Below are 72,089 nucleotides of genomic sequence, written 5' to 3'. Positions count from 1 at the left end.
CATATATAAATTTGATAGTAACTTGCTGGCGGCAACCTGTTTCTTTGTCTGAGGTTGTCTTGGTTGGTGTGTTTTTTTGGTGTAATATGCGTGTTGTGGGTAATATTTGTGTTGCTGAGGTAGTCTATAATGTGGTTTGAAGGTTCATGAAGCTTTTTAGGGAGTCAAGAGGTGGGAGCTTGATATCTTGTTGAAGAAACATGAGACTTGAAATATGTGAACACCATGTGTTTGTTCAGTTGTCTGATTGGGTGGTAATGACTTGTTGATTTGAAATGTATGTTAAAGGTTGTGTTTTGCCTGTGTTTGAAGTATGATATTGACAGATACTTGTTGAGAAGAATTAGATTACTTAATGCGCATCCGTACATCAAGTGTTTGATAATTTGTTTGAGTGATCTGTACAAGGAGTGTTCGTCCTTGGTTTGAATAGTGTGCATAATAACTGATTAATAGCTTGTCTACTCCATTCACTTGTGGTTGCTAGATAGTATGTTCTGAGTGGTGTGGATATTATTCTTGAAGGCTGTATTCATTTTGTATTGATTGGCGGATTGTGGTTGTCGTGAAAATTTGAGAAGGTAAGAAGTACAAGCAAAATATGGTGCAATTATTGCAAGAAACTTGGCCATATCAAGTACACTTGTTCTAAGTTGGTAAGAAAGATAATTGTTTCATCTGCCCAAGTATCATTTGTACCTAGTGCAGTTACATTTGGTGATGCCAAAGTTGATTTGCATACTTAGGTGCTAGAGCAAAACTAACACATCTTTGCTCAATTAGTTGTCAATCTATCATCACCTTATTCATCTTGTACTGTCCCAGCAGGTATGCCTATTGATAGATTCATGAGCATCATGCCATATGACTGAATGAATCTTTGTGCAAATGGTGCTACTATCTTTATCTCTCAAGTAGGATCTATCTCATCGCATTTTGATGATGAACATCATTTGCATATCTCCCATGTATACCATGTCCCATCTCTTGCAATGAACTTGATTTTCGTTGGACAAATAACTCTTGTCATAACTGTGATGTCATATTTTCTGCTAATGGTTGTGTTATACGACTGGAAACAAAAGAGGACATTTGTATTATCGTGATTCATTGGATTTGAGACCTCAGTCACACACTGCTTTTGGGTATAGTACCGCAACCTTAGATTTGTCAGTTCTATGGCATCAACATTTGGATCATGTATCTAGTTCTATTGTATCTAATTTGGTCAAGGAGTGTGAGAGTTGTAAACTAGCCAAAAGCCATACTGGCATTTGGTATTTGTAGTTCCAAGTCCTTGCATGCATTTGACCTTGTTTTTTTATGATGTGTGGGGGCCTCTTCCAATTCAGTCCAAGAGAGAATCCATCTACTTTGTTACCTTTGTTGATAATTGCACAAGATTCACTTGGATCTACTTATTGAAAAGGCGTAGTGAATTGTTTGACATTTTCAAACAATTATATGATATGGTTGAGACAATTCTCGACTCAATTGAAAATCTTGCACTCTGATTCAAGAAGAGAGTACACCAGTACTCAACTACAATAATTCTTAGTAGAAAAAGGAATAGTACATAAAAAATCTTGCCCATATACTCAAAAGAACAAAATAAAGTAGCCGAGCACAAGAATAGCCATATTCTTGAGACTACTTGTGCACTTTTGTTTTTCTGGTTGTGTCCCTAAAATATTTTGGGCTGAAAATATGATCAATTTTATGCCTTCTCGTATTTTAGTTAGAGATACACCATTTTATAGGTTATATGGCCATGTCTCTGACTATACGTCCATGCACATTTTGATGGGTTCATTCAGAGCTTCATCCCACGAAGTATGCAGAGTCATTCAGAGCTTCATCCCACGAAGTATGCAGAAAACTCTGCGTAGATGAGCAATATGATCATCTTTATCTACCAAGTCATCAACATAGTACTCAACAATTTGAAAAAGCATGTCATCAAATATTACTTGAATTGCATATTGATAAGTAGCACCTGCACTTTTTAGTCCAAGAGGCATAATTGTATAACATAATATACATATCGGTGTTCAGAACGTTGTCAGCTCATCATCGCTTGGATGCATTTTGATTTGGTTATACCCTAAAAACCCATCCATAAAAGATAAGATTTGGTATTTTGTTAAATCATCTATAAGTAATTCAGTAATTGAAAGTGAAAAGTCATCCTTTGGGCATGCAACATTTAGATCCCTGAAGCCAACACAAATCTTGATTTGTCCATTTTTCTTTTTTACAGGCATAATATTTGCCAACTTTATTAATATTTGACTTCACAGATAAAACCTACTGCAATCAACTTTCTAACTTCTATTTCAACTCGCTCAACAAGCTCTGGTCATATTCTTTATTGGGTTTGTTCGATCGACTTTTTACCTAGTGAAACTGATAATCAATGTATTGCAATATTTGCATTTAGTCCTGACATATCTTGATAAGACCACACAAACAGATCTTAAAATTTTTAGTAGTGCAACATATTGCTCTACTTCTTTTTTTGTTAGAAATGTGCTTAGAAAGGTAAACTTTGGATCTTCTTTTGTATCAAGATTTACTTCTTGCAATTCATCAATTGTTGCTTGTGTTCCATCTTCGATGCTCTGAGGTGCTAATTGTTCTTGAATAAATTATCCATCCTTTTTTGTATCATATGCAAAGATGTGATGAACTCTATATTTTTTTCCCAACATAATGGTTTTTTGGTAACCCATTCTCACTTTACCTTTTTTATTTAAGACCCCATCTTTGGCCAGGATCTCTTTTACTCTAGGTGTAAGGTAGGATTCTACAGGCTCAATTATTCCTCCAGCCTTTAAGCCTTGAGGGTTATCAAAGTCATATCTCATCTTTTGCATAATCTTTTTAGCATTTTGGCTGTATTTTTTAGTAGGATTTTTGACTTGCTAAGGCTCTTCTTCCTTTTGGGGGTGTTGTATATCCCTCATTACAATACTTTTTCTTTTTAAGAAGCAGATGACCTTATCTTTCTTTCTTCTTGGAGGGATCATTATGGCTGGAAACTAAACCATTTTTTTTATCCATATTAGTCAATGGACAAACTGCCCTCCTTGCATATTTAGATAATAATGTTTTTTTTATCGATGAAGAGGCAATTTCATAGAACTTTGCATCAACGAAGTTTGCTTCAATTCCAAAACATAGGTTAAGATCAACTTTCTTTGTTTTCACGACTCCATTTTTAAGAAATTTGAAACACTAATGTAGTGAAGATGCCACCACTCCATTCTCATGTATCCATGGTCTTTCTAAAAGTGCATTGTTTGATATGGTAGCATCAATGACATGAAATTTAACTATTGACAAGAGCTCTCCAATGGTTAATTTAAGTTCAATAGCCCCAAGAGATTTTTGTCCATCTTGATTAAACTCTTGTATCATGAGTTTGGATCTCATTAGTTGCCCTACAGAAAATCCAAAATCTGCTAAGGCTTTTAAAGAGAGGAGGTTTACTCCGGATCCAGAATCAATCATAATTCGAGAGATTCTTTGTGATTCAACTATTCCTATGACAAACAAAGGTCGATTGCAGGGTTTCTTAACGTTTTGAAAATCTTTTTCAGAAAATAATAGGCAAACAAAACAACTTAATATCTCTCCAACATATCTGTCGCCATTTTCCTTAATTTCTATCATATAACACTCTGGTTGACTAAGTGCTTGTATTAACGATTGACACATCTTAGGAGATAACATGAGGGCATCATATACACTTAATAATGCTTGTACCTTTTTGAGATGAGCAATTACATTATACTTGATAGATGCTTCACAGATGCCCCCTTCAGTTTTATCTTTCTTCTTAAACTGGTTGATGACGAGATGCTTTTCTTTTTAGCAATTCACTGCATGACCTCAATTTCATAACTCCTACTTCAACCGCATCGATATGATTGCATAGTGTAGCAAATTTTGATCCTTAATCTTTTGTTTGAATTTTTTCAATCTTTACATTGTGAGGTACCATTTTAACTTCAAATTATTCTCCCATACCCTGTAGGTATAATGGGTTCAAAATTCTGTTTTTGACTTTATTCAATTCAAGCACGGACATGCTCTTGGTCTTGCAACTTTTGAGCACGTGTTATATACCTTGGATTGTCGTCGTACCCATCAGCCAACTCATCCTCTATATATGAAGTAGTACCAGAACTCTCATGGCATGAGTTCAAATCCCAACAACAATCACTATTTATTTAAACTTATTGTGTTACTAAAGAATCTGGTTTGATTATTATTTGAGGTTCAGAGAGGCGAGTCATTTGGGCATCAAGAAGCGGAATTGGTTGAGCTAGTACAACTTGTGGCAAGTCTATTAGAGGAAGTAAACCAAATTGTATGGTGGTCATATTTGCCAATACTTCCTCTTTGGATGATTTTCATCTTTCCAAGCTTAGCTCCTTTTTATTGATTTTGTCTTGAATAAAGTCTTTTAGAACAAAGTACTCTTCCGTCTTGTGACTGGTAAGATGATGATATTTGTAGTACTTAGGACTGTTTATCTCTTTCGCTTCCCTTGGTCTCTTGCACTTCGAAAGCTCAACCATTTTCATTTCAAATATATACTCCAAAATTTTTTCTACGTCATCATCACTAAAAGAGTATTTTTTTCTTTAATTTTTTTTCCAAGGTAGTCTTGGCCTTACCCTCTTTACTACTTTTCTTGTTGCCTTCATCTTTGTTGTCTTTACTCTTTTCATTATTAGGTTCATTAACCTTTGGTGTGAGACTCAACACCGTTTCAGCCATATTGCAATATGCATTACCCTTATTGCAGGTGTTTTTTCTCTTTTCATCATAATTTATCTTAGACTTATCATAGGCCATTTCGATGTTATGAGGAATGTCTGAGAGCTGATTGAATGTCTTTAGTTCTATTGATATCATGTAATATGAGATAGATGGTTGCAAGTTTTTCATACACATCTTTACTGCTCGTGCTTTCATCAACTGTTCTTCGCATAAGACAACCATATCCCTCCATCTGGAGATAAAGTTCATGACTGGTACATCTGGTATTTGCTTAGTTTTCACTAAGTCTGAGGTAATGATGATTCTTTGTTGACTATAAAACCTAACGAAAAACTTATCCTGCATTTCTTCCCAACTCATTACCTAGTATAGATTTAAATGGCTATACCAAGTAAATGTAGGTCCTTCCAATGACAAGACAAATTGCCTTAAGCAATAATCACTATTATTTTCTGTGTTCCCGCATTGGGCTATGAAATGAGCCAAGTATTCTCTTTGACACCCCAACCCATTAAATCTCTTAAAGATTGGGGGTTGATAATTTGGAGGATAATAAACCTTATTCACATGTTTCGAATACTTTTTAAAATAACTTCAAGAAGGTTCAGAAGTCATTACAACAACAACAACAACTACGCCTTCATCCCAAAACAATTGGGGTCAGCGATATGAACCAAAAAAGAAATTCATTTTGGGTCTTCCACATGAATCCTTTTCCTCCAATCATTTCTATCCAACGCCATGTCCTCGGTGAGGTTCAAAGCATTCATATCCTTTCCTATCATCTCCATCCAAGTCTTCCTAGGCCTACCCCGACCTCTTTTAACTAATATATTTTCCCATTTCTCCAACCTTCTAACTGGAGCATCATTAGGCCTTCGCCGAATATGTCCAAACCACCGTAAACGATTCTCTCGCATCTTATTTTCAATGGGTGCAACACCTACCTTCTTACGTATCTCTTCGTTCCGAATCTTATCTTTTATTGTATTTCCACACATCCATCTAAGCATCCGCATCTCAGCTACACTCATTTTTTGAATATGATGTCTCTTGGCAGCCCAACATTCCGTACCATATAGTAAAGCGGGTCTAATAGTCGTCCTATAAAACTTTCCCTTCAACCGCAATGGCATTCTACGATCGCACAGCACTCCAGTAGCACTTTTCCATTTCATCCACCCAACCTTTATCCTATGATTTACATCTCCATCAATTTCTCCATACTTTTGAATGATGGATCCCAAATATTTGAAATAATCATTCACCGGTATATCTTGCTCACCAAGCTTCACTACACTCCCATCACTACTTCGTTGCTTACTAAACCGACATTTCATATATTCAGTCTTACTCTTACTCAACTTAAAACCTCTAGCTTCCAATGTCTGTCTCCATAATTCTAACTTAGCATTAACCCCAGCTCTAGACTCATCAATCAAAACAATATCATCAGCAAACAACATACACCACGGTACATTTTCTTGAATTGATCTCGTAAGCTCATCCATCACTATCGCAAATAGGAAAGGGCTTAAAGCAGATCCTTGATGTAACCCAACCGTTATCAGAGAGCAATTTAGGGTAACAATGACTTCTGAACCTTTTCTTTGTAAAAAAGGACCTTCCTCTGGATTGTGATATTGATGATGATGCATGAGGATGATTTGATGTTTCTTCTTTTTTCACCACTTTACTAAGTAAGGCATTTATTTTAAGTTCTTTCTCTTCTATTTTTTTTAAGTAATGCCAATTGCCCTTTTGGGGTCAATACTTGTTCTCCAATCATCATAACAGACACTGCCACTAGACTATTTGGAAGTAAAATAAGGCATGAGATTTGCCTTGTAGTAATTTTTTTCAGTTAATGCAACCTTGCATGGTAACTCTAGTTGTGTAGGCGTTGGAAGATTTTGTCTGCTAGGTGATGCCATCAATTTGTACGTAAGTGTTGGTATACTTTAGTTGGTTGATGATGTCACCATTCTCTAGACAGGAGTTGCTAGGCTTTGACTAGTTGGTGGTGTCACTTTTTCTACCTATGACATCACCTTTACTGGCATAGGTAAGTTCTGGCTGATTGATGATGTCATCTTTTCAACTGATGATATCATCTGTGTTAGATACTAATGAGGTTTGGTTGGCTGGTGATGTCACTTTTTTGCCTATGACATCATCTTTGTTGGCATAGGTATGTTTTGGCCGGTTGATGATGTCATCTTTTCAATCGATGATATCATCTTTGCTAGCATAAGTACTTATGAGTTTTAGCTTATATGTGATGCCACAATTGCTTTAGGTGATGTCACTTTTTTTAGAAAAAGTGTTGAAGAGTCTTGGCTGGTTAGTGATGTCATATTTGCTTTGGGTGATGTCACTTTTCTTAGCATAAGTACTGAAAAGCCTTGGCTGATAGGTGATGTCATCTTTGCTTTAGGTGATATTACCTTTGTTGACACGTATGTTGAAGAGCATTGGCTAGTAGGTGATGTCACCTTTGCCACTGATGATGTCACCTCTACTAACACATATGCTGAAGAGCTTTGGCTGGTAGGTGATGTCATGTTTGCCACTGATGATGTCACCTCTAAGCTTTAGCTAGTAGGTGATGTCACCCTTGTTGGAAAAGAGCTTTGGCTGGTTGGTGATATCACGTTTGCAGCCCATGACATTACCTTTTTTTGTATAGGTAAGTTCTGACTGGTTGGTGATATCATCTTTCCAACCAATGATGCCCTCTGTGTTGATACAGGTGTTAAAGGAGTTTGGTTGGTTGGTGATGTCACATTTACGAGCGTAGATGTTGGTTTTTCTTTTTGCATCACCGTAAGAGACATAACATCAGATGCATTTTTCATAAATCTCTTTCTCAAGAAACATAATTTTTTGAGAACTACCAAAGTTGAACCATCTTCTTCTTTCATGTTAGGGAAATTACTTTTATGTATCTTTTCTTAAACGTAAGAGAAACCTTTCAATATCCCTTTCTTTGAAAATATTTAAGAGCCCTTTGACATCCACTTTATAAGAGACTCTTTCAACATCTAACTTTTTGATAAAATACAGAAGCATTTCAGCATCCTTTGCATAGGAGAGCCTTTCAGCATCTCATTTTTGGTGAAAAACAAGAGTCTCTCAGCATTTCATTTTCTGATGAAAAGGAGGAGCCTTTCGACTTTCCAATTTTCGCTGCAGTAGAGATACTTTTCAACAATTTTCTCTTTGAAGATGCATCAAATTTCAAGGCTAAGCCTTCCAAGCTATTGAAGGACATTGATGTGACTCTGGCTTTGCTTCTAGTAAAATGACCCCTGTATGCAGAAGTAGGCGAAGTGTTTGTGTCATTTAATTGACTCGCGAGCCCCAACTTGATTTTCATACTCTTATTTCTTCTCACTATTGTTGTCGTTCTTAGAGGGAGATAAAGAAGCAGTCGAAGGTCCCATAGGGCGTGCCAAACTGGAGCGTCGATTTTTTAACGCTTAAACTGAGATATAAAAAACTTAACTTTATTTCAGAATCTCTTCACCTTTATAATAGTCTTTGATTCTCAAAGCTTGGATTACAAGTGGGAAGAAGAAAAAAAAGAGATAAAAGGGAGAATAAGGTGAGGGTTTGAGAGTTGATTGGATCCTCATATCTTCTTGGGCTTCCATGAATACACTCTCATGCTCCTTTTTCAATATCTCAATTTTTAAGTTACATAACTTCTCTCTTTTATAGAGTTGCTCTCTTAAGTTTATTATCTCATGATGGAAGTTATTTCATCATGGATACTATTTTTGCTGGATAAATTCTATCTGTAGCTATAACCACTCCCATGCTCCTTGACTTCCTACTTTATGGGTACTAGCCGCGACATGGGTGTATGCTTGAGAGTTAGGATGATATGTGATTGATTTACTGTAACCAGCATCAATTACCTTCCTTTACCGTAACCTGCAAGGGTGATAAGAGAGATTTACCGTAGCCGGCATAAATTATCCTCTTTTACTGTAACCAACAAGTATGGTAAGAGAGGTTTACCATAACCAGCATATGTTACCCTCCTTTACCGGAACCAGCACAAATTATCCTATTTTACCATAACCAGCAAGCATGGTAGAAAAGATTTATTGTAACCAACATATTTATTTTATCAATAGCAAATGAGCATATATATATATATATATATATATATATATATATATATATATATATATATATATATATATATATATATTTGATAATTTTGACACCCTTGCATGTATATTTAAATTATTTATTTTTTATCATTATTTTTTTGTGCAAACATGGAGCACTACATATCTCTTAAATGAAAGTAGCTTTCTTACTCCCAATAAAAATGTTGAAACATCCAAACGTTTGAAAGTGAGAAAGATGTAGGAATCATTCAAAACCCTTAAAAAGTATATCATTGCTTCATTGCCTTTTTTTGTGTAAACTCAAAAGGGTTATTCTCTAGTTCACCATAATGAGTCACAATTATAGCTTATTTTTTTAAAGGCAAGCTGGTGATAGGCAGACCCCGAACCTGCAACCTCCCACCACAGGGAGACCTGCACTGACAGCTCCTACCAACCACACCGAGCCCCGTTGGTTCAATTATAGCCTTTTGATTAATAGGGATAACCACTCGAACTTCTTACCAAAGGCCAGTCTTAAGAAGACACCAGGAAAAGGGCATGGAGAGGATTGGAGATGTGCAGAGGCCCCTCTTTTTTTTTTGAGATTGATATACAAGTGTCACTACGAGCTTCCACTAATCTAAACCTACACATTAAATCCCGTTAAGCAGAAATACACTTGATTCATATGTCAAGGGTTGATAAGGTTTTATGCATTCATGACATGTTCAAAAGAGAGAATGTTTTCATTGTTTTTTTTTCATACTCTTGAAAGACCGGTTATGGGCAATGCTGAGCAAAATTGCAAGTTTGTTGGACTCTTTTTTTGGTATGTTGCATATGTATAAATCATTTGGAGATTTGTCCTAAAAATGTATTGCCTTGAGAAAAAATGCCTTGTCAAGCACATATCATTATTATTTGAAAATGGTTAGCTTGATGGGATTATTCTTTTTTAATAGTTTCTTACTAAATTCACTGTGTAACATAGTAAATTTTTTGGTTAATATGTAATCAACCATGATTTCAAGGAGTTAAACAAGTAGGATTCCTTTTTTATGATAATTTTTTGCTTAAATTCTTCCTTCTTACTCAACAAAAAATGAAACAAAAAACGAAAAGAAGGGATGAGATGGATTGGTAATTACTACATGTGAAATAGCAACCCTTTTTATTGAAAGATGACCATTTGTCTATTTGACATGCATTATGCAGAGGCAATTTTGTCTACTTTGTTATCAAATTATGAATTTATGATGTTGAAAATTGAATTGTTTGTTTTTCAACATCAATGCTGGATATGGTGTGCTCATTTAAGCTTTGTTTGTTTCATTTTCACGTAAAAGACAACCTTTCATGAGAATGTGCACAGATTTCAAGAAAAATGCCAGCTCAACTTTCATAGTGAAAGATTTTATAAAAAATGAGGCATGAAAAGATTTACATATAAAAAGTAGTAGGTGATGAAAAGATTATAATCTTGATTTGATGTTTGTTTCTTTCATGGTGAAAAAAGATTACATCAAGACTTCCAGCTCAACACTTTTCCATATAAGTTACATGGAACAAACAAGCCATTAGTCAAGTTACATGAAATGAAATTAGGCGTGGACATTAGGTTAGGCCTATTCAAGGCTTATGGGCTTGTTTCATTCATCAACAATCCAACCCCCAATAGAGTCTTCCAAGCTGCCCCATGTGTTGATACAACTCAATCAATCTTACAACAAGTTGGATTGACCCTTACTAGAAAAATTGCTGTGTTCCTTAACTCCTTCAATGCAACAAAACAGGATGTTCCATATACTCTCTCTATATTAAGCAAGAGAAAAAAATATAAAATTATCAATGGATATTCACAATTTGTTTCTTATACTTGGGTTACACATGTATTGGGATATGCATAGGGATGGCAGTGGGGTGGGGCGGGGGACAAGGTCTCCACCCCCGCCCCTCCTCAAGATTTTATCCTCCACCCCCGCCTCCATCCCGGGCGGGGAATGGATTTTATCCTCCATCCCCGCCTTCATCCCCGGTTCAAACGGGGATGAGGCGGGGCGGGGCGGGGAAAAGTGCACGTCCATCCCCGCCTCCACCCCCGGACGGGGATGGATTTTAACATTCATCCCGGCCTCCATCCCCGTTTCATACCCTTCATGCCCGGTCCAAACGGGGCAAGGCGGGGCGGGGCCCCGCTTTCCCTCGGTCCACTGCCATCCCTAGATATGAAGCCCAAACTTGACTCTTGAGCCAAACACTTGGAGTTTTCAACATGTTATTCAAATCACTACCAAATACAAAGCAGACTGCAAGATAAAGAGAAGAAATAAACTAAGAGAAGACACGAGGTTTACGTGATTCAACATTCAGGCCTACAAAGAACAAAATCCATTAGCAAGATATAAGAAAATATATATACGAGATATAGAACTCTCAAAGCCCTAATCCCCAATATACACGAAACTCTCATACCCAACTCTAAAAAAACAGACAAAGGGTATAAAATTTCAACAGGCACAAAAGAAAAAATTAGAAAACTCAACAGGTTCTGTTGGGGGCTCTGCCCCCCAAGTTCCCCCTAAGGGGTTTGTAGTGACCTCCAATCTCAGGCTTATGGCTTGATTCATTAGCTACCACCACAAACCCTATTGAAAATTCTCATTGTACAGTAACCAAAATATTTTGGGACCGAGTCATGGATTGGAACATGTCTAAAATTCCAGATACCCACAACACAACACAAGGGGGCATGCTTGTTTTGATCACAGGGCATTCAGTTGTGAAAGTTTTGTCCTTGAGAAAGCGATTTATGTGATTCACATTCCTAAGCATTAACTTTCTCATGTTTACATTTAATTGTGAATTTAACTTCTGTAAAAATCTATCACATGAGAATATGTCATGTCACTACTTTCTCACATTCAGAACCAAGCATCTAATACTTGTGAATGTTATTCACAGGGTTAAACTTGTGCAAAAATTCCACAAGTTTTGAGGCTTTAACGTTCATAGATGAAATCATATTCACGGGTTGCATTTTCTCATGTTTGCAGAGCCCTTGAGAAAGTTGTAAAATGTGATTCAGAATCACAAGAATCCTGTGAAAGTTACAGAATCACAGGCGTTGCGGAAGCACTCCTTTTTTGTTACTTTTGGTGAGCAATTTGTGCTTGATTTTAAATATGCAGCACTTGTCAGTTTAAGTAATTAACCAGACAGGCAGCATGGAGGAGCGGGCGGGCCAGGCGGACAATCATCACCTGCACTGGTGATAAAGGCATCACTACCGTCCATTGCAACAACGAAGGTGGGACCCATCGTCAAGGACCCAACACGCTGATCGATCGTCGTTTTGGGCAGCGATGGACGGTAGTCACGATAAGACCTGATCGCAGATGTCGAATTAACAATCAAGCGCCCGGCCTCGAGCACCTGAAGAAGAAGAAGAAGAAGTGAAGAACGCAAAAGTCGTGTAACGCTCGCTCAGGAAGAGAAAAGGCAAAATGGAGTCCGTGTCGTGTCGCCTCTCCGCGAAGTCGCTGCCGCTGGCGTCCGTCCCTTCCATGAGGAGGCTCCGCCCTTTTGTCCTCCTCCCCCGCCACCGCCTCGGCGTGCGGCCGGCGCAGCAGCAAACTCCGGCCGCTTCGCCCCTCGCCCTTCGCCCCTTCGCCGCCCTTCGCGAGCATAACGGTGAGCTACTCTCTGCGTTCTTTTTTTCTCCTTGCTTGTTTGCATGCGCAGGTCTTCGCGTTTGTTGCTTCTGCGCGTGGCTTGTTTATGCCATCTTCTGTAGCTCTTTCTCTCAAAAACTTTGGGGGCGAGTTTGATGATGAAGTTTGGGGTTAGTGATTGGAAGAGGAAGGAGTGATCGTGCAGAGCGTTGTTTGCAATCGTGCGAATGCTTGATCGTAGAGGATACATAGGATGGGGAGAGGCCCCTTGAACGACTCATCTTAGCACACTCACCAATCCGGCCGAAGGGACGTTTTCTGCTTCCCCCAATAGTTCAAATCGAAAATCTCCAGAATCTTCGGCTAATCCCCACCTCTCTTCAAGTACTTCAGAGTATTGATCATGTCCCCTTGGCTTTTGTTCCTTCCAAATATAAAACAGCTCAAATAGCAAACCTCCAAATCCCGCAGCTGGTGATTGCCTTGGATTTAAAACACGCCTACCCACATGGAATTTTACGTGGAATAAAGTAGGCATTTGACATTAGAAAGTGTAGATGGTTTCACTGGAGAAAAAAAGGTTTATTATAATGTGCATGATCAGTTACCTGAATGCCCTTCCATTCACGGCGGGTCGCTCAGTAACAAGCTGTTCTTGTTGATTTTCCAGCATACGGATGAGTTAGTTTGGTTATTTCATGAGAAAATTGAATCCAGCCTCTTGGTTGTTAATTTAGGTTCTGGTAGCGTGGTTATGCTGACACCCAGAGCATCCATGGCTGCAAGGATGAATCAGCAGCAGCATTATTACTTCTCAGAAATGAGACAGAAGAGTATCGGTCTTTTTTTCTAGCCCTCCTATCTGTCTCATGTCTAGCACGTAAAAAATCTCCGTATCTCAGTTGATAGTGGTTGTATGGAACGTAAGATCGCTGCGATGGGGTGAAACCAGGGCTCCTGCTTGATGAAATTGAATGCTTTAACCATTTACCATAGACAGTATTCCTCAATATATTTTGATATTTTTGTCTTAAACCAGGACTGCTGGATGGACTTATTTGATGTGGCTTTTGGATTCTGTCATTTGTGCAATGAGTGAGCACTAGGCTTTAACATGTGCCGACTAAAATTGGCCATCAGGCTAGGGCTTATTAGAAAGTTCTATAGATGGAAGGACCCAATGGCACCTGCATATTTCCCTTTAAGATTCTTGAACATGGTCTGTGACTTCACATAATATATTTACAGCCATGCACCTTTTCTTTCCCTGTTTTTTGTATTTGAGACAGAGAAACTAGGCATGATAGAAAGAAGTAGAGAATTGACAATGAGAAGTCACTACTCACTAGATAGCATAGAATGCCACTAAATGACAGTGTCAGTGGCATTACAGAAGAGTTCCTTGACTTCCTAACACAACTAAAGCTGATCTGTGCTATTCTTATCTTTTGTCCAAATAATTATTGGATACAGTTCAATGTTATGAAGAACAAAATTTCAATGAAAAAAAGGGTGTATTGTTTTGGTCATGGAAGTGTCCTGTGTTACCACACAAATGTTGTTGGAGAGTTTCTATTATGTTTATATGTTTTTTTCATGTATTGTTGTACGGATCAAGACTTTTATATTATGTGACAGGTTATCCATGTCTGTCTAGTGATTAGCATGGCACTTATCATAGCAATCCAGGCCATAGTGATATAGACTTTGTCGGTTTGTGTTCCAGTAGGCAGCCATAAAGCCTTTCAAAATTCTATGAATTAAGCATGCTGTTATGTCTCACATTCATGTAAGAATCCCCCATGCTATTGCGGAATTTGACTTTTGCAATAAATAGGCAAAGGATCAGTGCTTTCCCTATGGAGGTGGACATGGACAAGGCCCATAAGGGCCTGACATGATTAACTGAAACCGTAACACATTATGGCTTAGGCCCAAACTGATTATTACGTTAATTATCCTTGGGCTTAGCTTTGCTTAGCTTGCTCTATCTTTATGCTAGTTCTGTTATTAACTTATTATAAAATGTATATCCTTTTATGCCTACTCAGAAAATGTTTTGTTAGAAAACCTGAGCTTAGTCTGATTCTAATGTTGTGCTGGACTTAGGATAGTTTTTTTCAAGACTGGGCCGAAGGAAAGAGCCCAAGCTCACCCATCCTTAGACAGGCATCTGAGCCATCCATTCAGCCTGGTCATATGTACATTCCTAATTCCTAGTGAGAAACACATTATGTCTGTATTTGTTTCTTTGTTTGTACAAGTGAGTATATGTTCATAGTTCAGATCGGTAATCCCCTTTTTGTAATTGCTTATTACATTGCTTAGCACTTTTCTTTGTATATTTGATTGAAGCAATAAGATTCCCCCCCCACACCCCACCCCTCTTGGTAGGTAAAGCCATAATTGTTGAAGTATGAAAAGACTTTGAATTTGTATGGAGAAATCTTGTTTTTCAAAATAAACATGCCTTTTTCCAAGTTTAGTTTTCTCTTGAGGAACAGCATTATTATGTTTCCTGGATGTCCATTAAACACAGTGTCTACAATGCTTTGAAGAATATTTTTTGACAAAATATGACTTCTTGAAGCTCTTCCGCAGTAATAGAAGGTTTGGATGATCCTAAGTTGATGAGAAAAACAAACAATTACTGGTCATAAGATTTTCTGTTCGGATGAACTGGTACACTTTTGGTCATGCAATTGCTTAAGTTTGTTAATTTGCAGTTCTTGCTATACAGATTTATCCGAACATCTCGCTGCTATTATTGATGGGAAGTCGATCTCAAAACAAATCAAAGATGGAATTGCCATTGAAATATCTAGGATGAGGGATGCAATTGGCATTGTACCAGGGTTGGCAGTTATTCTGGTTGGTTCAAGGAAGGATTCTCAAACTTATGTTCGTAACAAGAAAAAGGCATGTGAGTTAGTGGGAATCACATCTCATGAAGCTCTTTTACCTGAAGATGCCTCAGAAGAAGATGTTATTCATTTGGTCTCGAATTTCAATGAGGATCCTTCAATTCATGGAATCCTTGTCCAACTTCCTCTACCCAAGGTGTGTTTTTGAAGTCATTAATTGCTTCACTATTATACAATGAAACTTTCTGAAAGATGTGTTGTTGAGCTAATGATCTGTTTCTTCATTAAGAAAATTAGTATATTCATGCATGCATTTTGGTCTGTTCTGTTGGTGGTTTGCTTTTCTATATGATTTCTTATATATGTAGTTATGTGTCACTTTCACTTTTCTGCAATGTGTCCAAATTGTTTTTTCAAATCACCAAACCACAAAATCGTAGTGGATAATTCAAATATTTTTTGAAAAGAAAGTAGTATAATTTTCCTTCAACTGAGACTAGGTTTAGCTTGCTCTTTAATAGCTGTATTGACATCAATTAATCGTTCTGCAATTGAGAAGTTATACAAACTGAAAAAAACAGTCAGTTATGCATGATAAAGATGAATCCTGGATATCTTTTGTTGCCTTCTTCTACCTATGTTCTAGGAATAGATTTTGGTTTAGGAAAAGGTCTCATCCAGCTCATGGAAAACATTTTTGTAATATTTTTAGTACTGGAAATTTCTAGATAACTTGGAGAAGGATTTTTTTTTATTTATTTATGCCAACGTACTTTTAACATGTTAGTGGAGTCAACCTTATAGCAACTTCAGTTTTAGTAAAACAAAGAAAGATTATAAACTTCTATCTAATGCAATTTGATTAGTGCCTTAGTTGAAAGAAAAGAATAAAAATTTATGAAAAAAAATTATTAATGGCTGTAAAAGATAAGAAATAAGAGGATGACCCAGTAACAGAGCAAATAACATGAAACATTGGATGAATATAATACTTGCCTAATGTCACAGTTCCAAAGGAGCTTTTTTTTCAATGATAAAGATCTATTACTTCCAAAATGGTCACCTGTTAGGCTGTTACACTCTACATGTCAGGTTTATTAGTGTTTCTGATTTCAGGTTCCTATTCAGCCTGGACTATCTCTAATCTCTCGAAGTAGATGATAAAATGTTTTGACACTAAAATGATTGCTTTTGTGCTCAAGTTTGTACTAAAGCTTGAAGTCATTTGTAAACTACCATTTAGCTGTTGCTTATGCTGTATCTAACTTTATGAGGATTGGCTAATACATACACTAACTTAGCTTTCAATCTATCACCGTTCTGATATCATTGTTTGGTAATGTAACAGCATATGGATGAGGGAAAAATCATGAATGCCATTAGCATCTATAAGGATGTGGATGGCTTCCATCCTCTCAACATAGGTCATCTTGCTATGCAAGGAAAGAATCCGTTATTTGTTCCATGCACTCCAAAAGGTTGTCTGGAATTGCTAAATCGATCTGGCATCAAAGTTGAGGGAAAGAGAGCTGTTGTGATTGGTCGTAGTAACATTGTTGGAATCCCAGCGGCATTATTGTTGCAGGTTAAATATTCTTCTTCGTTCATCATTAGCTTTTCTGTTGGTACTGTTATGAGATTCACATGCATTTTCTGCTTTGAACCGTTTGTTTTTCTTGTTTGTATTCTCTGTATGTTCACTTGTTATGATTTGTTGGATTTCCAGAAGCAAAATGCCACTGTTAGCATCATACACTCCAAAACAAGAAATCCTGAGGAAATTGCCAGAGAAGCTGACATCATCATTTCTGCTGCGGGAGTTCCCAATTTGGTGAGGGGCAGCTGGATAAAGCCAGGCACAGTCGTGGTTGATGTCGGTATTAATCCAGTAAATGTGAGTTATTTTATCTTAATCCTAGGTTAATGCAAACTAACAAATTGTATAGCTAGGTACTGTACTCTTGTATTGTAAATGAATCATTACAATAATCAATTTTTGCTCAATAGAAGAAGATTCTGAAATCTTTGTTGGACTTCTGACCATATTTGAAGGACGAGGGGCTCATTTATTTGGTGAAGGGTATTATAGCTGCTATCATGCATGAACCTTTTGAACTTATATTTATACTTTTTAGATCCATCATATCTCTGGCTTTATATGTGATGGTGTATGATAGATGCACTTGTTTTAGCATGCACATGATGTGTAGTTTGGGTAATCAACTTATGAGAAAGGATTACATGATTTTTAGATGATCACTTCAAGCATGCTTTTTATGAGTTTGATGATATTGTGTTTCTAGAATGATGGAAGTTGATAGCCTTCAGAAGTTTGTTGTTATCAAAGCATCTTGAGACCTTCCATTAGTCAATCATGGATGTTCTCATGATTTTTTTTTCAATATATTCCCATTAGGTAAATTCCTAGGATAGAGCTTGTCATTTTCATTGTGTTCTTGCATTTGAATTTTTAACATCTCTGTAATTTCTCAAAGTATCTATTTTGTTTTGTCTCTTAGAGATGCAGATGCATTAGTCATTTGTTTTGTGACAGCATAAGAAATGCTCCTTTGTAACTGCTTTTGTGTACCTTTTCCTCATTAGAAACAGGCAGGCAGATATTAAACAATCAAAAGTAGGTGTCTGTTATGGTTGAGCCATATTCTTTTTTTCCTATCATTGCTTTTGAATAACATTAGCATACTAAAGGTGCTCTAATCGTCTATGTTCTTTTGTACATGTTGAATTGTCATTTCAGCATCTTCTGAAAAGAAAAGGGTATGATATTTTCAGCGTGATAGTGTTGAATATTTTTTTGCTAATGTAATTACTGATCATGGGGCTTAGCTAGAAAAGGAAAGAACAAGAAGGCCCTTGTTCATTCCTCAGTGAAGATTGTCACGTGTTGCCTGTGTACATGTTGATATTTGTATAATGATTTACATGTTCTGTTTCCTTTGTCTGAACAAAAATCTTGGTACTTCTCAGGATCCTACAGCTCAACGTGGTTATAGGTTGGTTGGTGATGTCTGTTATGAGGAGGCCTGCAAGGTTGCTTCGGCAATCACTCCAGTTCCTGGTGGAGTTGGTCCAATGACGATTGCCATGCTTTTATCTAACACACTAGATTCAGCAAAAAGGATCCACAACTTCAAATAACGAGCTATTGCTATTTGTGAGGCTGGACTTCATAGGTAGAATGCTTTGAAACAGATGCAGTGAGGTTTTTCCGGTTTAGGATATGCTCATCGGTGATGGTGTGTTGTCCATTTGAGGTGTTTGATATTTTTCTGCGTTTTAATTATTGTCATCTTCAACTGCAATCCATGCAAGCATAATAACTAACATATGCTGCCAAAGCAGTTGAGCAATTTTGTTTTGCATCTATCTCCTTAATTGTATATTATCATTGAATTTTGGAATGGATATCTTGTCCAAGCATACTACTATAGACTACCTAATTTAGATTTTACAATCGTAATAATGGTAATGATGCTTTTTGCTTTAATATGCCATGTTCTTAACATCATTGGAAATGTATGACTTTCAATTCTCGATCAGAGGTCTTGTTTATATTTACTTGGTCTTCTTTCCCTTGTGCAGTAGATATACATGGGTTGAAAGCTTGCCATGCCATCTTATTACTATTATGGGACAGTGTTATAACAACTTATTTCACATACTGCTATTGCTGAATTACATAAGATTGTGTTTGTATCTGGTAAGATTTGATGAATCGAAGGATCCAACTGATCCATGTAAGATGGTGCGGGCAGTTATGATATGGAACCAATATGGGAACTCAGTAGAGAAGGAGAATTGATGTACGGGCACAGAGAGCAAGTATATAGAATTGTATTTCAAGTAGGACCTTTTGCTCGTCGATGGCTTTTCTATTTATGTTGTAGCAACTGAAATTAGCACCATTCCAGTTTTCCTAATTACTCTGGTCTGCCAGAAATTGCAGCATCTTTTGCCATTGTTTTCTTCAGCCTTATGCTCGTTTGTAACCTGCATTTATAGAACTTCATTCAATCTGTCGCAATAACTCATGTTCAGACCAACTTCACGACGCTTCCATGTTGGTTATATCTCATGCCCAGTGCTCCCATACATGCTTCAATGTTCAGCCATTTACAATTTCTCTTTTTCTAAGCTCTTTCCCACGCCACACTCCTTTTGTAAAGGCAAATGTTTGGATGCTGCAGATCCCGGTTTGACTAGACTAACAGGCAAGTTAAACCTTGTAAGACTATCCGATTCTCAAGGGTCTGGCAGCTTGATCTTCTGTACCAACCGACCTTAGTTATGGACCGTGAACAAAGAATAAAGGTGAAAGTTGTCCTGGCTCATGTCCTGAACTGACTGAATCACCAAGATTAGTCTCAGAGGTAAGAATGGCAATGAAGCGGATTTTATCCAATATCCCACCGAGTTCTATTCTGTTTAGTTGCGTTTGGTAAGCCAAAATCATTTTGAACTATAAATGGATGTGGGTATGGTTTTGATTTTTTGCTACAGAATCAGACAAATATCAGAATTTGATGGATACCTGAATCCGTTTACATGTAAAAAATGTAAAAAATCTGATCTGGTAATAGCCTTTCACCGTCCAAATCATTTTGAATCCATTTAGCTAGCATCTGATCAGTTGGATATGGTATTGGCTACATCCAATCCAAATCTGAACCGTTTACCTGCCTGCTCAAAGGACGCTAGGTGGAGTTCTATTAAAGATTCTTACAGAGTTATTGTGCGATGTTGGGGCCACCTTCCATTGTGAGAAGCATGTTGAATTCAGTCAACCACTTGAAGTCAGAAAAGTCCCTTCTATTCAAGAGGATTCTTGGGGTCTCTCATTTTGAACTTTCTTACAGATTTCAGATGACAATGGAGCTGGCATCCCTGTTTCATCATGGGTGAGAGAAAGGGTCTAACACACAGGTGAAAAAGTACCAGTGTGGTATATGTGGGCTCACCGCCTTATTTCATGTGAAAATCCTGACACTTTTTTTTTTATAAGCAAGCTGGGGTCAGGCGGACCCCTACCAGAACAACAGCCGCCCCATGTGTCAGAGGAATTCGATCCTGGATCTTCAGCTTGACACAGGAGCCCGCTTACCACATGGGATACCACCTCGGTGGTAATCCCAACACCTCTTACCATGGAAAGTTTTTTTCATGGGAAAGCTAAGCTGGCAGGAGATTTTTGAAAATTGTGCCCTTTCCCATGGAAGGACCTTCCCTTCCATGGGAATGAAACAAAAGGGCCTTTAGGCAGTAACGCTATCTTTGCATAATGGTCAAGATAAATTTAAAATATAGGGGATAAATTTTTTGCTTCTTCTTGATTGTGATTGAGTTGTGGTTATGGAACAGTTTAACTGCCAGAAACATCGACCACATAAGGTCAGATCCTTAAAATAAGATCAACTACATCTCATATTTCCAATCTCATACCATGTATGCAATCACACTGAGATACATGCAAATTCAGTGACCGCGGATAAGATCAAATTCCACACAAAGCTACACATTTAAAGTTTGTATAAACCTGCAAATGGCATGATCACTGAACCTACCCACAAACTCCCATTGAATTCTTGTACTTCACTGAGAAACTTCAAATTCTTTCCTTCCTTGTCCTCGACAACATCCAAGATCTCGCCGTTTTCACCAAGTTTAATGGCCAAAGCGTGCGATCTCTTGTTAATGAAGATCTTATGCAAACGTTGGAAGTTCAGTGGGAGCTTCAGGATTGACCTTTTCAACCAAGAATCATATTGGAGGAGCGGTGTCAATGGTCCTTTCCTAGCATGCATAGCTACCCAAAATTCTCCTGCTGAGTTCCTTTTCACATTGTCTGGAAAACCCGGGAGATGCGCAAAAACATCTGTCTTTCCTGCATTTGGACCCTTAAGCCAAAGCCTTGTGATTTGGCTCGCACTCGATTCGGCGACAAGTATGAAGGACCTATCTCTACTCAAGGCCACTCCATTTGCAAATTTGAGACCTTTTAGCAACACCTTCACTTCTTCTGTTGTAGGATCATAACTCATCAGCCTTCCTGTTCTGTCGCCGCTAGCAACTAATATCGCAAATTGTCTACAAAAAAGCTAGTAAGGCTATCTACTGATCAATGAGGCAACTAAAAGCAAGTAAAAGAAATACCACACTTAGGATATGCATGATATTTCAGGCAAAGTTTTAAGTTTTTGAATAATATGAAAGTTGAATAAACTACAAAAGAGCTCAATTTGTGGGTGATTTGCAGCGATAAGATGCATGTCTTACCCTGCAAATACATGTACATACCATGATGAGATACACACCATAAGCATGTTACAGTATCCCCAATGTTAGCCTCTGCAGGGGACTTGAGTTTTAAGAGGAGTATAATGCTCCTGTAGGGGGCTTAAATTTTAAGAGTATAATGCTCAGTTGTTTTGGCATCAAGAACCGCTTTAAGATGGAGGCTGGTTTACAAGGGCTAATTCAATTCTCTTATACTTTTCAATATAACCATTGGTCACCAAGTCATGCCAAACTACTAACAATACATGACAAGTAAATATTTAAATTATTAAAGGGTAAATGATAAGTCTAAAATTGAAAATGATTGGTCTAATGCTATGGCAATACATTTGGAATAAATAAACACACACACATATATATACCCTTTTTCGTTAGGTCACCCTTAAATCATAGTTTTAGGTGTTTTATGTTAGATGTGAACCGTCATTGCTTATTAAGAAAAAAACTTTGTTTCAACTTGATTTGATGTAAAAATGTGAATATTGTATCATCAAATTTTATTGCAATATCAACTATTCATTTTTTATCTCTTTAAAATTCACATTTGAGCATAAAGATGCTTAATAAAAAAATACCTTTTTAAGTAAACAATGATAAACACGTCTAACAGTGCAGATCTAGTATAAAACACCTAAAACTATGATTTTTGAAGGCTCCTAACAGTTACCTATCGAAAAAAGAGGACATCATAATCCCCATTATATACATACATACATACAGAGAGAGAGAGAGATCTTTTGTGATTGTTATGATATTACTTCATAAATTATTGTTATAATAACATGAATCAACCCAAAACCACTTGGTTGAAGAGTTCTAATCCGAACAGAGCACGTGGTTAGGTAAGGTGCGTGTTATAGGCTTTCAGACCCCGTTAAAATTCAACCAAGACCCAGCGACCTGACCTGACCAATTGTGGGTTCAGCTTCAACTGAACCAAACCTCACACGACAGATGGTTGGCAGCTCAACTGCCCAGTAAAAGTTGGTCACACCCGAAACCCTGTAGGCCTGGTAAGAACTGAGCAGCTTGTGGTTCTGTTCTGTTCGGTTCGGTTCGGTCACCAACTAGCCACAAGCAGCTTGTTTAGCTTAAATGAGTCGAGCATGAACAGAAGGTTTGAACTGGTAAGCAAGATGAACAAATATAGGGTGTTCAAGCTTGGCTCATTTTTTGTGGTCAATTGAGCTAAGCATGGCGAGTCCGAGTTAAAGGCGCTAAGCTTGACTAGCTTATTTACAAATAAAAATATTTTTTTTTAAAATTAAAAATAATAAAATTTTGAATCTACATCTATTCATTAAAACTTAAACGGGCATATTTTAAAAATAACTACATTGCTTCAAAGCTCTAAGTAATAGGATTTGAACTATAAGTTAATTGCTTGCAAGCTAAACATTTCAGCCATCTATTCTTCATCGTACAAGATAGATGCATGTAAAACATATTTATTAGCAGTTAACGAGCTATACGAGCCACAGAGCTGAGCCTAACCTCTGTAACAAATATCGTGAGATTTATAAAAAATCTCACGATAATATCACGAAAAATTGCCTGAAAGTTTAAAACAGCAATTTCTCGTGAGATTTTCAAACCGTGACAAATATAACGATATTTATGGTTTAGCAGATATTTATCGTAAAAACCTTTGATATTTTATTTTTAAATATTTTCTTATAAAAAGTATTTTTTTATATTTTAAATTTATTTTTTATTGCCAAGATTTTGTCGAAAAATGTGAGATTTATGAAAATTTTCAAAATCTCCTAGTTTTTGCTGTTTTTAACTTTTGTCACTATAAGCCAAACACCTTTCTTTTCTTTTTTTGAGAAAAGAGCCGAGCCAAACACTTGTTGATTGTGTTCGGCTTGCAAAGCCTAATTTTATGAGTCCAAATGAGTTCTTTACAAGCCAAATAAAAGTTGAGCCCACTGAGTGGCTCATCTCATTTGCCAGTCCTAGATATAACTGTACCTAGGGATGGCAGTGGACCGGACTGGAGCAGGGGTTGGGGACAAGGTCTCCACCATCGCCCCATCTCAAAATCCTGCCCTCCATCCCTGCCTCCATCCTTGCACGGGTTTTGATTTTAACCTCCATCTTTGTTTCATGTCCTCCATCCCTGGTCCAAACAGTGCAAGGCATGGCGGGTCCTCATTTCCCCTTGGTCCACTGCCATTCATAAATAAGAATCGGAGATGGGGGTAGGGTGGGGCAAGACGAAGATCGGAGATGAGGGCAAGGTGGAGATTGAAGACAGAAACCACTACAAGAAAAACGTTAATTAGCGACGAAAATTTATGATAGAAATAATTCATCACAAATTTGTGATGGATTAGCTAGAGAAAATGAGCCGTCCCTAAAATTGGAATTATGGACGGACTTAGCGACATAACAATTCTGTTTCAAAATCCATCGCTAATTAGCGACGAAAATATTGTCTCAAACTTCGTCTTAGCTTCGCGACGGATGAGCGACATAATTTTTTTGTCTCGACTTAGTGGCTAATTGACGACAGATTTTGAGACAGATTTTTTCTGATGCTAATTTTCTCCGTAAAACCCTAATGTGAGTCCCTTTCTTTCTCTTTCTGTTTCATCTGTCGATCGTCGTGTGCATCCGCCGACCATCGCCAATCGTCGTGTGCCATCGCTGCCTGCTGACCTCCTCTTCTTCTGCCCCCTATCGCCGCACTGCTCGCCATCTCCGCCCCCGCTCTCCAACGACCCACCTACGATGCCCTCCGGAGACCTCATCCCCCACGCCCGACCCACCATCTCTGCCTCGCCGGCAACCCCACCTCCCTCTTTGCCCTCGTCTCTCTTTTCCCTCTCTCCTCTCCCGTCTGACCTCCAGCCCCCCACCTGCGACCCTCCCTCGTCGACCTCCTCTTCTTCCTCCCCCTCTCTGACAACCTCATTGTGCACTTAATAGGCCACAGAGGGCCGGACCCGCTTTCCTCCTCTCTCTTTGATTGCGCCTCCCCTCTCACCACTGTCCTCACCCCTCTTCACTTTTTATCCTCTCATGTCTGACCTCCAGTCGTCAGAGCCCCCCCCCCCCCCCTGCTACCCTCCCTCACTAACCTCCTCTTCTTTATCCATCTCTCATCTTCCTCCTTCTCCGGCAATGACCTTGTCGTCGATCGTCCTCATGTTCCGGTAGTCTCGCTCTACAACTAATCCATTGCCGGATACCCTTCATCGGTGAGTCTGCAGAAATATTGCCTATCTCTCTGTTAGACGGTGGCAGAGCGCTACCTCGGCTGTATATAAATGTATATTGCATGTACATAACTGAGCTAATTGTACGATGCTTAGTGCTAAGCATCGCATGCGACTAAAAATGCAATGCAAAAAGAAAAAAGAAAAAAATGCAAAGACAAAAGTAATGCAAATCAGGTAAATACCCGTGGTAAGTAAGTGATGCAAGCACATCACATGTTATTTACTTTCTTGGATGCAATACTTTCTTGTTCACACACTCACTTACTTATGGATATCTAGGACTCCTTTGCTGAAGTTCAGAGATCACGCTGAGCATGATTTGAATGTATGAAAATAGAAGTGCTCTTATTTTTGTAGTTCGGAGTCCATGCTAGTCATGATAGTAGTTAGCGGAATATTGGAGCAGTGTTGTGAGAGGCGTACGCCTCAGTACCTGAAGCGTACGCCTCAGAGGCGAGGCGCACTGTCAAGGTATTGAGGCATTGCTGTGATGCGCCCCTCATCAACCTCCGACCAGTTGTGACCACCGACCACCGGAGTTGCTGTGCTGCAGCTGCTGCTCAGTCTTCTCCGACCACCGGACGACCGACATATCCCTCGCTTTCGTACCAGCTGGGCGGGTGGTTCTTCTCTTACTGCCTCCCCTCCCACCGCTTCACTTCCATTCCAGTTGTGAGAGGCGTACGCCTCAGTACCTGAGGCGTACGCCTCAGAGGCGAAGCGCAGGCTCAACGCCTCACTTCGCCTCATCGCATTTAACAACCTTGTATTGGAGTGTGTTTGTTGTAGGTACATGTTTGACATTATTGTGATATGAATGATTGAATGTATTGCAATGTTTGACGTGACTGTATCCATACTTGCATGAAGTTATTTTTGAATTAATTATGCCCTCTCTGTGAAATTATATTATAAAAATATGCTTAAATTGAATGTATCGTGTTTATGAATGTGATTTCATCTTTCTAAATATCTTTATGATATATATGTGTGTGTGTATGTGTATCATGTATCCATGCTTATATAAAATTATCTTCGAATTAATTATGCCCTCCATGTGAAATTATATTAGGAAAACATGCTTAAATTGAATGTATCATGTTTATGAATGTAATTTCATCTTTCTAAATATCTTTATGATATATATCTGTGTGTATCGTGTATCCATGCTTGCATGAAGTTATTTTTGAATTAATTATGCCCTCCGCGTAAAATTATATAATGAAAACATGCTTAAATTGAATGTATCATGTTTATGAATGTGATTTCATCTTTCTAAATATCTTTGTAATATATATATCCAACAATGCATGATAAATTTAATATTTTTTCATTGACGCATTATTATGATTCTGTTTTAACTGATGAAGATAACAACCATAATATTATAGGATAAAATGGCTACAAATCTTGAATGAATGTACCGTAGGATAGTTGATAATGAGGTGTCGTTTGAATATATGGATGGTGTTGATAGTTTTATTGAATTTGTAATGACAAGTATCAGTGTAGTGGATCTCATTGGTCAGATCAGGTATCCCTGCACAATGTGTAAGAACAATCAATTTGTAGAACCGCATGGTATTAGATATACCTATACAGGAAGGGTTTTGTGAGTGGTTATCAAAATTGGATGCTTCATGGTAAAGAATTTTGAAATAATTTTGATGTACAGGTGGATGTGGTACATGATAATCCATATATGGATTTGATATTTGATGTTGTAGAACCAGAAATAGGTTCTGCTATAGGTCCTAGTGATGTACAAATTAGGGTAGAGGAAGAAGCAACAAACGATGCAGCTAGTAGATTTTATGACTTACTTAGAGATGCTGATGAGCTACTATGAAATGGTTCCGAGAGTCACACTATCTTGTTTGTAGTTCTTTAACTACTGAATTTAAAGTCAAAGTATAATTTGAGTCAATCATGTTTTGACTGTTTGTGCTTTATTGTAAAGATTATGTTTCCCAAATATGAGAAATTGCCACAAAATTTCTATCGTGTGAAGTTTATAGTCAATGCTCTAGGTATGTGGTATCAAAAGATAGATGCATATCTAAATCACTACATGTTGTATTTCAAAGATAAAAAAATAGCATATCATGTCCGTCATGTGAAAGAAGCAGCAAATGATGCAGCTAGTAGATTTTATGACTTACTTAGAGATGTTGATGAGCTACTATGAAATGGTTGTGAGAGTCACACTATCTTGTTTGTAATTCTTCAACTACTGAATTTAAAGTCAAAGTATAATTTGAGTCAATCATGTTTTGACCGTCTGTGCTCTATTGTGAAGATTATGTTGCCCAAATATGAGAAATTGCCACAAAATTTCTATCTTGCGAAGGTTAGAGTCAATGCTCTAGGTATAGGGTATCAAAAGATAGATGCATGTCTAAATTACTATATGTTGTATTTCAAAGAAAAAAAATAGTAGATCATGTCCGTCATGTGGGCATCCTTGGTTCATGCCAAAGGCAAGGGGCAAAGATAGCACAAGGTCAAAAGAAATGTCATACAAGTCACTCCACTACTTTTCGCTCACTACTAGATTGTAACGATTGTATATGTCTTTGAAGATAGCTAAACACATGAGATGTCATGCAAATAAAGTTCAACATGATGAAAACACGATTATGCATCATGTTGACGCGGAAGCTTAAAAACACTTTGATCGTACTCATCAGACCTTCACAATGAAAGTGAGAAATGTTAGGCTAGGTTTATGTACACATGAATTTAATCCATTTGAGGGTAGATCAACCCCATACTCGTGTTGGCTAGTATTTGTCACCTCATACAATCTTCCTCCAAGCTTGTGTATGAAGCGTGAAAATATTTTCTTATCTCTATTGATCCCTGATCCAACCTCTCCGAGCCAAAATCTTGATGTATATCTAAGGCCATTGATTGATGAGCTGAAAATACTATGGGATGATAGTGTTCTCACGTATGATGCCCATAAAAAATAAAACTTCAATATGAAGACTGTTGTTATATGAACATTTAGTGTCTTCTCTGCGTATGGTATGTTATCTAGTTGAAGCGCACATGGGAGGTTGGCATGTCCGTACTGCATGGAGGATACAAAATCTTTTAGATTGACACATGGAAGAAAGCCATGCTGGTTTGAGTATCATCATCTATTTCTACCCAACGACCATCTGTTTCGACGACAAAGGAATGTGTTCCGAGCATGCACAACTAAAATAGAAGGTCCACCTACACGGTTGTCTGACATAGAGATTTTAAAACAATTGAGATACTTTTCATATAGAATGACAGATGCCCGTAGTCTGACGCCCCCTTCCTTGGATTTGGGAAGGATCATAATTGGACAAAGAAATCTATAATTTAAGAACTACCATATTGGCCAACTTTATTGATACGACATAATTTGGATGTGATGCATATAAAAAAAAATATGTTTGATAATATGTTCAATATGATAATGAATGTCAAAACGAAAATAAAGAATAATCTGAAGTCTCGTATGAATTTAAAAATAATATGTAAAAGACTAGAATTAGAATTCCAAGAGTACAATGACAAAGTACTGAAACCAAAGGCAAGGTACGTGCTTAGACCAGATTAAGTAAAACATGTATGTCAGTGGTTGAGACAGTTGAGATTTTCAGATGGATACGTCTCTAACATTGCTCGGGCTGTGAAGATAGACGTGAGACAATTATATGGGTTGAAGTGCCATGATTGTCATGTCATTATGCAACTGTTGATTTTCCTAGCATTCCATGATATGTTAGACAAACCTATATGGGGGTATTATCCGAGTTGAGTAGATTTTTTAGAACATTGTGTGCATCGGAAGTTGTAGTAACTGAGGTAAAAAATTTCTAGAATTCTGTCGTCACTACTATTTGTTAGCTAGAGAAGATATTTCTACCAACATTTTTTGATGTTATAGAACATGTGATCATACATTTGTCATGTTAACTTAGGGTTCGTGGTCTTGTGCAATATCGATGGATGCACTCATTTGAAAGGTATATTTTTATTTATACTTTTATCTCTATTGCTATTAGGAATTTATTGTATTACGAGATGTATGACAGATGCATGTTTCACCTCAAAAAAATGTTCAGAATAAAGCAAGAGTGGAGTGTTCAATTTATGAGGCATACACTTTAGAAGAGATTTCAAATTTCTCATCTATGTACTTTTAACCTCATATTCCAACACGTTATACTTGCCCACCTCGTAATGATGATGAAAAATAATTTACTATGACTGGCAAACTATCGATATTTCAACTACTTGGGCATGCCTTTGGCAGTTGCCAATCAAGACTCTTGGAAGATCGAGAGCAAGACGCAACACAAATCTATATCCTTTTAAATTGCTCAGCGATCAACCCCTATATCGAGTAAGTATACTAATATGTAACACTAAGTTCTATACATGCGTACATGGTTCAGTAATATAAATATTTGTTAAGTCAGACGATTTGATCTATAGTTATGAAGAGAACTTTCACATCTCACTGATTCAGAAGTACAAAAAGAACGTGAAAATAAATTTGGGGCATGGTTGAAAGAGTAGGTAAGGATGATGACATGAATTCTTTTCATGTAAACAACAATATGATACTTAATTGGTTGTAATTACAGTCATTATTTATATCTGTAGGTCCGTCATTGTGATGTTAATGATCAAGAAACATGTGATTTACAAAATGGTCTAACCAAAGTTGTGCAATGTTACAACAGATACATCGTAAATGGTTGTCGATTCCATACAAAAGAGTATAGTGTAAACAAGTCAACGATAAATAGTGGTGTATGTGTCAAGAGTAACATTTATGGTGAAAATGAACTTCATTACTATGGTGTTATTGAAGAAATAATAGAGTTGACTTACTTAGGCATAAATAACACGGTAACTTTATTCAAGTGTCATTGGTTTGATACCACAACAACAAGAGTCGACAAAACCTCAGGAATTGTAGAGGTGAATCATAAATCAATGTTTGAAACATATGAACCATTCATATTAAACTTGCAAACTCAACAAGTTTACTATACTTCATATTCGAATACAAGAAAGTCAGATAAAATTGAATGATGGGCGGTTTGCAAGGTGAAGTTTAAACTATACCCCAAGTATGATCAGTTACATGAAGACAAGATTGTTGAAGAGGGTGATTACTATCAATCAGATGATATGTATGACTTCTCTTATGGTCACAATGTCACACATGGTTTGCAAGTCATATCTCCATTGTCCGATGGCACACATATGGAAGAATGTGATCCAAATGATATACCAAGTGGATGGGTACCCAATGAAGACGACGAAGAAGAGGGAGAGAAAGAAGAAGAATATGAAAGTCAAACAAGTGATGAGGAAGCATACTCGAGCTAGTAAAGTATATCTTATAATACATACCACATCAGTTTCTCATATGCTTTTATTTTTATAGTTCGGAGTCCATGTTAGTCATGGTTGTAGTTAACGGGATATTGAAGTGTGTTTACTGCAGGTACATGTTTGATCTGACTGTATTCATGCTTGCATAAAATTATTTTTGATTTGATTATGTATCCATGTTCATGGAATTGCATATTTTGTTACATTTAATGCATACTTAGCATGGATATGCATAGTTATATTCATGTAGGACATTTAAATCTTTACATTCCATGCATATATCATGTTCATGCTAAGATCAAGAGTTAAATATTAAAAATCTGATTCAGGTTGAAGCATCGAGTTTTTTATTAGAAACCTAATTTAAATCGGATTAAATTCTGAATCCGACCATATATAACCCAAACCTGATTAAGGGTAAATATTGGGTTTTAAGCTACTTGGATCAAGATTATGTTTTAACTTTTTCTATCTAATTAGGTTTATCTTTTTTCATCTCAAATCTGACCCAAATCCATTCACACACTTGCCACTTTAATTGCACGCACCGAATACTTGTCAATTAACGAGAAAAATGCATGCAAGACTCACCTAATCACGTAGCTTCATCTGCCTGATAGCAATAAGTGCTGTCACGTCAAGTGTAGACCACTTGACAGCTCTGTAATTAGAATTGCTGTCTGATGAAGGGTAGAGGAGAGGGTCCATGTACAATTAAAAGCCGCTTTGATAATCACATTCAGACACCTGGATGCGTACGAATTATCTTTTGAAGTGTAAAATGATGTTTTTCGGTCCTTTTTATCAAACAATTAAAATTTTTAGAAAATCAATAAGACGTTTGAGAGGCCAACTTAATGATTTTAAGACTAAGCCAGTCTATTCTAAAAATAAAATAAAAAAGAAAAAAAAAAGAAGACGAAGAGGAATGGCAGTGGATCGAAACGGGGGACACGTATCTATAAAATATAAAGGTAAAAATTGAAACGGTGAGCGGCATTTTGCAACTTACTGAAATAAAAAATTTTTTTTTGACATTGTTACAGTGAGACCTAAATTATTTATCAAAAGTCAGTGTTAAATGTTCGACATGGGCACACTGCACACATGTACTATCGCTAGTTATTCTCATATTGTAAAATATTTCATCACAACAGTGCGTGGGCCCACTATCACATATCCCACGGTTCTCAAGTGAGATGTGCTGTAAACATTGAATATGACAAGTAATCGGTGAATATGCTCTTGCCTCTTAGTGGGGGAGGCGTCGTTCATTAATTTACAATTTTCAATAATATTTAAGGCCTTCCTCAAATTTGTCCGGTATAACGAAAGAAAGGCTGGACAAATAATATAGTTGGAGTAAATGCCGCCTGATAACGTTAGATATTCCAAGTTTTGTAAATAGCTTATATATATATATATATATATATATATTCTCCCCTATAGTTTTGAAGTGTTTTATGATAGATCTGATCCGTTAGATGTGTTTAGTATGCTCTATTTACTGGGAATGACTCTTGCATGTTTTTTGCTATGGTGTTAGATGTGAAAAAAATGCCAAAAATAATGATTTTTGAGGTGACAGAACGAGTAAGAGCACATTTCTTTCTCTCTATATATATGGATAGCATTTCTTAGTGGGTTGGGTTGGTAAGTTTTGCATCTGGTGGGTTTCCATTTCTCACTCTCTATATATACATACATGTACAGCATTTGGTTGAAACTCATTACTAAATTTGACCTCAATTATGTGTCCAACAAGGTCAAAATCGTAAGAATAACCCTCGGATCATACTTTCTCAAAGTAAAATTATATTTCATTAATGTTTGAAAAGTTGGCACATTATAGGCCATTGATTTTTTTTAACTCTCTTAAAATCTGAAATATACACCAGAAAAACATTATCCAAAGGTCACTTTTTACTGAACATAATATGTAGATCACACCTGCAGGATCAGATGTCCTAAAAAAACCCTAAAAATTCTACATATTACATTTTTCACTAAGAATTCTTTACCATAGTGACAAACAGCCATTTCTTGTTTTTCAAAAACTTGTGAGAAATTGAAAAAAAATCATAAATCTCATGTTTTTTTCGGCAAAATCTTGGCAATAAAAAAATAAATTAAAAATTAAAAATTAATTTTTTATAAGAAAATATTAAAAAAAAATTAAAAATAAAAATACATGATTTCTTTGCGATAAATAGCCATTTAAAATGTAAATATCACGTTTAAATCACGGTATTTATGTTCTTTTCATAAATCTCACAATATTTTAAAAATCTCGCGAGAAATTTCCGTTTTAAACTTTCAAGCATATTTCTCGCCATATTATTGCAAGATTTTTTATAAATCTCGCGATATTTGTCACTATATATGTTCTTTACCATGAGAGTAACAAATATTACCTCATAATATATATATATATATATATATATATATATATATATATATATATATATATATATATATATATATATATATATTGTTAAAAAGAGGGTAAGGGGAGTACCTTCTTTGGAAACGTGTGCTGGAGTCGGTAAAATAAATGGTTCCTTCGAGCTGGTCGATATCCAAATGGTTGGTGAAGCGAAAGGGTTGGCCCTCAGCCTGGGTGGCAAGCTGCGTGGCTCGGCCACCACCTTCCCCAACCACCATCAGCCCAAAGTAAGCGTCCGCGATGTACAGCTCGCCTGTCGCCTTGTGGAACTGCAAACCCAGCGGCCGCCCACACACCTCCTCCTCCCATATCACGCCCTTCTCCCTCACTTCACACCTTTCTCTGCTCCTGCACACGTTTTCTTGTCAATGACAGGCCACCACCACTTTCCAATTTTTTTCATTTCTCTTCTTTTTTTGGCAGAGAGAGAGAGAGAGAGAGAGAGAGAAAGAGAGAGAAAGAGAGAGAGAGAGAGCAGCTTGGCATTATCTTGCACATCAATTGCTCTCTCTCACACACACCACAAGTTTTCTTGTCAATGACAGGCCACCACTTTCCAAATGTTTTCATTTCTCTCTCTTTTTTTTCTCAGAGATATGACATAAGAGAGAGATCTTGGTATTATCTTTGCACATCAATTGCTCTCTCTCTCTCTCTCTCACACACACACACACACACACATATATATATATATAAGAAAATTGTTACGTACAAACAAGTATTTTTTTGAGACTTAATTTACAAATCTAACCCCACATACGTGTTTGACATGGTCCTGTTGTTTAACAACGACACTTGAATTGTGTTTTTAAAATGATTTTTTGAGGCTTAAATATTATCATAATTTTCTAGCCAGTTCTCATGCCATCAAAGAACCTGCTCATATGTCATAATTAGTTGATGCAAGAGCCGATCCCTACATAATCAAACAAGTAGGACGCATTTACATAGTCAAATAAAAAGAATGAAAAAAGTTCTAAATATGCTAGCTCATATGAAAATTTATAAGGGTGCAATTCATGCCTAGGCATTGCTATATATATTATATCACAGTTATTTTTGTACATAATCTACTAGAAAAAGTTGGTTTTTATATTTTTTTTAAAAATTTTAGTGGCTCTAAACTTATACGTGATCTATATAATTTGTTTAGTAAAAAACCAATTTCTGGATGATGCGTTTGTAATACGTAAGCATGCCTACAAAATCAAGGGCTCATAACGTACCAAAATATCATGATTTCCAAAATCACATTTTAAGGTTAAACAAATTATGACGCAATGTGCAATCCCTATCAAACAAGTATGTTATTGAGTGCATATATAAAGTTTTCAACTACATCGTACATGCAACCAACGGTACCAAATAAACAAATATCACTATCAACACCTCGTAATACTAACAAGAGATAGAGAGAGAGAGAATTTTGGCTTATTATATTATTGGTATATCAACGACCCACAACCAAACTAAAAAGTCATAAATGTTAGTATTACGAGGCACCCCACACTTGTAAGTTTTAAGAATTGGGCGAGGCGTTATAAGATATTTGGTTCTCTTAAGCAAGGTTGCCAGGCTAGGAAGCGGAAGCTGGAAATGATACTAAAGTGCATTTTAAAATGAATAGGAAGCGGAAAGCAAGAAATAAAAAAACACAATATAAGAATTGGATGGAAATCAAAATTGAACACAAAAACTAAAATAAAAGTAACTATAAGAATTAATTTTTAACAAAATCTAAAATTGATGATTGTAAATTTATAGAAAGCACGTGAAAGTGTGTGAGAAGCGTGAGAGCAAACACATAAAAAACATGAAAAGTAGAGTGAAAAAACATATAAAAAGAATAGATGAATTATTTGGAAAGCATAAGACAAGCGTGGGACAATCAAGATTTTCATCAAATTTGAGAAGCGAGGAGTATCGCGCTTCCAAAACGAATTTCCGGAAAGTGAGCTTCTCACCTGTCTAAAAAGCTTCCCGTAACTATGCTATTAAGGGCTGACGGCAGATCGGGTGCAATAGCATTTGCACACTTTAGTGTGCTTTTGCACCTGCCCTACATCTTCTATTGACCCCCATAGATGAAGGGCAGTCAGGTTCAATGACGCAGTCAAAGTGTACTTACCTGATCTACCCTTGAAAGGATTTGGTGTCGGTGACCTCCGTCGGGGTTTTACCTCCCAAGGTGAACGAGCCATCAAGTGACCCGGTTTTTTGCTAGGGTTCTCATATATAAATAAAAAATCTTAGAACAAAACCTTTATAAAAAATGAAACAACCAACCATCAAACCCAAGGAGTTTGGCACAGTTGAGAGAGGCTTTGGCCATTAGACGAGTGATCAAGGTTTTATTGTCGTTAATGTCAAACCCTTTGCATTAAACAAGGGCAAGAGATATACCCTTGCTCAGCCGAAGCTTGGCGACTCCCTGAAGGCAAGAGGTGTGCCATGGTAATTAAGGCGACCCTAAGACAGTAAGTATGACATGCTGAGCCAGCGACGACTAGGTCTCTGATCTTGAGCGTGGTTTACTGACATGAAAAAAACAACCAAGAATCAGAACACATAAATAGTAATTTACCAATAAGGAGAGGTGGTGGCAAACTCTGCCCAACCACGGAGAGGGCCTCGCCACCGCAGAATCCGGCCATCAGCAACACTGGTGTACGGTCCCTGGCCATGTTGGTCGAACGCGAAGCTTTCCGGCCCGGCCGTGCCGTTCAGGTACACGAGCTCGGCTTGGTGCAGCACGTTGCGGAAGGGCCGCTGGACAGGACCGGTCGCCGCTCCGGTGGAAGAAGGCGGAGGACGGTTGGGATTGAGGGTGATGAAGATGGAGAAGAAGGCGAGTGTGGTCGCGGAGAGGAAGATTTTGGACCTCATCTTTGTTGTTGAGGCCCTCAGCCTTGGGTTGGTGGTGGTCGAACTCGGTTTTTAAGGGGGGCAGGTTGAACATACAACCTGCTCTCGTTTTTATGGACTTTTATAGACAGAAAAAGCAATGATGCAAAATCATGCATGCCCCGTTATGACCCTAAATGTTTTATAATTTATATCGCTCTCATTGTCACGGCTTTCTCAATTATTTTATGGTCATTTATGCGAAGATGGGAAGAGGTTTGCAAGTATTTAGTGCTTCCTGGTTTGAATGAACGGCCCCCACCCCATGTCTCATGTCCTAACTGAAATTCATGACAAACCCATGTTTGTCTGTTTCGGGTTTTTGAACCGAATGGATCCCCTCCCCCCCCCCCCCCCCAAAAAAAAAAAAAAAAAGAAAAGAAAAAAGGACTCTATTAAAACTAAGTTTAAAAAACTTAAAAAAATTATATACCAATATTTTGATGAAACGTGCTAAACCAAATATACTGCATGAACCATGCTAATAAGGTTTTCGTTTTTAGTTTTTCTTTTTCATAATTCTGATCCTATATATGTGTTTGGCAAGGTGGATTTAATAGGATACTAGGAATCGATACTTAGATCATGCTTTTTTAATTAAAAAATAATATTTGGTTCCTTACAAATTTATTAAGATTTTGAACCGTTGATTTTCAAAGTTCAAGCCTTATTAAAACTTACCTATATGTAAGAATCAAAAGCTTAAAGAGCTGATTCCTATAAAACCAAACAGTCAAAAACCATTTAGCTGATCCCTTCACAGTTAAAATTTAATAATAAAATAAAGAAAGCCTAAACAATCTCTCTCTCCCTATCTATCTATCTATCTATCTATCTATCTATCTATATATATATATATATATATATATATATATATATATATATAGAGAGAGAGAGAGAGAGAGAGAGAGAGAGTTCAACATATTAGGCCCTCTTTTCTGGTTATGTCCTGCTAGGCCCCATAGTTTGAAGTGTTTTATGATAGATCTGAACCTTTAGATGCGTTTAACATGCTTGATTTAGTAGGAATCGATTTTTGGATCATACTTTTTTGACAAAAAAACTATATTTTTATGAGCCAAAAATAATTGATGCCTTTATAGCCATTGATTTAGGATCATTGAACAGGTCATTGATTTAGGATCACTGAACAGGTCAGATTTTGATATTCCTAAAACCAATTCCCACTAAACAAAACCTATAGATCACATCTATGGTGTTAGATGTGATAAAAACTACCAAAAATTATGATTTTTGAAAAGGTAAAATGAGTCAAAATTAAAAAATGGGACGGGAGCACATTCCTCATATATCACTACAAGAAATCTCCAGATTAGCGACGGATGCTATCCAACGATAATATATTGCAAATCTATTGCTAATCTGTTTAGCGATGGCTTAACGATGAATAGCGTCCGTCGCAATTTCTTGATCGCTAATCAGCAACATAATTGATCTGTCGTTACTTTTATCTCTATTTCGCAATAGATTAGCGAATGTCATAATCTGTCGTTAATCCGTGGCTAAATAAGGACTGATTTGGTTTTGCGACAGATACGTATCCATCGATAATATGTCGCTAACATTTCATGATGGATATGTTTCCGTCCCTAAATTATGTCGCCCATTTAACGATGGCTTAGCGACAGATTACATTCCATCGCAAAGCATAAGTTGATTCAGTTTTTGAGACAAATTAATATTCATTCTTATTCTGGCGCTAAATTCACGACGAATAATATTCATCGCTAATCCGTTGTAAAATTTTAAAAAAATTATTTAAAATATAAATATCGAGAAAAAAAAATTTGTTATACAATTATATAACCTGTGTAAAAAACAAAGTACACATAAAAAAGACATATACAAAGCAAGTGAAACAAATTTAGCACAAGCTACCTTGTAGGGAGAATCAGTTGTATCTTACAGTGGGTTTGAATCAGCTCTTTCATTGAATCAAGGCCGATCGACTCAAAATGACCGATTCAGGCTGATTTGATTCAGTTTTGACAAGTTGATACATTGACCAATCTAGGAAACCCATTTTGACCACTCCATGTATAATTAATGGATTAGGTTGATTCGGACAGACAAGTTGGATATATCTTGGACTTAAGGCCTATTGATTGAGTTTGAACTTATTACATGAAGGCATAATTTATTTTGATAGGCAAGCTGGGGTTAGGCAGACTCTTACCAGTTATACAACTATACCATTGGGTTTTGATCCTGCAATGTCCTAACACAACTAGCTGCTCCTATTAGACAAGCGGAGTCCCCATTGGTATAATTGTAGTAGTTTGTGAACAAACTTTGATCCCAACCATTTTGAGGCCCCATCAATAATAAAAAAATTAATGCTATCAGTCCAAGTCAAATCCTTTATTGGCTCATGACAAGTCAAACTGCGCACCCAACTCAGTTAAGAGATTGGAATGCTTGAACCTACTACTGTCTCAGCCTAATTAAGTTCAACGTCTTCAGTACAAAAGGTTTTAACCAATGTTAAATTCGGTTCCTTCAAAAATTGGAAATAATCGGATTGAATCGATCTTGAATCAGCCCTTTTATACCTTCAGATGATATGTGTCATAAAAAAAATGTCAAATTTTTTAACGCGGTTAAAATATTATAAAAATGAACTGAATCACCCTTGAATCGTCTTTGGACCGATTCAATTTGAATTGGCCGATTCAAACCGATTTTGACAATAATGGTTTTAACCTGCAAGGTACATAGTGTGGCAATTATACAAAATCGGGCCTACAAGCTCTCCACTCATCTGGTAGGTGTGACTTGTGAATGCCACAAGTTGACGGACGGTCACAAGTTTGAAACCCACGGGTGGCATCCCTTGTGGCAAGGTCGAAACTGGAGAGGTGGGCAGGAGGGACCTTAAGGGTTTTACCAACCTGAGGCAAGCCAAGGTGTGGTCGGTGATAAGGGTTTTTTTTTTCCCTTGGATTATCAAAAAAAAAAAAAAGCTGAACAAAAAATTGTAATTAAATTGGTTGATTCAAAATGAATCAGCACCTCACCAATTTAATTACAAATCAGCCTGAATCCGTTTTTTTCTTGGGTAATAATTATGATATTTGTTCGTGCACGCATTACGCGGATGGTAGAATTTGATTGGACTATAACTCATCATTTACATTATTTCTGTATTTTCCTTGTTTTAGACTATTTTCTTCGAACTTTATTCTTTCAATTTTTATGATTTTTTTAAATCATTCAAAAAATCAGTTTTTTAAATAGACTGATTCAAGCGAATTGATTCTGTCCTAGTCAGGCCGATCTTATGAATCATTTAAAAAAAAAGATTTGGTTCAGAAACCAATTCTGACAACAATGGTTTCAAGTAGGGTATCCACGGGTCCCAGTTTGGTTTGGACCCAGTGGAACCAGACTTTGACCAAATTTTTGGGTACAATATCAAGTTCAGACCCGGGTTTATTCAGGTCTAGTATAAGAAAAACCATACCCGGACCCGATAACAACTACATGAACCATACTTGAACCATACCTAGTAAAATAATATTTTTTATCATTTTTACATTGAAAATTTGTGGGTCTTAATCAGAACTCGGGTCAGGCCTGGGTCTGGTATAAAATTTTACAAACTATACCCGGCTCCATGTATTAATCAGACCTTTTGGTCCAAAGCCGGGTCTTAATCAGGTTTTCTTATTTGTCACAATACCCGGACCTTATAGGGTTTGGTCCGGATAAACCCGACCGGTTGACACCCCTAGTTTCAAGTGCCAACCCTACTAAAGCATTTTCAGGAAATGGGCAGCCCCACAGATGGCCTTAGGCACAATGGGAAAATCAATCCTCCCCATACTTCGTTAGTGCTTTACCTATTTGTTTTCTCAAGGGTGTAAAGTGTTGGGAATGGGAGCCTTGTTTTATAATTCCACATGAAGGCAACATCGTTTTATCATTTATCAGGAGCGGCCATGGTTCATCCAATTGATGCTTAGATAGAGGTGGGTTGTCGGCGTTCACTTCAACCAATCAACGTCTTCGATGAGCTTAGGCCGCTATATCTAGAGGTGAGTAGGACCCATAAGCTCTAGAGAATGAGAGAATTAAGCAATATTTATTATTAGCTTAATTCAATTTTCATATGGGTTCATATGCTATATTGGATTACAAGAATGAATTATATATGTCATAAACATAACATTTCTATATGAAATTTAGTAGTGCAGTATCATTCATTTTAGGTGCTTAATATATTGAGAATCCCTTTATAAACAAGTTGATCTTTAACCCATTCTTTTTTGTTATTTTTAGTATTGTTATTTTGTTATTCTCTCTTCACAAATGAGATACATTTTACACAGAATCAACAATGTACGATAATAAGATCCACAATATACATTAAATGATTTTTAGTCCTTTGTTTAACATACTTTATTTTCGTGTATCTATGCAAAGTAGAGCTCTTGTTATCATTAGATAAAAACATAACTTCATTGTCACAAAAAAATCTTAGATAGAGTCCACGGTACTAAGACCTAAAATAAAGTTTGATATCTATATGCCTAAGATATTAGAATGATACTTTTGAAATGCATGGCTACTTTTTAGGTATTACAAGTCTTCAAGTACATGCATGGCTAGATTAGGTCGCTGATGTTTGGGGTGGTTTCCCAATCCTTCATGAAAAAAAGCTTAATTAATTAATGTTGTCAGTTGAATGGGCGATATCTTATCGGTAAAAAAAAATCAATATAAAACTGACATGATTTGGCTTATTTTTAAATAAATCTTAAAAATGGTCAAAATGGTTTTTAATATTTTAATATTATTTTAACATTTTTGTGACACATATCATTTTGTGGATAAAAGTTGGCCGATTCACATCACGACTTATGGTCCGAGACTGTTCTTACCACATTGGGATAGATATGGTGCTTATGGCAAAATATCGGCGGTAAAAAACGAAGGTCTATTTTGATGATATAATATGTCATCATGACATATTTCTTTAGTTGCTTTATCGTGGATGGGGATGCAAGTAGGGGTGTCAACGGGTAGGAACCCGGATTTGTCTTTGAAGTGCTGGTACCGGAGCTGGACTTGGCTCCTATTGAGTCAATTATAAGAAAAACCATATTCATGCCCTTATACAGATTACATGAACTAGACCCAATACTCTGTAAATAAATTTTTTTATCCTTTTTATATTAAAAAATCACAGGGATTAATCTCGGGTCAGATCCGGCTCTAGTATGAAATTTCACAAACTAGACCAGGATCCATATACAAATCGGGTTCTTTGGATCCATCCCGGTTAATAATTGAACCTCCTTTTAGTCACCAAACCCTGTCCCTGTAAGGTTTGTTATGGGTCAGGTCCGGGTCAAACCTGATCAATGTGCCGGACTAACCTAGGCCACTGCACACGAGCCGAACTCTGCTTAGTTGAGAGTTTAGTTCATTAAAGTTTTAGCTTGGCCTCAAGTTCATTATACAAAGCTGAAGCTCAGTCTGAAACCGAGTGGCTAAGCTCATTAATTATACATTTTTTTTTTCAATAATTTTTTATGATACTCAAGATAGGTTCATCTGGTAGCTAGGGGCCAATTGTCACGAATGTCACCAAGTTGACAGGATGTCATAAGTTCAAAACTCACAGGTGGCGTCGAAGCTGGGTGTACACTCCGATGGGCAGAAGGGACCTCAAGGGTTTCACCAAGGGGAAGCCAGCCAATGCGCAGTCGGTGATGGGGGCCTTTCCCATTGGATTATCCAAAGAAAAGATAAACCCTGAACAAAAACAATTGCATGTATTTTTCTAGTGATTAAGGGCAAAATGAGATTTGAGGTTTTGAACCTCACGCCTACCATAAGAGACATGCACTTTGACTAAAATCAAGTCTTTGTGTTTGAAAAAATAAAAGAAATGCCCACATATATATATATATATATATATATATATATATATATATATATATATATATATATATATATATATATATATATATATATATATATGGGGAGATATGGTTCAAATTTTGAGGGCTTTTCTTTATAAAGTATTTTAAAAAAAAATAAACAATCTAAAAAGAGAAGTGATTATCTATCTAAAGATGAAATCAATGAGCTTCTCTCTCTCATATGCTGACATGAATCATGTGAATGAATGTCATGAGTGCATAAAATCTTTGAATTAGGAGTAGGTCCGTTACCCCCACAACAACTAGCTAGCAGTGGAAAAGATCTTTTTTTAGGGCCTGTTTGGGATCGGTAGCTGGGAAGGGCGTTTATGGAGTTTATGCATTTGAGGGAGTGGCAGCTGTTTTGCCAGCTACCATCTCTAGATGCCAAATCCATCCTTTAGTGTAAATACAAAGGAGAAAGGGCCTCACTTCCCATCCCAAATGCATAAACGCCCATTCAAGCACTGAGATTCCAAATGGGGCCACCATCGGCGTTTGACCAAGAATTTGCTTGGAAACACCAAATGCATAAACACCCATCCCAGCGCCGAGATTCCAAATGGGCCCTTATAGTCAAGCTGGGGTTAGGCAGACCCCTACCAGTTCCTTAGAGATAAAAGTTATAGGATACAAAATTACCCATTAATCATTGGGTGCCAGTCGGGGGCAATCTTTCCCCTGTTTTACGCACATTCACTTTATGAATGTGATTGTAAATTTATTTTATTTTATTTTTTCTTTTCATTTTTATTTTTCTTTTTTTAAAGTACCAAAAGGTACCTTGGGGAGGCCCACTCAAATAGACGTTGGGCCCCTCCAACGGTCACATTTGTGACCATTGGAGGGGTTCCAATGTCTATGAGTGGAGCCCCTCCAAGGCTCCCTTGGTGTTGTTATAAATAGGGGCTCTTCCTTTTGTATTTCTTTATGGCTTTGAGTCAAAGCCAGAGTGCTCAATAAAGTGATTTCATTATTTTTACGCCTTTGTGAGTTGTGCTTTTGTGCACAAGTGTTCTAAAGTGTTCTTATTGTGCATTTGTGCCAGGTTTATTATCAAGAATATTAAGGTCTTGATCTTAGTATTTTGTTGGAGATACTTTTACAGCTTTAACATGTGCCGACTAAAATTGGCCATCAGGCTAGGGCTTATTAGAAAGTTCTATAGATGGAAGGACCCAGTGGCACCTGCATATTTCCCTTTAAGATTCTTGAACATGGTCTGTGACTTCACATAATATATTTACAGCAATGCACCTTTTCTTTCCCTGTTTTTTGTATTTGAGACAGAGAAACTAGGCATGATAGAAAGAAGTAGAGAATTGACAATGAGAAGTCACTACTCACTAGATAGCATAGAATGCCACTAAATGACAGTGTCAGTGGCATTACAGAAGAGTTCCTTGACTTCCTAACACAACTAAAGCTGATCTGTGCTATTCTTATCTTTTGTCCAAATAATTATTGGATACAGTTCAATGTTATGAAGAACAAAATTTCAATGAAAAAAAGGGTGTATTGTTTTGGTCATGGAAGTGTCCTGTGTTACCACACAAATGTTGTTGGAGAGTTTCTATTATGTTTATATGGTTTTTTCATGTATTGTTGTACGGATCAAGACTTTTATATTATGTGACAGGTTATCCATTTCTGTCTAGTGATTAGCATGGCACTTATCATAGCAATCCAGGCCATAGTGATATAGACTTTGTCGGTTTGTGTTCCAGTAGGCAGCTATAAAGCCTTTCAAAATTCTATGAATTAAGCATGCTGTTATGTCTTGCATTCATGTAAGAATCCCCCATGCTATTGCGGAATTTGACTTTTGCAATAAATAGGCAAAGGATCAGTGCTTTCCCTATGGAGGTGGACATGGACAAGGCCCATAAGGGCCTGACATGATTAACTGAAACCATAACACATTATGGCTTAGGCCCAAACCGATTATTACGTTAATTATACTTGGGCTTAGCTTTGCTTAGCTTGCTCTATCTTTATGCTAGTTCTGTTATTAACTTGTTATAAAATGTACATCCTTTTATGCCTACTCCGAAAATGTTTTGTTAGAAAACCTGAGCTTAGTCTGATTCTAATGCTGTGCTAGACTTAGGATAGTTTTTTTCAAGACTGGGCTGAAGGAAAGGGCCCAAGCTCACCCATCCTTGGACAGGCATCTGAGCCATCCATTCAGCCTGGTCATATGTACATTCCTAATTCCTAGTGAGAAACACATTATGTCTGTATTTGTTTCTTTGTTTGTACAAGTGAGTATATGTTCATAGTTCAGATCGTTTATCCCCTTTTTGTAATTGCTTATTACATTGCTTAGCACTTTTCTTTGTATATTTGATTGAAGCAATAAGATTCTCCACCCCCCCCCCCCCCTTGGTAGGTAAAGCCATAATTGTTGAAGTATGAAAAGACTTTGAATTTGTATGGAGAAATCTTGTTTTTCAAAATAAACATGCCTTTTTCCCAGTTTAGTTTTCTCTTGAGGAACAGCATTATTATGTTTCCTGGATGTCCATTAAACACAGTGTCTACAATGCTTTGAAGAATATTTTTTGACAAAATATGACTTCTTGAAGCTCTTCCGCAGTAATAGAAGGTTTGGATGATCCTAAGTTGATGAGAAAAACAAACAATTACTGGTCATAAGATTTTCTGTTCGGATGAACTGGTACACTTTTAGTCATGCAATTGCTTAAGTTTGTTAATTTGCAGTTCTTGTTATACAGATTTATCCGAACATCTCGCTGCTATTATTGATGGGAAGTCAATCTCAAAACAAATCAAAGATGAAATTGCCATTGAAATATCTAGGATGAGGGATGCAATTGGCATTGTACCAGGGTTGGCAGTTATTCTGGTTGGTTCAAGGAAGGATTCTCAAACTTATGTTCGTAACAAGAAAAAGGCATGTGAGTTGGTGGGAATCACATCTCATGAAGCTCTTTTACCTGAAGATGCCTCAGAAGAAGATGTTATTCATTTGGCGTCGAATTTCAATGAGGATCCTTCAATTCATGGAATCCTTGTCCAACTTCCTCTACCCAAGGTGTGTTTTTTAAGTCATTAATTGCTTCACTATTATGCAATGAAACTTTCTGAAAGATGTGTTGTTGAGCTAATGATCTGTTTCTTCATTAAGAAAATTAGTATATTCATGCATGCATTTTGGTCTGTTCTGTTGGTGGTTTGCTTTTCTATATGATTTCTTATATATGTAGTTATGTGTCACTTTCACTTTTCTGCAATGTGTCCAAATTGTTTTTTCAAATCACCAAACCACAAAATCGTAGTGGATAATTCAAATATTTCTTGAAAAGCAAGTAGTATAATTTTCCTTCAACTGAGACTAGGTTTAGCTTGCTCTTTAATAGCTGTATTGACATCAATTAATCGTTCTGCAATTGAGAAGTTAAACAAACTGAAAAAAACCACTCAGTTATGCATGATAAAGATGAATCCTGGATATCTTTTGTTGCCTTCTTCTACCTATGTTCTAGGAATAGATTTTGGTTTAGGAAAAGGTCTCATCCAGCTCATGGAAAACATTTTTGTAATATTTTTAGTACTGGAAATTTCTAGATAACTTGGAGAAGGATTTTTTTTATTTTATTTATGCCAACGTACTGTTTAACATGTTAGTGGAGTCAACCTTATAGCAACTTCATTTTTAGTAAAACAAAGAAAGATTATAAACTTATATCTAATGAAATTTGATTAGTGCCTTAGTTGAAAGAAAATAATAGAAATATATGAAAACAAAAATTATTAATGGCTGTAAAAGATGAGAAATAAGAGGATGACCCAATAAGAGAGCAAATAACATGAAACATTGGATGAATATAATACTTGCCTAATGACACAGTTCCAAAGGAGCTTTTTTTACAATGATAAAGATCTATTACTTCCAAAATGGTCACCTGTTAGGCTGTTACACTCTACATGTCAGGTTTATCAGTGTTTCTGATTTCAGGTTCCTATTCAGCCTGGACTATCTCTAATCTCTCGAAGTAGATGATAAAATGTTTTGACACTAAAATGATTGCTTTTGTGCTCAAGTTTGTACTTAAGCTTGAAGTCATTTGTAAACTACCATTTAGCTGTGGCTTATGCTGTATCTAACTTTATGAGGATTGGCTAATACATACACTAACTTAGCTTTCAATCTATCACCGTTCTGATATCATTGTTTGGTAATGTAACAGCATATGGATGAGGGAAAAATCATGAATGCCATTAGCATCTATAAGGATGTGGATGGCTTCCATCCTCTCAACATAGGTCATCTTGCTATGCAAGGAAAGAATCCGTTATTTGTTCCATGCACTCCAAAAGGTTGTCTGGAATTGCTAAATCGATCTGGCATCAAAGTTGAGGGAAAGAGAGCTGTTGTGATTGGTCGTAGTAACATTGTTGGAATCCCAGCGGCATTATTGTTGCAGGTTAAATATTCTTCTTCGTTCATCATTAGCTTTTCTGTTGGTACTGTTATGAGATTCACATGCATTTTCTGCTTTGAACTGTTTGTTTTTCTTGTTTGTATTCTCTGTATGTTCACTTGTTATGATTTGTTGGATTTCCAGAAGCAAAATGCCACTGTTAGCATCATACACTCCAAAACAAGAAATCCTGAGGAAATTGCCAGAGAAGCTGACATCATCATTTCTGCTGCGGGAGTTCCCAATTTGGTGAGGGGCAGCTGGATAAAGCCAGGCACAGTCGTGGTTGATGTCGTTATTAATCCAGTAAATGTGAGTTATTTTAGCTTAATCCTAGGTTAATGCAAACTAACAAATTGTATAGCTAGGTACTGTACTCTTGTATTGTGAATGAATCATTACAATAATCAATTTTTGCTCAATAGAAGAAGATTCTGAAATCTTTGTTGGACTTCTGACCATATTTGAAGGACGAGGGGCTCATTTATTTGGTGAAGGGTATTATAGCTGCTATCATGCATGAACCTTTTGAACTTATATTTATACTTTTTAGATGCATCATATCTCTGGCTTTATATGTGATGGTGTATGATAGATGCACTTGTTTTAGCATGCACATGATGCTGTAGTTTGGGTAATCAACTTATGAGAAAGGATTACATGATTTTTAGATGATCACTTCAAGCATGCTTTTTATGAGTTTGATGATATTGTGTTTCTAGAATGATGGAAGTTGATAGCCTTCAGAAGTTTGTTGTTATCAAAGCATCTTGAGACCTTCCATTAGTCAATCATGGATGTTCTCATGATTTTTTTTTCAATATATTCCCATTAGGTAAAATCCTAGGATAGAGCTTGTCATTTTCATTGTGTTCTTGCATTTGAATTTTTAACATCTCTGTAATTTCTCAAAGTATCTATTTTGTTTTGTCTCTTAGAGATGCAGATGCATTAGTCATTTGTTTTGTGACAGCATAAGAAATGCTCCTTTGTAACTGCATTTGTGTACCTTTTGCTCATTAGAAACAGGCAGGCAGATATTAAACAATCAAAAGTAGGTGTCTGTTATGGTTGAGCCATATTCTTTTTTTCCTATCATTGCTTTTGAATAACATTAGCATACTAAAGGTGCTCTAATCGTCTATGTTCTTTTGTACATGTTGAATTATCATTTCAGCATCTTCTGAAAAGAAAAGGGTATGATATTTTCAGCGTGATAGTGTTGAATATTTTTTTGCTAATGTAATTACTGATCATGGGGCTTAGCTAGAAAAGGAAAGAACAAGAAGGCCCTTGTTCATTCCTCAGTGAAGATTGTCACGTGTTGCCTGTGTACATGTTGATATTTGTATAATGATTTACATGTTCTGTTTCCTTTGTCTGAACAAAAATCTTGGTACTTCTCAGGATCCTACAGCTCAACGTGGTTATAGGTTGGTTGGTGATGTCTGTTATGAGGAGGCCTGCAAGGTTGCTTCGGCAATCACTCCAGTTCCTGGTGGAGTTGGTCCAATGACGATTGCCATGCTTTTATCTAACACACTAGATTCAGCAAAAAGGATCCACAACTTCAAATAACGAGCTATTGCTATTTGTGAGGCTGGACTTCATAGGTAGAATGCTTTGAAACAGATGCAGTGAGGTTTTTCCGGTTTAGGATATGCTCATCGGTGATGATGTGTTGTCCATTTGAGGTGTTTGATATTTTTCTGCGTTTTAATTATTGTCATCTTCAACTGCAATCCATGCAAGCATAATAACTAACATATGCTGCCAAAGCAGTTGAGCAATTTTGTTTTGCATCTATCTCCTTAATTGTATATTATCATTGAATTTTGGAATGGATATCTTGTCCAAGTATACTACTATAGGCAACCTAATTTAGATTTTACAATCGTAATAATGGTAATGATGCTTTTTGCTTTAATATGCCATGTTCTTAACATCATTGGAAATGTATGACTTTCAATTCTCGATCAGAGGTCTTGTTTATATTTACTTGGTCTTCTTTCCCTTGTGCAGTAGAGATATACATGGGTTGAAAGCTTGCCATGTCATCTTATTACTATTATGGGACAGTGTTATAACAACTTATTTCACATACTGCTATTGCTGAATTACATAAGATTGTGTTTGTATCTGGTAAGATTTGATGAATCGAAGGATCCAACTGATCCATGTAAGATGGTGCGGGCAGTTATGATATGGAACCAATATGGGAACTCAGTAGAGAAGGAGAATTGATGTACGGGCACAGAGAGCAAGTATATAGAATTGTATTTCAAGTAGGACCTTTTGCTCGTCGATGGCTTTTCTATTTATGTTGTAGCAACTGAAATTAGCACCATTCCAGTTTTCCTAATTACTCTGGTCTGCCAGAAATTGCAGCATCTTTTGCCATTGTTTTCTTCAGCCTTATGCTCGTTTGTAACCTGCATTTATAGAACTTCATTCAATCTGTCGCAATAACTCATGTTCAGACCAACTTCACGACGCTTCCATGTTGGTTATATCTCATGCCCAGTGCTCCCATACATGCTTCAATGTTCAGCCATTTACAATTTCTCTTTTTCTAAGCTCTTTCCCACGCCACACTCCTTTTGTAAAGGCAAATGTTTGGATGCTGCAGATCCCGGTTTGACTAGACTAACAGGCAAGTTAAACCTTGTAAGACTATCCGATTCTCAAGGGTCTGGCAGCTTGATCTTCTGTACCAACCGACCTTAGTTATGGACCGTGAACAAAGAATAAAGGTGAAAGTTGTCCTGGCTCATGTCCTGAACTGACTGAATCACCAAGATTAGTCTCAGAGGTAAGAATGGCAATGAAGCGGATTTTATCCAATATCCCACCGAGTTCTATTCTGTTTAGTTGCGTTTGGTAAGCCAAAATCATTTTGAACTATAAATGGATGTGGGTATGGTTTTGATTTTTTGCTACAGAATCAGACAAATATCAGAATTTGATGGATACCTGAATCCGTTTACATGTAAAAAATCTGATCTGGTAATAGCCTTTCACCGTCCAAATCATTTTGAATCCATTTAGCTAGCATCTGATCAGTTGGATATGGTATTGGCTACATCCAATCCAAATCTGAACCGTTTACCTGCCTGCTCAAAGGACGCTAGGTGGAGTTCTATTAAAGCTTCTTACAGAGTTATTGTGCGATGTTGGGGCCACCTTCCATTGTGAGAAGCATGTTGAATTCAGTCAACCACTTGAAGTCAGAAAAGTCCCTTCTATTCAAGAGGATTCTTGGGGTCTCTCATTTTGAACTTTCTTACAGATTTCAGATGACAATGGAGCTGGCATCCCTGTTTCATCATGGGTGAGAGAAAGGGTCTAACACACAGGTGAAAAAGTACCAGTGTGGTATATGTGGTCTCACCGCCTTATTTCATGTGAAAATCCTGACACTTTTTTTTTTTATAAGCAAGCTGGGGTCAGGCGGACCCCTACCAGAACAACAGCCGCCCCATGTGTCAGAGGAATTCGATCCTGGATCTTCAGCTTGACACAGGAGCCCGCTTACCACATGGGATACCACCTCGGTGGTAATCCCAACACCTCTTACCATGGAAAGTTTTTTTCATGGGAAAGCTAAGCTGGCAGGAGATTTTTGAAAATTGTGCCCTTTCCCATGGAAGGACCTTCCCTTCCATGGGAATGAAACAAAAGGGCCTTTAGGCAGTAACGCTATCTTTGCATAATGGTCAAGATAAATTTAAAATATAGGGGATAAATTTTTTGCTTCTTCTTGATTGTGATTGAGTTGTGGTTATGGAACAGTTTAACTGCCAGAAACATCGACCACATAAGGTCAGATCCTTAAAATAAGATCAACTACATCTCATATTTCCAATCTCATACCATGTATGCAATCACACTGAGATACATGCAAATTCAGTGACCGCGGATAAGATCAAATTCCACACAAAGCTACACATTTAAAGTTTGTATAAACCTGCAAATGGCATGATCACTGAACCTACCCACAAACTCCCATTGAATTCTTGTACTTCACTGAGAAACTTCAAATTCTTTCCTTCCTTGTCCTCGACAACATCCAAGATCTCGCCGTTTTCACCAAGTTTAATGGCCAAAGCGTGCGATCTCTTGTTAATGAAGATCTTATGCAAACGTTGGAAGTTCAGTGGGAGCTTCAGGATTGACCTTTTCAACCAAGAATCATATTGGAGGAGCGGTGTCAATGGTCCTTTCCTAGCATGCATAGCTACCCAAAATTCTCCTGCTGAGTTCCTTTTCACATTGTCTGGAAAACCCGGGAGATGCGCAAAAACATCTGTCTTTCCTGCATTTGGACCCTTAAGCCAAAGCCTTGTGATTTGGCTCGCACTCGATTCGGCGACAAGTATGAAGGACCTATCTCTACTCAAGGCCACTCCATTTGCAAATTTGAGACCTTTTAGCAACACCTTCACTTCTTCTGTTGTAGGATCATAACTCATCAGCCTTCCTGTTCTGTCGCCGCTAGCAACTAATATCGCAAATTGTCTACAAAAAAGCTAGTAAGGCTATCTACTGATCAATGAGGCAACTAAAAGCAAGTAAAAGAAATACCACACTTAGGATATGCATGATATTTCAGGCAAAGTTTTAAGTTTTTGAATAATATGAAAGTTGAATAAACTACAAAAGAGCTCAATTTGTGGGTGATTTGCAGCGATAAGATGCATGTCTTACCCTGCAAATACATGTACATACCATGATGAGATACACACCATAAGCATGTTACAGTATCCCCAATGTTAGCCTCTGCAGGGGACTTGAGTTTTAAGAGGAGTATAATGCTCCTGTAGGGGGCTTAAATTTTAAGAGTATAATGCTCAGTTGTTTTGGCATCAAGAACCGCTTTAAGATGGAGGCTGGTTTACAAGGGCTAATTCAATTCTCTTATACTTTTCAATATAACCATTGGTCACCAAGTCATGCCAAACTACTAACAATACATGACAAGTAAATATTTAAATTATTAAAGGGTAAATGATAAGTCTAAAATTGAAAATGATTGGTCTAATGCTATGGCAATACATTTGGAATAAATAAACACACACATATATATACCCTTTTTCGTTAGGTCACCCTTAAATCATAGTTTTAGGTGTTTTATGTTAGATGTGAACCGTCATTGCTTATTAAGAAAAAAACTTTGTTTCAACTTGATTTGATGTAAAAATGTGAATATTGTATCATCAAATTTTATTGCAATATCAACTATTCATTTTTTATCTCTTTAAAATTCACATTTGAGCATAAAGATGCTTAATAAAAAAATACCTTTTTAAGTAAACAATGATAAACACGTCTAACAGTGCAGATCTAGTATAAAACACCTAAAACTACGATTTTTGAAGGCTCCTAACATTTACCTAACGAAAAAAGAGGACATCATAATCCCCGTTATATACATACATACATAGAGAGAGAGAGAGAGAGAGAGAGAGAGAGAGAGAGAGAGAGAGAGAGAGAGGAAAATGTGTTCATCCTAACATTCATATGATGTGGGCCCTCTTACATCATATCGGTTTTCAGATCCTGTTTCTTTAGAAAAAAACTCCTCCCTCAGATGTCTTGAGAATGATCGATTTGCTAGAAATATTTTTGATGAAAAAATATGTTTTTATGAGTTTTTATATTTATGAAAATTCTAAGCTGATTTTTTAAGCTTTATACAAACCTAATCACATCATAATCAGATGATCCAAAAGCCTATTCCTACTAAACAGGTGATGTGGATCACATGTAAGGTTAATTAAAAAGAAAAAAAAATGTAAAAATTAAGACTCCACACCCTCTTACCAATAGGAAGAATATCTCTCTCTCTCTCTCTCTCTCTCTTACCAATAGAAACTTCAAATTTTTTCTTGGGCTTATGTTTGAGACCCGGTTTCAGTTGGCGGGGTTTCTCGGGGGTAGCGTCCCCCAGAACAAAATTGTTTTTGGGGACTTATATAAATTCTTTCTTTTCTTTCCCTCTTGTAACTGTCAAAAAAGAACAATAAAGTGTTTTGTTTGATCATGACGCTCTTATATTTTCTTCGGTTGTTTCTTGCTCGAGGTTTTCGTAACACCCTTTTTCGTGATTTTCTATTTTTTTTCTTGCTACGTGATTTTCGTACATCATTACTTAATTTGTCATGAAAAACTAAACAAAAATTGAACAATAACCCTTTTTACAAATCTGAAAAATAATCTCCCGTTGAGAAGATATGACTCTGATAAAATGAACTTAAAATTATACAACTTAAAGAATGTAGAATGATAGAGGTCTAGTTTTTAATCAAACCGGGGCATGAAATTATCATAAAAATTACTGAAAATTGACAAAAATAAACTAGATTCAATTACAAAGGCATCATTTTTTACGGGTCAGAAATACGATCTCTGGTTAAGAAGATATGCCCCCGACAAGTTGGTCCTGATTCGAATAGCGATTTACCGAAGAAAGCTATAAATCACACAGCGATTTGCTGAATACACCATAAATTGCAATAGAGATTTACTGAAGACACTGCCAATAGAGATTTATTGAATAAAGTTATAAATCACACTGCGATTTACCAAAAAATACTATAAATCTCAATAGAGATTTATTGAAGACACTATAAATCGGCACCAACCAAAAGACTAACAAATTTGAGATAATTACGCATAATTTCAGCCATAACACTGAACATGAAAAGTGTGGATCTACGCATTAGATTTCCAAATAAACAAGAATATCCGATTTTCATGGAGGGAGCCGGGAAAATATTCTGAAAATACCGGACACCGTCCAGGATGTTCTGGACTGCTGTCAAAATTTTTGGTGGTCCGCCAAAGATAGGGATTTTTGATGGCTCTGCGAACCGAATCAAACAAAGTCATCAACTACAAAGTTGAAGGACTACATCTAAGCTTTTCAGAATGTCCAAGAACACCTAAAACAGACCTATATCTAGTGAGATAAGGTCTCTGACAGCTCGACAAATCGCGATAGCATAAATCACAACAGAGCACGACGTTGGAGGTCGAAATAAGTGCCAGAACCCGACGAATGCTCGCCAAGACCTAAGGGTGTGAACGCTCGTGTTGAGCAACGTCATGTTAACCTGGAAGGCATAGCTCTGATCAGAAGTATTGTCAATGTAGGAGTAGACGAATTATACTTTGAAAGACTCCGTTGTAGGTGTATTGGAGGAAGATTTTGTTGTAAGTGTCCCTTGAAGGAGGCGGAGGGGCAACCGCAGTCGGTTGCCCACTGGACGAGGGCAGCATTCTGGCCACTGCTAGCAGAAAGAGGATGACGATCACCATTGGATCGCCGACTCCTTGCCTCCTTTAATTTCTTCTCTAGAGAGAGAGAGGGTTTTACATTGTTTTACTGAAGAAGAAGATGATGACGAAAAGTTCAAACATAAAAGAAAGAGAGAGTGCTTCAGGTTCGTTTCACTGTTTAGACTTTGAAGAGTCAACATCATCCTTGATTTTCCGAATGGAGAATATTTTTGTCCTTTTTTTAAACCGTTGTTTCCTTTTTTTTGAATGGAGGATATTTTTGTCATTTCTTCGTACTATCGTTTCGTGGCAAGAATAGCAAGAAAGGGTATTTAAGTCTTTGCAATCGCACCAGACTCCGATGTAAAGTGCTGCCAACATACACGAGAATACGAGCCCCATGTGCTTACATACGTGGCGCTCATTCGGACCCCGAACACATACGCGGGATTCAGTGATTCATCAGGGGAGAACATACACCACCCTCCCATATATTATTTTCCCTTATAGTTTTGAAGTGTTTTATGATAAATCAAAATCGTTAGATGTGTTTAGTATGCTCTATTTACTGGGAATGACTCTTGGATCATGTTTTTTGCTATGGTGTTAGATGTGAAAAAAATGCCAAAAATAATGATTTTTGATGTGACAGAACGAGTAAGAGCACATTTCTTTCTCTCTCTATATATGGATAGCATTTCTTAGTGGGTAGGGTTGGTAACTTTTGCATCTGGGGGGTTTCTATTTCTCACTCTCTATATATAGATACATGGACAACATTTGGTTGAAACTCATTACTAAATTTGATCTCAATTATGTGTCCAACAAGGTCAAAATCGTAAGAATAACCCTCGGATCATACTTTCTCAAAGTAAAATTATATTTCATTAATGTTTGAAAAGTTGGCACATTATAGGCCATTTGATTTTTTTTAACTCTCTTAAAATCTGAAATATACACCAGAAAAACATGATCCAAAGGTCAGTTTTTACTAAACATAATATGTAGATCACATCTGCAGGATCAGATGTCCAAAAAAAACCTAAAAATTCTACATATTACATTTTTCAATAAGAATTCTTTACCATAGTGACAAACATTTTTATCGACAATTTCTTGTTTTTCAAAAACAGAAATTGAAAAAATTTCACAAATCTCATGCATTTTGGCAAAATCTTGACAATAAAATAAATAAATAAATTTAATTTTTTATAAGAAAATATTAATCAAAATTATTTAAAAATAAAAATACATGATTTTTTTGCAATAAATAGCCATTTAAAACGTAAATATTGCGTTTAAATCGTGGTATTCCTGTTTTTTTCATAAATATCGCGATATTTGTCACTATATATGTTCTTTACCATGAGGGTAACAAATATTACCTCATAATATATATATATATATATATATATATATATATATATATATATATATATATATATATATATATATATATATATATATATATATATGTTTTGTTAAAAAGAGGGTAAGAGTACCTTCTTTGGAAACGTGTGCTGGAGTCGGTAAAATAAATGGTTCCTTCGAGCTGGTCGATATCCAAATGGTTGGTGAAGCGGAAGGGTTGGCCCTCAGCCTGGGTGGCAAGCTGCGTGGCTCGGCCACCACCTTCCCCAACCACCATCAGCCCAAAGTAAGCGTCCGCGATGTACAGCTCGCCTGTCGCCTTGTGGAACTGCAAACCCAGAGGCCGCCCACACACCTCCTCCTCCCATATCACGCCCTTCTCCCTCACTTCACACCTTTCTCTGCTCCTGCACACGTTTTCTTGTCAATGACAGGCCACCACCACTTTCCAATTTTTTTCATTTCTCTTCTTTTTTTTGGCAGAGAATCTGACATATGAGAGAGAGAGAGAGAGAGAGAGAGAGAGAGAGAGAGAGAGAGCAGCTTGGCATTATCTTGCACATCAATTGCTCTCTCTCTTTCACACACACCACAAGTTTTCTTGTCAATGACAGGCCACCACTTTCCAAATGTTTTCATTTCTCTTTTTTTTTTCATAGAATATGACATAAGAGAGAGATCTTGGTATTATCTTTGCACATCAATTGCTCTCTCTCTCTCTCTCTCTCACACACACACACACACACACATATATTTAAGAAAATTGGTACGTAAAAACAAGTATTTTTTGAGACTTTCTTTACAAATCTAACCCCACATATGTGTTTGACATGGTCCTGTTGTTTAACAACAACACTTGGATTGTGTTTTTAAAATGATTTTTTAAGGCTTAAATATTATCATAATTTTCTAGTCAGTTCTCATGCCGTCAAAGAACCTGCTCATATGTCATAATTAGTTGATGCAAGAGCCCATCACTACATAATCAAACAAGTAGGACGCATTTACATAGTCAAATAAAAAGAATGAAAAAAGTTCTAAATATGCTAGCTCAAATGAAGATTTATAAGGGTGCGATTCATGCCTAGGCATTGCTATATATATTATATCACAGTTATTTTTGTACATAATCTACTAGAAAAAGTTGGTTTTTATATTTTTTTTAAAATTTTTAGTGGCTCTAAACTTATACGTGATCTATATAATTTGTTTAGTAAAAAACCAATTTCTGGATGATGAGTTTGTAATACGTAAGCATGCCTACAAAATGAAGGGCTCATAACGTACCAAAATTTCATGATTTCCAAAATCACATTTTAAGGTTAAACAAATTATGACGCAATGTGCAATCCCTATCAAACAAGTATGTTATTGAGTGCATACATAAAATTTTCAACTACATCGTACATGCAACAAACGGTACCAAATAAACAATCAGTATCAGCACCTCTCTCTCTCTCTCTTTATATATATATAGATAGATAGATAGAGAGAGAGATAGAGAGATAGAGAGAGAGAGAGAGAGAATTTTGGCTTAGTATATGAACGACCCACAACCAACCAAACCAAAGTCACAAATGTTAGTATTACGAGGCACCCCACACAATTGTAAGTTTTAAGAATTGGGTGAGGCGTTATAAGATATTTGGTTCTCTTAAGCAAGGTTGTCAGACTAGGAAGCGAAAGCGTGTTTTAAAATGAATAGGAAGCCGAAAGCGAGAAATTAAAAAACACAATATAAGAATCGGATGAGAATCAAAATTGAACACATAAAAACTAAAATAAAAGTGACTATTCTTAAATTTCATGATTTTTAATGTAAGAATTATTTTTTAACAAAATTTAAAATTGATGATTGTCAATTTAGAGAAAGCACGTGGAAGTGAGTGAGAAGCATGAGAGCAAACACATAAAAAAAATATGAAAAGTAGAGTGAAAAAACATATAAAAAGAATAGATGAATTATTTGGAAAGCATAGGACAAGCGAGGGTCAATCCAGATTTTCAGCAAATTTCGGAAGCGAGGAGTATCGCCCTTCCGAAACGAATTTCCAGAAAGTGGGCTTCTCACCTGTCTAAAAGACTTCCCGTAACTATGCTCTTAAGGGCTGACGGCAGATCGGGTGCAATAGCATTTGCACACTTTAGTGTGCTTTTGCACCTGCCCTACATCTTCGATTGGGCCCCATAGATGAAGGGCAGTCAGGTTCAATGACGCAGTCAAAAGTGTACTTACCTGATCTATGACTTCCGTCGGGGTTTTACCTCCCAAGGTGAACGAGCCATCAAGTGACCCGGTTTTTTGCTAGGGTTCTCATATATAAATAAAAAATCTTAGAACAAACCTTTATAAAAAATGAAACAACCAACCATCAAACCCAAGGAGTTTGGCACAGCTGAGAGAGGCTTTGGCCATTAGACGAGTGATCAAGATTTTATTGTCGTTAATGTCAAACCCTTTGCATTAAACAAGGGCAAGCGATAAACCCTTGCTCAGCCGAAGCTTGGCGACTCCCTGAAGGCAAGAGGTGTGCCATGGTAATTAAGGCGATCCTAAGACGGTAAGTATGACATGCTGAGCCAGCGACGACTAGGTCTCTGATCTTGAGCGTGGTTTACTGACATGAAAAAAACAACCAAGAATCAGAACACATAAATAGTAATTTACCAATAAGGAGAGGTGGTGGCAAACTCTGCCCAACCACGGAGAGGGCCTCGCCACCGCAGAATCCGGCCATCTGCAACACTGGTGTACGGTCCCTGGCCATGTTGGTCGAACGCGAAACTTTCCGGCCCGGCCGTGCCGTTCAGGTACACGAGCTCGGCTTGGTGCAGCACGTTGCGGAAGGGCCGCTGGACAGGACCGGTCGCCGCTCCGGTGGAAGAAGGCGGAGGGCGGTTAGGATTGAGGGTGATGAAGATGGAGAAGAAGGCGAGTGTGGTCGCGGAGAGGAAGATTTTGGACCTCATCTTTGTTATTGAGGCCCTCAGCCTTGGGTTGGTGGTGGTCGAACTCGGTTTTTATGGGGGGCAGGTTGAACATACAACCTGCTCTCGTTTTTATGGGCTTTTATAGACAGAAAAAGCAATGATGCAAAATCATGCATGCCCCGTTATGACCCTAAATGTTTTATAATTTATATCGCTCTCATTGTCACGGCTTTCTCAATTATTTTATGGTCATTTATGCGAAGATGGGAAGAGGTTTGCAAGTATTTAGTGCTTCCTGGTTTGAATGAACGGCCCCCACCCCATGTCTCATGTCCTAACTGAAATTCATGACAAACCAATGTTTGTCTGTTTCGGGTTTTTGAACCGAATCGATCCCCCTCTCCCAAGAAAAAAGGACTCTATTAAAACTAAGTTTAAAAAAATAAAAAAATTTATATACCAATATTTTGATGAAACATGCTAAACCAAGTATATTGAATGAACCATGCTAATAGGGTTTTCGTTTTTATTTTATTTTTTTCATAATTTTGATCCCATATATGTGTTTGGCAAGGTGGATTTTACTAGGAAACTAGGAATCGATACTTAGTTCATGCTTTTTTAATTAAAAAATAATATTTGGGTCCTTAGAATTTTATTAAGATTTTGAACCGTTGATTTTCAATGTTCAAGCCATATAAAAACTTACCTATATGTAAGAATCAAAAGCTTAAAGAGCTGATTCCTATAAAACCAAACAGTCAAAAACCATTTAGCTGATCCCTTCACAGTTAAAATTTAATAATAAAATAAAGAAAGCCTAAACATATATATATATATATATATATATATATATATATAGAGAGAGAGAGAGAGAGAGAGAGAGAGAGGTGTATCATTGAACAAAAAAAATTGGATGAAAAGTGGGATCCGCGTGGGCGATTTGGGGGAGTGCATGCAAAGTAAAAAATGACTTTCAGAATCAATGACTGCCGCTAAAGGCTATTTTTTATGCATGGCGCATAGCTGAGCATCATTCGACACTTATGCCGTTCAATGATATACTCTCTCTCTCTCTCTCTCTCTCTCTCTCTCTATATATATATATATATATATATATATATATATATATATATAATACAGTCGGTTGTAGGGACAATCTAGTTGTAATATCATGATAGAAGTTGTTTTGACTCGATCTAACCTCTTAGATGTGTTCAGCATGCTCGAATTAGTGATGAATGACCCTTTGATCATGTTTTTCAATGAAAACATGTTTTGAGTTTTGAAAAAATGGTGCATTTACAACCATTGATTTTTGCATCATCCAAAAAATCTGTATATAGATCAGATTCTAGTAATCCAAATTCCAGTTCACGCTAAAAACACCATGCAATTCACATCAATGAGGTCATTTGGACAAAAAACTGTAAAAAATAGAGGAGAATGGAAGTTGCCAAGTCATTTGCGCATACAAACGATTGTAGCAACTATATATATATAGAGAGAGAGAGAGAGAGAGAGAGTTGAACATATTAGGCCCTCTTTTCTTGTTATGCCCTGGGCCCCATAGTTTGAAGTGTTTTATGATAGATCTGAATCTTTAGATGCGTTTAACATGCTTGATTTAGTAAGAATGGATTTTTGGATCATTTTTTTTGACAAAAAACTGTATTTTTATGAGCCAGCAATAATTGATGCCTTCATAGTCATTGATTTTGGATCACTGGACAGGTCAGATTTTGGTAATCCTAAAACTGATTCCCACTAAACAAAACCTATAGATCACATCTATGGTGTTAGATGTGATAAAACTACCGAAACGGCTGACAAAGAGAGAGAGAAGCGGTATACCTGCAGACTAATCAATGAAGGGTATCCGGCCATGGGTCGACTGTAGAACGAGGCTACCGTAACAGGAGGACGACCGATGACAAGGTCATCGGCGTGGGTCAAGGCAACAGAGAGCGATTGAGGCTGCCAGAGAGGGAGGAAGACGAGAGGGGGAGGAAGAAGAGGAGGTTGACAAGAGGGGGAGGAAGAAGAGAAGGTCGGCGAGGGAGTGTCGCAAGTGATGGTGGTGGGGGGGACTCCCACAGTATCCGGTTGGAGGCTGGAGGTCGGACGAGAGAAGAGAGAGGGCGAAGAGGGAGGTGGGGTTGACAACGAGGTAGAGATGGTGGGCCGGACGTGGGGGACGAGGTCTCTAGAGGGCGTCATCGAAGAGCGGGGGCGGAGATGGCGAGCAACGCGGTGGCGAGGGCAGAAAAAGAGGTTGTCGACGGGCGACAATGGCACACGATGACGGGTGGCGGATGCACATGACGGTCGGTGGATGAAACAAAAGGGAAAAGAAAGGGGCTGACATTAGGGTTTTATGGGAGAAATTAGCGACAAAAAAAATTTGTCTCAAAATCCGTCGCCAATTAACGACTAAGTCGCAACAAAAAAATTTTGTCGCTCATCCGTCATGACACTAAGACGGAGTATGTAACAAAAATTTTCCGTCGTTAATTAGCGACAGAATTGTTCCGTCGCTAAGTCAATCCCTAATTCCAATTTTAGGGACGACTCATTTTCTCTAGCTAATTCATCATAAACTTGCGACAGATTATGTTCGTCGCAAATTTTTGTCGCTAATTAACATTTTTGTTGTGTATATATATATATATATATATATATATATATATATATATATATATATATATATATATATATATATATATATATATATAGAGAGAGAGAGAGAGAGAGAGGTTGATTCGGCTGAATAGCATGAACCATCCTATCTTACAGTGGGTTTGAATCAGCTCCTTCATCGATGCAAAATGACCGATTCAGGCTTATCTGATTCAGTTTTGACAAGTTGATACATTGACCAATCTAGAAAACACATTTTGACCACGCCATGTATACTTAACGGATTAGGTTGATTCGGACAGACAAGTTGGATATATCTTGGACTTTCGGCCTATTGATTGAGTTTGAACTTATTACAAGAAGGCATAATTTATTTGGCAGACTCTTACCAGTTATACAACTATACCATTGGGTTTTGATCCTACAATGTCCTAACACAAAGTGACGTGCACTAGCTGCTCCTACCAGACAAGCGGAGTCCCGATAGGTATAATTGGAGTAGTTTGTGAACAAACTTTGATCCCAACCATTTTGAGGCCCCATCAATAATAAAAAAATTAATGCTATCAGTCCAAGTCAAATCCTTTATTGGCTTATGACAAGTCAAATCCTTTATTGGCTCATGACAAGTCAAACTGCGCACCCAACTCATTTAAGAGATTGGAATGCTTGGCCCTACTACTGTCTCAGCCTAATTAAGTTCAACGTCTTCAGTACAAAAGGTTTTAACCAATGTTAAATTTGATTCCTTCAAAAATTGAAAATAATCCGATTGAATTGATCTTGAATCAGCCCTTTTATACCTTCAGATGATCGATGACATGTGTCATTAAAAAAAAATGTCAAATTTTTTAACGCGGTTAAAATATTATAAAAATGAACTGAATCAACCTTGAATCGTCTTTGGACCGATTCGATTTGAATTGGCCGATTCAAACAGATTTTGACAATAATGGTTTTAACCTGCAAGGTACATAGTGTGGCAATTAATCATTCAGAAAATCAGTTTTTTAAATGGACTGATTCAAGCGAATTGATTCTATCCTAGTCAGGCCGATCTTATGAATCATTTTAAAAAAAAAAGATTGGGCTCAAAAACTGATCGATTCTGACAACAATGGTTTCAAGTAGGGTGTTCACGGGTCCGGTTTGGTTCGGACCCAGTGGAACGGATCAGATTTTTGGGTACGATATAGAGTTTGGACCCGGGTTTAATCAGGTCTATTATAAGAAAAACCATACCCGGACCCGATAACAACTACATGAACCAGACTTGAACCATACCTAGTAAAATAATATTTTTTATCATTTTTACATTGAAAAATTGTGGGTCTTATAGTCTGAACTCGGGTCAGGCCTGGGTCTGGTATAAAATTTTACAAACGGGTCCAGTATTAATCAGACCTTTTGGTCCAAATCCGGGTCTTAATCAGGTTTTCTTATTTGTCACAATACCCCGACCCTATAGGGTTTGGTCCGGATAAACCTGACCGGTTTGACACCCCTAGTTTCAAGTGCCAACACCCTACTAAAGCATTTTCAGAAAATGGGCAGCCCCACAGATGGCCTTAGGCACAATGGGAAAATCATTCCTCCCCATACTTCGTTAGTGCTTTAACTATTTGTTTTCTCAAGGGTGTAAAGTGTTGGGAATGAGAGCCTTGTTTTATAATTGTCTTAGTTGAATCTAGGGGTGGCAATTGTGTCGGGTTGGCGGGTCGACCCGGCGGGTTGGCGGGTCAGCATACCTCAACCCGAACCCGACTCGTTTATTAAATGGGTTGGCTTTGGCAAACACGAACCCGGCCCATTTAATAAACAGGTAACCCGACACGACCCACCAACCCATTTAATAAATGGGTTGGGTTGGGTAAACGGGTTCTCAGGTTTGCAGGTCGGGTTGACGTGTTGACCTACCTGCCTAACCCGTTTATTAAACGGGTTGGCATACCCCCAACCCGAACCCGACCAGTTTAATAAACGGGTTAGGCGGGTCGACCTGTTTATTAAACGGGTTGGCTTAAGCCCAACCCGAACCCGCCTAAGAGGCGGGTTGGAGGGTCGGGTCAGGTTTTGCCACCCCTAGTTGAATCCAAACAGGGCCTCACTGCCAAACTATGTGCCAACTTGAACTGATTCATTTTAGTGTTAAAATATGGGATGTGGTGTCACAGTATGTGCCAATGTTGTCAGTATCGGCAGAAAATCCTTAAAATTATTAATAATTATTAAAAAAATACTTACAATTATTTTGTAATAGTATTTTAATGACTGTTACGTTCTGATTAACACATAATATTTTTTGGCCGATTAAGAACGATTCACTTGAGTATCAGTATCTGCAGATTCACCTAAATGGTTGGCCAAACGATTCAGGGCAGATACCGATACGGACAAAAAAATTGGAAAGAAGGGTTATTATTATGATAGTGCTCCAGCATTGTTACGGGGTTAGAAGCGAAGGCTCCGGCAACGTAGCTTCTGGTGGCGGTCCGGAACATGCATGGTCTACTAGTAATAGTATAATGCAAAGAGTGACAATACTCAACTGTTCCAGTTGACCCATCAATGAATGTATTGATGGTGTAGTATTTTGTCAAAGTTGACTTTAAGTTGTAACGCGGTGATCAAATCAGGAACACAAGTTAATAGGGACACTTTTAAGTGCACTGAGACTTCATTCCTTAAATAGATGGTTGTGTGTTAATGGCCAAGTGGCCAATTAGGGCTATTAATTGATTGGGCCGGTTTGATCTCATATGGACAAGGGAAGTCAAAGGCACATGTTTGGATCGGATACCTCTTAGTGGGTCACACCAAGATATTCATTTAGTGTTGTTTGAAAGGGCTTCCTCTGTCATAATTAAGGGCAGTCATGGTTCGATTCCCACAAGCCAAAGCAAGCATAGGCCACTATGTCGAGAGGTGAGCAGGACCCTTAAGCTCTAGAGAATGAGAGAATGGTATCACAAACTAGACCAGGATCCATATACAAATCGGGCGCTTTGGATCCATCCCGGTTTCTAATTGAACCTCCTTTTATTCACCAAACCCTGTCCCTATAAGGTTTGTTATGGGTCAGGTCCGGGTCAAACCTGATCAATGTGCCGGACTAACCTAGGCCGCTGCACACGAGCCGAACTCTGCTTAGTTGAGAGTTTAGTTCATTAAAGTTTTAGCTTGGCCTCAAGTTCATTATACAAAGCTGAAGCTCAGTCTGAAACCGAGTGGCCAAGCTCATTAATTATACAATTTTTTTTTTCAATAATTTTTTATGATACTCAAGATAGGTTCATCTGGTAGGGGCCAATTGTCACGAATGCCACCAAGTTGACAGGATGTCATAAGTTCAAAACTCACAGGTGGCGTCGAAGCTGGGTGTACACCCCGATGGGCAGAAGGGACCTCAAGGGTTTCACCAACGGGAAGCCAGCCAATGCGCAGTCGGTGATGGGGGCCTTTCCCCTTGGATTATCCAAAGAAAAGATAAACCCTGAACAAAAACAATTGCATGTATTTTTCTAGTGATGAAGGGCAAAATGAGATTTGAGGTTTTGAACCTCACGCCTACCATAAGAGACATGCTCTTTGACTAAAATGAAGTCTTTGTGTTTGAAAACATAAAAGAAATGCCCATGTATATATATATATATATATATATATATATATATATATATATATATATATATATATATATATATATATATATATAAACGATCTAAAAAGAGAAGTGAGTATCTAAAAATGAAATCAATGAGCTTCTCTCTCTCATATGCCGACATGAATAATGTGAATGAATGTCATGAGTGCATAAGATTGATGGATGATGAACATGCTGGCATTTGTCCATGTTGATCAACTCATTGTTTTCTTAAATTCATAGAAAACATGCTCTTTTTCATGGATGCATGAACCAAGTGTAGACACGGATGAAAGCATGACATGAATGCATGATGGATGATGGAATGGATACATTCTCTCTCTTAATTAATAGTGGACATTGATGCATGATAAGTTGATAACTATGAGGGAGAGAATTAATAAGTCAACAACTTATTTAATTTATAACTTTGGAATCTGCCCACAAGCACCACCACACGCTTTCTTAGATTAGTTTTCAGTAAGTATTAATAAAGGACAATCGTTGAAATCAATGCCTCCACTGGTTTTTTGGAAGCCATTAAACATATAAAGTTTTGCAAATTTCAATCTCATTTAAACCCTTGGATTGGGAATAAATGAAGGAGCAGGTGCTCGAGAGCACGGTATCATTACTATATATATATATAAAGTGGTAGCTGCTCAACCTTTAGGCGTGCGGCTATAGTGGAACAGTGCTGGCCACTCATCACGGGCATGATGGACGGTCAATGCTTAGAAAATGCAAAAGGAAAGATAAAAAATGCGAATATACACAATGTTTTCCTTAAGAACTGAGACCTTTAGCGACGATGCACAATTTCACATTTTTGCCCTTTTTTTAAAATTTTTCACACACACTACCGCTCCTATATGTATATATATAAGTAGGTGGCAGTTGCCTGTCACTTTTTTGACCTATCATCAGCTTACCAGGCTTTTAAAGGGTTTTTCTATGTTTTCAATCACAGAGATGCATTCTACATGTTTGATTTTATAGGAATTGACTCTTGAATAGTTTGATTCCGACACACAGCCAGGTTTTTCCATAGTTTAAAAATTGATTGTCTACGATTTTTGTTAAGGCTTAAAAAGTAACATGATCCACTTTCATAGTCCAAAAAATGATAGGCAACTACTTTTTCACACACACACACACCCACACACATATATATATATATATATATATATATATATATAGAGAGAGAGAGAGAGAGAGAGAGAGAGTATACATTCACATATTTATACTTTTTAGTGAGCTCATCAATCTCAACTCATACCTTTTTAGGGCAAAAACATTTCATTGTCATCAAAACAATCTCATACAAGCATATGAGTCAGAGAGATCGACCTAATTAAAGAGAGTTCAACATAGGTAGATTACACTTAGGGTGATAACCATTCCAACGAGTAGAACGCTCCTCTACGGCCCACCATGGGAAAAATCTCTTTGAGAATACGCTTGTCAACAAGACCCAAGCGGTTAGGTATAGTGGGATGGGGCCTAGACCATTTGATAGATAGGCAGTCTAAGTTCAAATTTCATGGGCATCGCATCCTGCATACGCTGAAGCTTGGTGACTTCCTGGAGTCGAGGGGTAAGCCTTCAGAGTTTTACGCTGACATGGATAGAGACTCTAGTACGGCAGGCTGAGCCAGCGCGGCTAGGTCTCTGCGCCTGAAGCGGTTTCGCCGAGTAAAAAATAAAACATGTGAACCGTGGCTACATTGAAATGCTTATATTTGAAAATCCTAGTGTTTCTCTCCCGCTAAACAGACCCCACCAGCGCGAAACAAAGCACCAATACTCACTTGTCGCAAATAGGTGGTCCATGAAGACGGGGGTCCTCCCTAAGGGATAGGCAAAAATAAAGACCAAGCAACAACAAATAACTACTGAACAAACTGACATTGCTAAAAGAGATGAAAACTCATTTCTTCCACTGCAAAGCATAGTGCACAACTAGGCAAGTTCAGAACTCTGTTTTTCAAGGTTGTTTGAGTTTAACAAGCGATTCAATAAGACCAACAAGCCCAACACCTTTGAATTAGGAGTAGGTCCGTTACCCCCACAACAACTAGCTAGCAGTGGAAAAGATCTTTTTTTAGGGCCTGTTTGGGATGGGTAGCTGGGAAGGGCGTTTTTGGAGTTTATGCATTTGATGAAGTGGCAGCTGTTTTGCCAGCTACCATCTCTAGATGCCAAATCCATCCTTTAGTGTAAATACAAAGGAGAAAGGGCCTCACTTCCCATCCCAAATGCATAAACGCCCATCCTAGCGCCGTGATTCCAAATAGGGCCACCATGGGCGTTTGACCAAGAGTTTGCTTGTGAACACCAAATGCATAAACACCCATCCCAGAGCCTAGATTCCAAACGGGCACTTATAGTCAAGCTGGGGTTAGGCAGACCCCTACCAGTTCCTTAGAGATAAAAGTTATAGGATACAAAATTACCCATTAATCTTTCGATGATTCGTTCATCCCTCCTTGTTAATTTAACTAAATTTTTACTAAAACAAATCACATTTGCAATATTTGATACTAGCTTCGAAACTCTTAAAGCTGTACAAGGGGGGATCACCATTTTAGGTCCCCTTCCAAAAACCTCACTATGCCACAACCCAAATCAACCCGGCCGCCAATCACTGAGGTGGTATCCCATGTGGTAAGCCGGGTCCTGTGCCAAGCTGAAGGCCCAGGTTGGAATCCCTGTGCCACATGGGACTTAAGAGATATCTGGTAGGGGTCTGCCTAACCCCAGCTTTCCTTTCAAAAAAAAAAAAAAGAATCAGCCCGGCCAGCAGTAGAAAAGATCTTATCCTTATCATTCGAACAACCCCAGTAGCAATCCACCGAAGAGGACGATGTGCATTTGGTCCTTAAAAACTTGTTAGAGATTAATTACACCCCACCCACACCAAATGGGAGAGCAAGGTGGTGAGGTTGTGGGAAGCTCCAAGCTTCCATGCACTAGATTGTATTTAGAATGTAAGAGAACCTTTCAATCAGATTCTTCCTTAGCTAATAGAAGATCCTAGAACCATCTACACCGGAGAGCGACGTTCATGTTGATCCCCAAGCTGTGCCGGTCAATAGGTCTAGTGACCCTTTCCCATCCCACCAAATGAGTCTTCCGATTCACTTATCCCGAACCACAAGAATTTCCAAAGAATAGCCCACAAGGGCTCTGCTCATCTGGTAGGGGTGACTTGTGAATGTCACCAAGTTGACAGGACATCACAAAGTTCGAAACCCATGGATGGCGTCCCTTGCCTCAAGATCAAAGCTGGGTGTACTCCCTGGTGGGTTTTACCAACCGGTGGCCAGCCAAGGTGCGGTCGGTGATGGTTTTTTTTTTTCTTCGATTATCCAAAAAGAAAAGAAGCTCCAAAGAATCCTTTCAATTTCTTTTTCAACCTTTGCATGAGACCCAAGGGATTAGCATAGTTGGAACAAGCATATGTTAGATTAGCATAGCGGCTCCGTCAGTCTCGATGCATCAACAACAAACAGTTAGACTTTAAAAAAGAAATTGTAATGGTACATTTGGATTCGCAAAAACATGGCAAGATGATTGCACCATAAGATTGAACAATAGTGGCGACAGTGGACATCCCTGTCTCGTAAGCCACGCTGGATGTTGGAAGAAATCTCAAAGGGCGACCTCCGTAAGCATCAGAGCAGGGGCTATTAGCACTCAGAAATCTCGCATATTAGCACTCAGAAATCTCAAACCCCATCCCACCATTCACGGTGGTTTGTTTGTATTCATCATTTGGTTTATCTGTACACTTAGTTTTTCTTTTTTATATTATCGTTTCCTATTGTAAAGGATACGGTTGCTTCTCTTCTCTTCTATTTAACGTGTAATATCATATAAAATACAGAAATACAGATACTTTTTCGTCATCCATTCCATCTCCTTTGTTTTCTCACATGGTATCAGGTTATCAATCTGCCATTTTTTACGTAGTGCACCATCGTTTGAATCTCTTCTCGGTTTATGCGTTTGCAAGATCTACTGCACACAGATCCAACATTTTATTTGGCTGAACCAACGGCAGTTGTTGTACCCATCGACAATAGCCTCGTCTCTCACTACTTGAGAATCTGGTAGTTTATACCTTTCTTTAAGCCTAATCATCAGTGGATCATCTGCAAACCGCGTTACCTAACATGGATCAGTCAAGTTTTGAATCTCAAACCTCGCAATCCATCGGCATTCCTTAGGAGGAATCAAATCCATTCTATCTCCACCATTCCGACAACCCTGTGATGGCATTGGTGTCACAACCTCTCAATGGTGACAATTTCACAATGTGAGAAAGTGCAATGTGCATGGCTTTAAGGGCCAAGAACAAGATGACATTTGTCGATGGGTCTTTACCCAAACCGAGTGCTCTAGCTCACATTGTTGCTGCATGGACTCGATGCAACGTCTTATCTTGGATCCTAAACTCCCTTTACAAAGATCTGGCATCTACAGTTATCTATTCCAAATGTGCAACTGAGGTATGGAAAGAACTTCGAGAAAAGGTTTTTCCAATCTAAAGTACCTCGCATATATCAAATTCAATATGATATCATAAATCTAAAACAAAACCAAAGTCCTATTACAGTTCATTTTACTAAACTAAAAGGAATGTGGGATGAACATGATATTTATATCAATCTACCGATGTGCTCATGTAGGGCACTAAAAGTTATCCAAGAAATGCGAGATTGTGAACGCCTTATCCAACTCCTAATGGGCCTCAATGAGAGTTATAACTCCATTTGAAGTCAAATGTTACTGATGGATCTATTGCCAAGCATTACTTGTGCATATGCATTGCTCATTCAAGAAGAAAGACAACAAGATCTAAGAATGACTCACCCATCCGAGCCCATTGTTGCAGCCATTCCTTATTATCAACCTAAAGATGAAGCCAAGATACAAAGCGGTTGACCGCATCCTAAGTGTGAACATTATGGAAAGTTAGGACACACAAAAGCACGATGTTTTCACCTTCATAGGTTCCCACGTCGGCAAAGTGGAGTTACTTTCAACGCCAAGAATGACGCCTGAATCCATGCCAATGCAACAGTCTACTCTGAGCAAAATCTCACTCAACCTACTCCTCAATTCACATAAGAACAATATTGTAAGTTACTTGCTATTATATAACAAGGTAACACAACACCACATGTCAATCTTGTAGGTAATGTTCTTGTTGCATCTACTTGTCATTCTTTCAAGTATATATGGATCTAAGATACAGGAGCCACTCAACACATCACTTGCTCTTTGTCATTTTTGTTCCCTTTAAAACCAGTGTTGGACAGTCCTCCCATCAATCTTTCAAACGGGTCATCGTCATGTGTTACCCACATTGGTGACACATACCTTATACCCCCAACATCACACTTAAAAATGTTCTTTATGTTCATTTTTTTCATTTCAACCTCATTTCAGTCCACACATGAGATGCCAAATCTCATTTAAACGTGATTCTTGTGTCATACAGGACCCTCACTCGATGCAGATGATTGTTGTGTGTAAGCTATATATATAACGGACTATACATCCTTGAGGTGAATAACAAGCTTGACAAGCTAGCCATGACTACCAATTTATTTTCTCATTTATGGCATCATCATCTTGGTCACATTTTTAATTCAAAACCTGATATTCTAATAAAATCTTCTATAATTCATGCTTCTCTTATCAATGAAAATTGAGACATTTGTCACATGGCTAAGCAAACATGATGAATTTTTCAAATAGTACCTTTTCTACCTTGGCCCCCTTTCAACTCATTCATTGTGACATATGGGGAGGTTATCAAACTCCCTCATTAACGGGAGCTCATTTTTTCTCACTATCATGGATGATTACACACGTTGCACTTGGGTTTTTCTCATGCGCCATCAATCTGAAACTTGAGGCTTACTACAAAACTTTATAAATATTGTTTACAATCAATTTAATACCATGGTTTTAAAATTACGATATGATAATAGCATGAAATTTTCTTTTAAAGAAATAATGAGTTACTTGGATGAAAAGGGCATTACATGACAACACTGTTGTGTAGCTACTCTCCAACAAAATGGGGTAGTAGAACGGAAACATCGTGATCTCTTAAATGTTGCTCATGTCCTTAGATTTCAAGGAAACTTGCCCTTGAATTTTTAGGGGGAATGCATATTGGCATCTACCTATTTAATAAATAGATTACCCTCCAAGCCATTATCGGGAAAAATTTTGTATACAATTTTACATGATAAGCCACCCAACTATACACATTTAAGAGTTTTCGGCTGCCATTGTTATGCCCACAACATTAGATATAAATACAAATTTGACAAAAAGAGCACGAAGATGTGCTTTCATTGGATACCCTTATGGACAAACTGGGTATAAGGTTTATGATTTAGAAACCCATAAAATTTTCACAAGCCGTGATGTCCAATTTTATGACAATGAATTTTCTTTCAAAAATAGAACTCTCAACAATGAGTCGGGTTTGGTACTTCCCCTACCAATTCAAGAAAGTTGTGATAACACGTTACCTTCAACTGTGCCAATCCAAAATACACCCAATATTCAATCATCCTCATCCTATACCCACGATGCCCCAATTCACGACCTTCATGTGATCGAACCCCCAAATGCCTCATCCTCTTCAACCATTCATAAATTTGATGGTCCTCGAAGATCTACCAGCATCCGGTCCCAGCCATCTCATCTCAAGGAGTATCTATGTTATGCCACCAGCCCCATCTTTCAATCCGATGCACATGAGGTAAACCTTAAAACACAACATCCTCTCTCAGCCTCTCTTAGTTATGAGTCATTTTCTAGCTCATATCATGCTTTTCTTGCACCCATTACCCACAACCTAGAACCCAAAACATATGATCAAGCTGTCAAACATGGTCTTTGGCAAGACGCTATGCGAGCTAAGATCAAAGCATTAGAAGTTTACAATACTTGGTCACTGGTGCAACTCCCAGAAGACAAACAATCTATTGGTTGCAAATGAGTTTACAAAGTCAAGCACAACTCTGATAGTAGTATTGAACATTACAAAGCCCATCTAGTGGGAAAAGGATACACACAAATCGAAGGTCTTGATTATAATGAAACATTCGCTCCTGTCATCAAGGTAGTCACGGTCATGTGCTTACTTGCTCGCGCCGCTATCAAGAATTGGCACATATACCAAGTTGACGTCAACAATGCTTTCTTTAGTGTGTCATCTTCACAAGTCCATATAAGAGCTGAAACAGTCCTCCGAAAATTGTTTTTCCAAACTAACCTCTTACTTGAAGAGTGAAGGATTCAACCAATCAAAGATTGATTATTTTCTTTTCTCCAAACTGATATAAATGGATGCATCTTTATCTTAGTATACGTGGATGATATTATTATTGCAGAAGATCATCTTGACCACATCAGTAAATTGAAGGCTAATCTCAACACAACTTTTTGCCTCAAAGATCTAGGGCCCATTTGCTATTTTTGGGGAATTGAAGTTGCCAAATCCAAACAAGGATTCTTTCTCTCATAATGCAAATATGCATTGAACATTTTGAATGACACCGACAACCTTGGATCCAAACCAACCAATCTCCCTATGGATCCATGACTTAGGTTGTCCAACGACAATGGTGATCCACTTCATGATCCATCCATATACCGTCACCTCATGGGCCGTCTCATCTATCTAACGATTACAAGGCCTGATCTCACTTATCTGGTGCACGTCCTCAGCCAGTTCATGCATGACCCACATTTACCACACCTTCAGGCTGCACACAAGTTGATTCATTATATTAAAAGGACATCCAGTCATGGCATTTTACTATCTTCTTACAGTCAGATTCAACTATCTGGATACTGTGATGCAGACTGGGCTACATACCCTATGACTCGAAAGTCCATTTCTGGATACTGTATCTTTCTTGAAGACAACCATATCTCATGGAAGATCAAGAAGCAACCCACAATATCACGTTCATTTGCAGAGGTTGAATATCGTTCCATGGTTCATGCCATATGCGAACTCACTTGGATCAAATACTTGTTACATGACTTTGGGAT

The 72,089-nt window shown here is 37.6% G+C and overlaps 3 protein-coding genes and 2 pseudogenes across 5 annotated transcripts; 2 read left to right on the top strand and 3 right to left on the bottom strand.

Moving 5' to 3' along the window:
* Positions 1-15,366: 15,366 nt before the first annotated feature.
* LOC149814416 (bifunctional protein FolD 4, chloroplastic-like) lies at positions 15,367-18,712 on the top strand. Of its 2 annotated transcripts, XM_089989768.1 has the most exons (5): positions 15,367-15,649; positions 16,802-17,038; positions 17,180-17,347; positions 18,212-18,231; positions 18,442-18,674. In XM_089989768.1, the coding sequence occupies exons 1-5, from the start codon at positions 15,416-15,418 to the stop codon at positions 18,548-18,550; spliced, it is 768 nt and encodes a 255-aa protein (XP_089845894.1). In that variant the 5' UTR covers positions 15,367-15,415; the 3' UTR covers positions 18,551-18,674. The 2 variants fall into 2 exon arrangements, with proteins under 2 accessions (XP_089845894.1, XP_089845893.1); XM_089989767.1 differs by lacking the exon at positions 18,212-18,231 and having other exon boundaries at positions 18,442-18,712.
* A 2,179-nt stretch (positions 18,713-20,891) lies between these two features.
* On the bottom strand, positions 20,892-35,737 carry LOC149814415 (protein STRICTOSIDINE SYNTHASE-LIKE 10-like). Its single transcript, XM_089989405.1, has 3 exons — positions 35,417-35,737; positions 32,905-33,180; positions 20,892-21,558 (listed from the first exon to the last, which is right to left on the bottom strand). The coding sequence occupies exons 1-3, from the start codon at positions 35,716-35,718 to the stop codon at positions 20,991-20,993; spliced, it is 1,146 nt and encodes a 381-aa protein (XP_089845531.1). The 5' UTR covers positions 35,719-35,737; the 3' UTR covers positions 20,892-20,990.
* A 205-nt stretch (positions 35,738-35,942) lies between these two features.
* On the top strand, positions 35,943-47,899 carry LOC149814414 (bifunctional protein FolD 4, chloroplastic-like). The gene is made up of 5 exons (XM_089990354.1): positions 35,943-35,952; positions 44,426-44,745; positions 45,902-46,138; positions 46,280-46,447; positions 47,543-47,899. The coding sequence occupies exons 1-5, from the start codon at positions 35,943-35,945 to the stop codon at positions 47,711-47,713; spliced, it is 906 nt and encodes a 301-aa protein (XP_089846480.1). The 3' UTR covers positions 47,714-47,899.
* A 2,087-nt stretch (positions 47,900-49,986) lies between these two features.
* On the bottom strand, positions 49,987-53,244 carry LOC149814413 (protein STRICTOSIDINE SYNTHASE-LIKE 10 pseudogene; annotated as a pseudogene).
* Positions 53,241-57,777, bottom strand: LOC149814412 (protein STRICTOSIDINE SYNTHASE-LIKE 10 pseudogene; annotated as a pseudogene). The gene is made up of 3 exons (XR_016428118.1): positions 57,456-57,777; positions 54,919-55,194; positions 53,241-53,424 (listed from the first exon to the last, which is right to left on the bottom strand). The product of XR_016428118.1 is annotated as a protein STRICTOSIDINE SYNTHASE-LIKE 10 pseudogene (transcript).
* Between the last annotated feature and the right edge of the window lie 14,312 nt (positions 57,778-72,089).

Source organism: Nuphar pumila, chromosome 15, assembly GCF_984573655.1.
Source record: "Nuphar pumila chromosome 15, dmNupPumi1.hap1.1, whole genome shotgun sequence".
Classification (NCBI taxonomy): domain Eukaryota; kingdom Viridiplantae; phylum Streptophyta; class Magnoliopsida; order Nymphaeales; family Nymphaeaceae; genus Nuphar; species Nuphar pumila.
This window is presented reverse-complemented; position numbering and strand designations above follow the sequence as displayed.

Excerpts from the sequence above, each read along its gene's own strand:
- LOC149814415 (XM_089989405.1), bottom strand. The coding sequence starts at position 35,718 with ATGAGGTCCAAAATCTTCCTCTCCGCGACCACACTCGCCTTCTTCTCC. Across the intron at positions 33,181-35,416 it reads GCCACCACCTCTCCTTATTG|GAGCAGAGAAAGGTGTGAAG; the intron begins GTAAATTACTAT and ends AAACGTGTGCAG. Across the intron at positions 21,559-32,904 it reads AGCACACGTTTCCAAAGAAG|ACAATTTGCGATATTAGTTG; the intron begins GTACTCCCCTTA and ends GCTTTTTTGTAG.
- LOC149814414 (XM_089990354.1), top strand. Across the intron at positions 46,139-46,279 it reads CAGCGGCATTATTGTTGCAG|AAGCAAAATGCCACTGTTAG; the intron begins GTTAAATATTCT and ends TTGGATTTCCAG. Across the intron at positions 46,448-47,542 it reads TCGTTATTAATCCAGTAAAT|GATCCTACAGCTCAACGTGG; the intron begins GTGAGTTATTTT and ends GGTACTTCTCAG.
- LOC149814416 (XM_089989767.1), top strand. The coding sequence starts at position 15,416 with ATGAGGGATGCAATTGGCATTGTACCAGGGTTGGCAGTTATTCTGGTT. Across the intron at positions 17,039-17,179 it reads CAGCGGCATTATTGTTGCAG|AAGCAAAATGCCACTGTTAG; the intron begins GTTAAATATTCT and ends TTGGATTTCCAG. Across the intron at positions 17,348-18,441 it reads TCGGTATTAATCCAGTAAAT|GATCCTACAGCTCAACGTGG; the intron begins GTGAGTTATTTT and ends GGTACTTCTCAG.